Source organism: Poecilia mexicana, unplaced genomic scaffold (assembly GCF_051168715.1).
Source record: "Poecilia mexicana isolate PSO_F unplaced genomic scaffold, ASM5116871v1 scaffold_17, whole genome shotgun sequence".
NCBI classification, from domain to species: Eukaryota; Metazoa; Chordata; class Actinopteri; order Cyprinodontiformes; family Poeciliidae; genus Poecilia; species Poecilia mexicana.
Genome location: NW_028263386.1, coordinates 10,667,421 through 10,727,233, shown reverse-complemented (window position 1 = coordinate 10,727,233; position 59,813 = coordinate 10,667,421). Strand labels below are relative to the sequence as shown.

General features: G+C 38.5%; 5 protein-coding genes and 1 non-coding gene across 8 annotated transcripts; 4 read left to right on the top strand and 2 right to left on the bottom strand.

The window, feature by feature from the left end:
- The first annotated feature begins 13,933 nt into the window (after positions 1-13,933).
- Positions 13,934-18,420, top strand: oprk1 (opioid receptor, kappa 1). Its single transcript, XM_014996902.2, has 3 exons — positions 13,934-14,178; positions 15,661-16,013; positions 16,831-18,420. The coding sequence occupies exons 1-3, from the start codon at positions 13,934-13,936 to the stop codon at positions 17,367-17,369; spliced, it is 1,137 nt and encodes a 378-aa protein (XP_014852388.1). The 3' UTR covers positions 17,370-18,420.
- Positions 18,421-24,669: 6,249 nt separating this feature from the next.
- Positions 24,670-29,977, top strand: chmp5a (charged multivesicular body protein 5a). The gene is made up of 8 exons (XM_014996903.2): positions 24,670-24,871; positions 25,224-25,328; positions 25,409-25,455; positions 26,676-26,769; positions 27,575-27,646; positions 28,566-28,674; positions 28,992-29,107; positions 29,543-29,977. Exons 1-8 carry the CDS (start codon positions 24,803-24,805, stop codon positions 29,591-29,593), a joined length of 663 nt encoding a protein of 220 aa, XP_014852389.1. The 5' UTR covers positions 24,670-24,802; the 3' UTR covers positions 29,594-29,977.
- An 880-nt stretch (positions 29,978-30,857) lies between these two features.
- Positions 30,858-30,949, bottom strand: trnar-ucu (transfer RNA arginine (anticodon UCU)). Its single transcript is given in 2 exon segments — positions 30,858-30,893; positions 30,913-30,949. It is a non-coding gene; the product is annotated as a tRNA-Arg (tRNA).
- A 196-nt stretch (positions 30,950-31,145) lies between these two features.
- On the top strand, positions 31,146-34,611 carry bag1 (BAG cochaperone 1). Its single transcript, XM_014996913.2, has 7 exons — positions 31,146-31,254; positions 32,096-32,224; positions 32,293-32,375; positions 32,453-32,566; positions 32,678-32,785; positions 32,879-32,941; positions 33,042-34,611. The coding sequence occupies exons 1-7, from the start codon at positions 31,218-31,220 to the stop codon at positions 33,129-33,131; spliced, it is 624 nt and encodes a 207-aa protein (XP_014852399.1). The 5' UTR covers positions 31,146-31,217; the 3' UTR covers positions 33,132-34,611.
- Positions 34,515-37,155, bottom strand: myl12.2 (myosin, light chain 12, genome duplicate 2). The gene is made up of 4 exons (XM_014996900.2): positions 36,892-37,155; positions 35,610-35,820; positions 35,247-35,408; positions 34,515-35,155 (listed from the first exon to the last, which is right to left on the bottom strand). The coding sequence occupies exons 2-4, from the start codon at positions 35,791-35,793 to the stop codon at positions 34,983-34,985; spliced, it is 519 nt and encodes a 172-aa protein (XP_014852386.1). The 5' UTR covers positions 35,794-35,820; positions 36,892-37,155; the 3' UTR covers positions 34,515-34,982.
- Positions 37,156-37,599: 444 nt separating this feature from the next.
- Positions 37,600-59,239, top strand: myom1a (myomesin 1a (skelemin)). Of its 3 annotated transcripts, none has more exons than XM_088014654.1 (38): positions 37,600-37,736; positions 38,462-38,511; positions 39,016-39,225; positions 42,113-42,253; positions 42,353-42,539; positions 42,638-42,795; positions 42,991-43,083; positions 43,219-43,307; positions 44,172-44,213; positions 44,445-44,606; positions 44,696-44,857; positions 45,283-45,424; positions 46,410-46,609; positions 46,684-46,740; positions 46,964-47,088; positions 47,990-48,173; positions 48,362-48,536; positions 48,788-48,909; positions 49,746-49,942; positions 50,089-50,215; positions 50,788-50,972; positions 51,060-51,174; positions 51,356-51,512; positions 52,131-52,237; positions 52,396-52,440; positions 52,615-52,751; positions 52,843-52,987; positions 53,196-53,255; positions 53,342-53,409; positions 53,502-53,627; positions 56,042-56,129; positions 56,257-56,295; positions 56,453-56,558; positions 56,996-57,159; positions 57,293-57,329; positions 57,561-57,583; positions 58,654-58,709; positions 58,883-59,239. In XM_088014654.1, exons 3-38 carry the CDS (start codon positions 39,068-39,070, stop codon positions 59,147-59,149), a joined length of 4,446 nt encoding a protein of 1,481 aa, XP_087870780.1. In that variant the 5' UTR covers positions 37,600-37,736; positions 38,462-38,511; positions 39,016-39,067; the 3' UTR covers positions 59,150-59,239. The 3 variants fall into 3 exon arrangements, with proteins under 3 accessions (XP_087870780.1, XP_087870779.1, XP_014852378.2); XM_088014653.1 differs by having other exon boundaries at positions 38,462-38,567; XM_014996892.2 differs by lacking the exon at positions 38,462-38,511 and having other exon boundaries at positions 37,603-37,736.
- Positions 59,240-59,813: the final 574 nt, after the last annotated feature.

The window sequence follows — 59,813 nt, the reverse complement described above, 5'->3', positions numbered from 1 at the left end:
AAGAAGGAGGAGGTGCATCGTGTGCAGAGGTCACCTACTTTCTGCAAAGTCAAATGTTCAAGAACAATGGGCAGAGATGCCATTAGTTCAAAAACAATATATAGAAAGAGCCTGATGGTATGATGTATTATTGCTAAGTTGCTACATCGACACCTTGGATCACAAACTGATCTGCAAAACGTCACTGGAGTGTAGAGAACTGGGTTCGTGTCCGCTGAATTCACAAATATTGCCCCTTAATGTGGAAATTGAGTGGAGGAGTCTGGGTTTGGGAGACGCCACGAGTGCATTGTGTCATAATGTCTGGTTCAGAGTGAGGATAGCATTGGGCTGTTTTTCTGTTAATTCTGAGGATTGCCTGCTTGCACTAAATTTATGATCAAAATATTAAAACAAAACAATAAATCTTTTCACACAGAAATGTGAGCTGAATGAAAAAGTTTTTTTTTGTTTTTTTTCCATAGATGCTTGAAGGTTGTGCTTTCAAAAAGTACTTGTGATTTTACAAGCTCATGGGGTTCTCATGGACTAAGTACCAAGCACGGAACTCTCATCTCGTTAAAGTAATAATCAAATGTGGAAAAAACCCTGACAAACTTGGTACCAATTTTATATTTCACAGCCTTCAGCACAAAACACACATCCCAGACAAAGTTACGTTGCATACATGTGAAAAGATTTGACATTCCATATAACATGCTGACTTTCTTCCCTGTAGACACGAGGAAAACCTTAACATCCCAAGCGTTTAGTATCTGTTGTGACATAATCCATTTGATGCGAACAACAGCCTCTTCCATCAGCTCTGAGATTATTTTGTGCTCCAACATCAGTTTCAAATGATGCGTTGAGCTGGCGTTTCCGTCACGATTTGAATTAAATCCTAAGCATTTACTCTCTTGTTATCTGAGTTTGATTGAACATAAACTTTGCACAGCTTCTGTGTAATTACGTTGGATCATTCACCTGAACGCAGCTGCGAGTTGCTTAGATGTGTTTACTTTTCTATGAAGGGAAATGTTACCGAAGGACTCGAGATTAGATTTAAATTAAGCTAAGGAAACAACACCCACAGCTGTTCTGCAACTCTAATAGTTCTGAGTGCTGAATTTCATGTTGCTTTCCTCTGTAATGAGTCCCTGAAGAAGAAAACAAAATCGCATCTGTGTTTTAACCAGCTGGAATAATCACTTTGGTGTCTTGACAGGGCGTTCCCATGATCATTTCAGAAAAAAAAGTAAAAACCAAACGCAAGAACTTACAGTGAATGTTTCATTTAGGTCCTACTGGGCCTGCAGAGAGACAGGTGAAACTAAAATGATATCTGATTCGCAGATTCTTTAAGATAAAAGAACAACAAGGACGCTCTAATTGTAACATGATTTGTTTTTGTAATATTTTGTGATAAATCATTTTGAGGTTTTACAAATGTGGTTATTTTCATGTTTCTAGTTTCGTTTTTTTAATTATTTGTAAACTTCCAGGATAATTCTGACTTGATCTATCTGAACAAAAAAAAAACAAACAAAAAAACATGCAAATTCAAATGTGTATATAAAGCTCTGGAAAATTTATAATTTTAAGAGACCACTTAAAATGATCAGGTTTATGTTTGAGAAAAATGAACATTGTTCTTTAATTCTATGAACTACTGACAGCATGTCTCTGAAATTCCAAGCAAAAATTTTGTTTTTATTTGCAGAAAAAGAGAAATTGTCAAAATGACAAAAAAAGAAGCAGTGCTTACAGATCTCAAATAATGCAAAGAAAAAAAAAAGTTCATATTTATTTAGAAACAACAATGCTAAAGTTTGAACTCGGGAAGAGTTCAGAAATCAACATTTGGTGGAACAACCATGAGGTTTTCAATGGGGTTCAGTGCAGAGGTCTCTTAGTTTTTTCCAGAGCTTAACATACCTTTGATATTTGCGTAAATGGCCGTTAGCACATTGCAGAGAAATTACAAACTTTACTTGCCATGAACAACTGACCTGCTTACAATTAGAAATGTGAGAGCAGCTTCTCAACCACAGCCAAGATTTAATATCAAACTGCTTTATCCGACCCATAGCTGGTTTCGATGTGTGTTTGGAGTGATTATCCAATTAGAAACACCTCATTGTGTCCATGTTGTGGCTAGCCGGTGTGAAGTTAAATTATTTTGAGATATTCCCCTTTTATTTTTTCCACCTACTTCGTACAATGAAAGACTGCTGACACTAAACAGCCCATGCTGCTTCCACCACCGTGCTTGAAAGTTGATGCAGCTCTCTCTCGAGTTTGCTTGTTTTGCAGCTCAGTTTTTGTCTCATCAGACAAAAGCTGAGTTCAAAAAAGTTCAGTTGATGTTGCAAGTGTCGATTTTGAAGGAGGATCTGTAATCGGCAAGACTGCAGCCTGTAAAGCTTCATCAATGCTTGGAAACCAATCTCCCATTTCTTCTAAAATGGTGGTAAAATATCCTACCAGAATCACGCCAGAAGCCTGATGACGAATGAAAAAAACTGGATGGTCAAGGTTCAACTTGCTAAAAGATATTTAACTAAATAATGGTGGGGGTGTATGTAAATTTAAATCTGTAAAACAAAAAAGACTTGGCTGCCTATTTTTTGTGTTTGATATTAATTTAACATGTTACCAAAAAAAAAAAAAAAAAAAAAAAAAAAACAACTGTTTTGAATAAATAGTTTTAAAACCCAAAATTAATTAGATTCATGGCCATCTACATTACAAACATGGATATCTTGGTAAGAAATTAAAATACAGATTGCCTAAGATTTTTGCTGAGGCCGTATTGAAAATATTGGACACGCTTGACAAATATTTTCTCATCTCAGTAAACAGAAATGCGCTACACATGAAGAAATTCTTTCATGCTGCTGTTTGGCTGCTGGAGTCGAATTGAAAACTTTTCACTCAAAAAAATAAAAAAATAAAAAAAATCAACAAACTGTAGTGCTTGCCCTGAGGTATGAAAACTTCTACAAACCTCTCTGTTAGTATTTACAACAGATACCGTCTGCTTCAGCTGATAGGCCAGGCGGGCACACATCCCTTCTGGCACCCAGAGGAAATCTACTTCCGTATGCCTTCAATGCTACGAAGTTAAACTCCACGAGGGAATGATTTTGTTTCCCCAGCTCTCTATGCTCTGCAGAAACCAAACTATACTCAATCAACATTTTTCAAATACACACAGCTGTTTAAACTTTCCGACAGATACCTTCTTATTCCCCTGCGCGCTTGGGTTTTTGGCCTTGGTAAACAAAGAGCGCCTATTCAACGCAAACGCCTACAATCTCTTGAGCATGTAACCGGTCCTTCGTGTTTGTTAGGAGGCATTCAAATCAGGCTCTTCTTCGGAAACTCTGACGTACTCGTCTCGTCCCTCGTGGTTTCGCGTCTGAAAGGTGCAGAGAACAGGGGATGAACGTAAAGTCAATATTTATGTAGAGGCTCAGTGCCTCTGGCTGCAGTAGCTTGGCCTTGCCTTGCTCTCCAAACACTGTTTACTGTGGCTGGCACATTGTGATCCCAGCACACGCTCACCTGCACCGTCCGAGTGAACTCTGAACCCTGAGACAAATGGTTCCTGCTCCCCACCGACTTTTTTTTATTTTTTTTTTATTATTATTATGCCGCACACATTTGTCCCTTAGGCTGTGTGTGTGTGGGGGGGGGATGTTTATGTGCTCAGTTGAACCAGCATCCTTCCTATCTTTCATTAGATTGGAGACTGTTCTGAATATTAGCAGGGATTTTTTTCTGGTTCACGCGTTCAGATTGCTCAGACTTGACATCCTCATCCATCTGGTTTAGCTGAAGAAACCTACTGTTGCCTCGGTCTATCGATCAAATCCCTTTGCTCTTGTATCTGTGGGTCAGACGCTGTCCGTTCCCATAGCGACAATCAAAACAAGACTCTGCCAACAGCCAGCCAGCACGAAGTTCCATTTAAGCCCCCGTCGAAAGAGAATCGCATGCACATGTGCCGTCCCTGCTTTGCTCCTCCGCCTGACAGTGACGCTGATGTCTGCCGCAGCAAAAATGCAGATTGCCTCCAAGTCCTGCTGCGAAATCAGTGGTGTTGTGTGAAAACTGGAATTACTCTATCTGAGAGGCGTCTTTCCGTATAGCTCACGGCCGAGTGACAGGTGCCCTTGCAATAACGCTCCTGCTGAGTTCTGTTTGCATGCTACCATAATGCAGGGAATTACTCCTACAGGAAACGGTCTGCGCCCAGCAAGCCACTGTTGATGCAGAACTGGTGAAAAATGAATAGTTCTGAGTGGATTGTTTAAAGATTACGAGCGCGCTCACATCCCTGTCGTTAGAAAGCAGTGATGCCGCTGCTTGTTTGTTTCATGCTGATTGGCTGCAGTGCTGTGTGTTTTGTTTTTAAGTGACATTGTTGAGCTGAAGTGAGTAGAACTCTTTTCTGGCCTTAAAGGGGTGGTATTTTATGTACTTTCCAGGCATATCTTATAGCACAGTCAAGTAGCTCTTAACCTTCAGTTGTCATAAAAATGCTGCATATAGTCAAACATAACTTAAAACAAATTTGACAACTTGAAGTTGGCCTCTGTCCCGGTCTGTGTCTTCAGCATGTTTTTTAAAACAGTGTTTCTCTTTTTGCCATTATAAACGTTCTTGGGGCTCAGTAGGTGTTTGCTGATTGCTGCTGCCACTAGTCTGGAGGAGCTGTGTGGGATAGGGATAGAAAATAGGGACGAATCAAAGCAACATTTCAATTTTTTTTTTTTTTTGATGATAGAATAACATTATAACATGGTATAAAGTTCAAAAAAGTCATTTTTATACAACACCTCAGCCGTCCCTCGCTCCTCCCCTTTAAGGTTGCCAAACCTATTTAACACCATGAGCAAACCTTTTTGTGGGTTAGTCAACTCAGAGAGCTTTCATCTTTGGAGACTTGTGAAACAGAATCATTTCTTCTTTTCTTTTTACGCCAGTTGCAAAAACAATTTCCGGTAACACTTTATTTGAAGGGGGTTGAATAAGACTGTCATGACACTGTCATAAACATGACATAACACCTGTCATGAACATGAATAAGCCTTCATGAATATTTATGACTGTTGTCATAAAGTGTCATTCGGTAAATTATGACACTTTTAATACAAAGTTGACATTATTCAAAATGTCTTTGTTATGACAACTTGACATTAACCAAGAAATCATTACTGTTCAAACTTTACCTTTAATAACATAAAGTTACCTAATTTTTAAAGTGCAATCAATAATTCTTTTATAACAAATTTACATCAGTAATGATTTCTTGGTTAATGTCAAGTTGTCATAACAAAGACATTTTGAATAATGTCAACTTTGTATTAAAAGTGTCATAATTTACCGAATGACGCTTTATGACAACAGTCATAAATATTCATGAAGGCTTATTGATGTTCATGACAGGTGTTATGTCATGTTTATGACAGTGTCATGACAGTCTTATTCAACCCCCTTCAAATAAAGTGTTACCCAATTTCCTTGCTAAGCTCTTTGCTTTTGGTGACTCAGTAAGACCAAACAAAGGCAGCTCGGTGGTACATCGGCTGGTTCTTCCAAACACCAAGTTACCAACTGCTTTGTTGGTTATACAAGATGCACACGTGTGCAGCGTCGTAAAAATCCACTTGCCTGCTGTGACGGAAGTTTTGAAATCCTACGTTTCTGAGAAAAACATCGTCCTTGTGTCGGGTAACATTCAGAGAGAAGCACCAGCCGTAGCTGCTCATACCATTTTTTTTCCCCATGAGGCAACAGTGCTTATAATTGCCCTACTATACGGCTCAGTGACCGCTCTTCTTCACAGAATACTTCAAACGCTAACAGCTTTCTGCTCATTCAGATTTAATATTACTACCTGGAAAGAGCTAATAAAATATGTATTTTCTCCTTATTTGTCACGCTAAATAAAACTTAAGAGAAAATGAGCTTATTTTAGGTCTGCTTCAATGTTCTCGTCTCTCTAGCTCAGAAAGAAAAACATTATCATTTTGCAGCCTTGCCACACTGCCTCTTGTGTTTTCGAGTAGGCTACTTGTTCTAAAAACACATCTTTTTTTTTTCTTTCTTTCAAATCCGCTGTGATCATTACACACTGAACCCACACGTACCGCTGGGAGACTCGTCCTCAGATGTTTCGGTGAATGCCGTGCTTACAAGTAATAGGGCCACGCTGACCACACAGCTGGCTGTAACCGTTCTACTGTTTTTACCCTCGCACGAGACATCGATTTGGTCCAGGACTCTGTATCATTTCATGTCAGGCTCTTCTTCCTATTGCTATACTCTAGACATTTGTGTCATTCAGCATGCAAATTGTTTCTGACTACTTGCATGCTGATTCAGAGAAGAACACGCATGAAGGATAGACGTGTCAAGACCAGGCCTGTAGCAATAAACAATAAATCAATTAATCGCATGATAAATTGAAATTATCGGCCTCATCTTAATTTATCAATTTATCGTCTCCTCCTGCCTTTTTCTCTTTCTATTGATGGCACTGGATGAAAAAAGGCTCGACTCCGGTGCTCTCCACTGACCTCTCCCTTCATTTCCTTAGGAGTGAATATCAGGTAGTCGGATGTGCTCATCTTCTCCTTCTGAACCTAATGATTATCGAAGGGCAATATAGTATACAGAGTTCATAATCAGTACTCTTTTGGTTGAATGTAGTTTTCATATCCACTTTGGTTTTATGTTTTGTTTTTATTCAAGTGCATTTTTTTTGTTAACAGAGTCCATTTTATTTTTTTTGTTTTTGATTGTTTTGTTTATTTTGTTTACCAGTTCCAGCGTTAAGTGTTCTTTTGAAAACAAAGTGTATTTATTTTTGGCAGGATGTGCCTGCATTATTATGCCATTACCGCTACATCATTTTAAAATGGTCCTCATACAATATTATCGTTTATCGCAATAACGGTTGAGACAATTAATCTCTCTGCAAAATTTGTTATCGTGACAGGCCTAGTCAAGACACAGAAAATGTCCTCCACCAATGTTTTCAAGGAGGTTTACATAAAAACGTGAACTGACCTGTGTGTACATCATGAACAACTCATTTATCAAGCGCTTGCTTTTGGCCCCATTTGTTTGCTCCTCCGGGCCTTCGGTGTGTTTGTCACAAACGGGTCGCCTGAGCAGCGTCCAGCGCTGCAGCTGAATCGTCCGGGACGAGGAAACAGTACGTGCCGATCACGACTTGGAAAAAAAAAAAAAAAAAACAGAGAATCACACAGAGCAGAGGTGACCGGCCATCTGGACGGCCTGGATGTGCAGGTGATGATCTCTGCGAGGCGGAACAGCGTCTGCATGCAAAGCTTCACCTGAGTGTCAGCTGGGGGACGGGCTGCTGCAGTGACTGCGTCGTTCATACCTTTATATCTGATGACATATTGAGTAGAGGATCATCACACCAGAAATAACACATTGGAAGGTGTGACTGGCTCAGTTTGTGTAAACATTAAATACAAGGAGGGGAACTGTAATATTTCTTGGTCTTTGTCTGGGAAAATTAACACTCATTTTAGAGCCACTTGTGTTACAGTAAAATAGTTTAGATCCAGTATTTTTGTGTTAAAAAGTTCCAGTCAAAGTCTAAAGCTGAATACGATTGGGGATGTGTGACGTAACATTACAGTGTATAACTTTTACAAAAAGGTGTTTTTTTTATATATCTGTTTAAACTGTCAACATGTCGTTGTAACAGTGAAGTAGATAATCTGATAATCAGATAATCTGTGAAAAATTTGACCTCCTCCACCTCTTCGCTGAGATACTATTGCCAAAGAAATGCACCGCTTCTGGTCGAAAACAGCCAGTCAGAGCCAGGAGGAGTATCTTAGTGCTGTCAATCAATCTTGTGTATGCGCTGGCGGAAAAACAACTAACCATTCCAGGAAAACTGTTTTTCCACCATCATCAGTAGCTACGCTAGCCTGTGCAGTCGTGGCAGGCTCTGCTGACAAGGAGAAGCATAGCAGAGAGTAAGGGGGAGGATGTGAGCGACATATACACAAGCATGATTGACAGTGCTGAGACCCTCCTCCTCGGTGTGATTGTTACTTATTGTGGTTTGTATCTCTCTAGTTAGCCCTGGGAACACTGGGAGAATGCAAACAGATTATCTGTCTTACATTATACTGTCATTATATGGTAACAGTTTTAACAAACATATTAAAAACCTTTAATTTTTAGCTTATGTTACACACTGTGGGTTTAAGCTTCTCTTCTCTGACTCTTGCCATCCAGTGTGACTGATGGACTTGAGATATTTTCAAAAGAAGAATGGGCAAAAATGGTGGTTTTACAAACTATCAATTCAACGGATTGAATGCAGCAGACTTTCTGATTTGACTATTTTAAAACATGCCTAACCCTAGTCCCCTTTTATCACTGCACAGACATGGATCGTCCACTGAGGATGCTGCTTTTTATGCCAAATACAAAGCAGTCATTAAGGAAAACCTGCAGCGATCTGAGAGTTCAACAATAATGATTCACCTGAGAGCCCAGACAAGACAACCCCACAGGCCCTCGGGTCTGTTATTGTCCTTGAGCTGGAGCGGCTTTGTGGAGCAGGTCACAGATTAACACCACCCTCACCCCCAACAAACACACACACGCACACCTCTTCCTTTACTCCGCTGTTCAGTTTGACAGGACTTAAAGAGATCCATCAGGAAGGAGGATAAATATTTATTACTGCAAGACTACAAAACCTTTAGCCGCAGGCTGAAAAAGTTTCAAAACCTTTTCCAAAAAAAAAAAAAAAAAAAAAAGGCTTATTCTCAGGAATTTTGGATTCTTCGTTTTCAAGAGGTGAAGCATTTAATTTAGTAATGATGGGTTTATAAGTGGAAAAATATAAACAAGCATGTTTATGAAACCTCTGTCTCCCCTTTCAAACGCTGAGTGATTATGCATCAGACAATTCTGAATATTATTTGTAAACATTAGTGAAAAAAAAACAGTTCTTGTAAATACACGGTCGTATCATGAAACACATTTTTTATGCTTATTTAAAGAAGTAATTTTCCAATCTTCCCTCAGCTTGAACATTTGCACTTAACAAAAAGGAGTGCATTAAAATGCACACCTCCATCCCCTGTGAGTGCCACATCTCTGAAGACATATAGAGGCTCCGCTAATGGTATAAAATAGTATACAATTTTGTTCTCTCAAATGGGTCCTGGGAAAGTGTTCTGAGCATTGTGCAGTTTTATAAAAATGGAGCCAGGATGAGATTTTATGTAAAGATTGTGTTATATTTACTCTAAGATGTATATGCAACAGAGTGTGCTGCAGAGGGACTGAATGGCTTTGAATAAAGTCGTTTTTTTTTTTTTTGTTTTTTTTCTGGCTAAAAATAGAGATAATGGCATAAAGGGACCATCTGTCTCCCTCACTGAAGTATAAACTATACAGGCCCTTATTCTGCATTACTCAACAGGGACTTTAGAATTGGAATCCTCTTGTTATGTAGTGATGAGGACAGACAGTCACACTCTCCTTTTGTTGCATAAATGTATACATTTTGTGTCATAAGTTTTGTGAAACTGCATACGTTGTTTGGGTATTATGTTTCATTTCTTAATTTCCCTAATGTAAGAATCAAAGGTTTTTATCAACCCAATGTGTTCAACCAACATGCTTTATATTTTAATAGTTAGTTGCTACTGAAGATAATCAAAGTTATCTTTGGTCAGATTATATAATGTTCTAGATTTCAATGTCAATGGTATTTTAGGTTTGTTTGTATCTGAAAACAGTCTAATGCCTTGCAAAGTTGTTCATACCGCTTTAACGTTTTCACAGTTTGTCAAGTTACAACCACAAACTTCAATATATATATTCACTGCTATTTGAAGTGATAGACCAACAGGAAGTGGTGTGTAATTCTGAAGTAATTACAAGTGAAAATCTGAAGTGGGTAATTACAGTTGCCAGAGTTTTGAGATACATCTTTATCAACTTTTCCCATCTAAAGATAAAAAAAGATCAATTTTTCTTAATAAATTAACTTGATTAAATGTTCAAGCAGCATTTTTAAAGTCTTACCACAGATTCTCAGTGCTTTAGCTTCTGCTCTACAACATGAATGTGCTTCTTTCTAAATTATTTTATCAGAGCCCTGGTTGGATGTCTGTGTTGTTGTCCAGTTGGAGGCTGAACCTCATGTTTTGATTGCTTTGCAGCATCTAACAGGTTTTTTTTTTCCAGGATCGCTCTGTACTTCCATTTATCCTTCTCTTTTTACTCTGTCTTGTTTCCCTGTCCACCATCGCTACGTGCTTGCTTAGAAGGAGGGCTCGCTAAAATGTCAGCGACTCGATGGAATCAGCTGGAGTTCTTTAAAGGGGGAGTACGACATGTCATCCAGGCACATGGTGTCATTTCATAGCACAATCAAGGAACTATGATACCTTCAGTTGTAGTCAAAATGATGTACATATCAAAAACAGCTTGAAAGACATTTGACTTGCATCATAGCCACATCTGATGCCTTGAATGTGGCCTCCATTTTTTGCCGTTTATAACCGTTACTATGGGAACATTGTAGTTTGCAAGCTCAGTAGATGCTTAGTTTCACCAGGTGTTTGCTAATTGATGCTGCCGCCAGGCTGGTGAGGGGCGGGAACAGCGTTTAACTTTGAACATTGTACATTGCACGCTCAAATGATTAGTCAAATGGCTCAGACATTCACAAATGAGTCAAAGCAGATATGTGTTTGTCTGACGATGGAATAACATCACAACATTAAATAAAACTCAAAAAAGTCAGTTATGCATAATACCCGCCAACGTTTGACCTCGTTGTATTATAACTGGATCAAACAGTGTGTACTTGGAGTTGAATGTGTCTACATGACTGAATTGTTTTGATCGCTTTTATTGTGTATTTCTGTAAAAAAAAAAAAAAAATGGTTGGAGCTGTTTATATTCCTCCGATGACATTTGTCGTGACCCGGAAAAATATAAAGAAAATTGAATGAATTGCTGAAGAAAAGCGTTTCCACACTATGATGCTGCTAAGTGTATAAGTGGGCGCACATTTCTGAGAGCACTGAGGTGAATCTGCCTATAGTGTGAAGCGCCTTGAGAGGTCCATATGAGTCAAAACCTGCTATGTAAATTCACTCCATTTTCCATTCAACAATGGCCTCCCTATTGCCACTTATGTGAAAACCAGAACTAAATATTAATAATAGATGTCCTGTCAAGGGTAATTTAAAAGTTTTCACTGCTTTTGGTTTCCTCCAGCTGTACAGAGATCAGTAGCTCTGAAAGTGTGTGGATCCACCACTTTTCACTCATTTTCCTCTCATTACTCTCATTTCCAGCATTCATCTGCTCTTAGATCAACAACGTCAGAACCAATAAAATTACCACTCAACTTATTATGGTTATTTTTGGCAACATCAATACCAAGCCAAGCTTTCTGCAGCAATTTTCCTCGCTTTTCTTTTCTTTCTTTTTTTTTGTTTTTGTTTTTTGACATGGGAAAACACAAATTGGTTATTTTGCTACAGTTAGTTGTTGCAACAAAGCCAAGATTGATAATTTTCTTAAAGTAATAAGCCTCGTTCAGTTTAGATGTTGAGGCATCCTGAATCAGGATCTTACTTCCTTGTTTTTAGTCGAATTGAAAGGACAGTACCCAAAGTTTTAAGCGTAACAATAAAAAAAGGGCTGTAAAAAAAAGCATCGCTACCCTTGACCTCTTTTCCGCAGGCAACATAAAAGCCTTTTGCCATCCTCCCTTTGAAATAAATAAAAAAAAAAAAATCATTGCTTCAAGTGCCAGAAGAGGCAGACCTGATTGTATCTGAATAAACAGACCTTTGGCACTGCAATATTAAGATTAAACGTAAACACTGCAACTGTTTCACCGAGTCCCTCGCACAATAGAGGAGGTGATTCACTCGCTCTCTCAGTTCAAGGTTCAAGTTGGACCTCTGAGATGTTTTTTTTTTTTTTTTTAGCAAATATTTGTTCTGACAAAAAGGGGCCGCCTCGCAAAGTCAAGCGAGGACGGTCTTGACAATGTGGGAACACAATGACGAAAAGCCTTTGTCACTCAAACAAACACCTGGCTGTGATGGGTCTCTAAGCAACTACTGCTAGTGCATGAGAGAAAGTGAAGGGAAACAGCACCAGCTTAATGACGCGCTGGTCGAAACCTGTCTCATATCTCCTGCAGGAGGGAGCAGAGGGGCTGCTCGAGTGGGGAAGCATGTGATTTAAGTCAAGAGGAGTTTTCTTCATCTAGATCCTCTGTGTCTTTTCATGTTGAGCCTTCAGAGCCGTGACGTTGTTGTGCGAGGGTGGCGTTACGGCGGAGAGAAAAATGGAACTGATAAAACAGGGACAATGATGGACATGAAAGGGGCTGTGTGCAACAACAACACCACACAGCTAAGAATCTTTGGTGAAACTGGGGCTCGTCTTTGTTCAGAGCAAAAATAACGCTGATATAAAAAAAAATAAAAAAAAATAAAAAAAAATGAGTCAGAAGGTGCTAAGGAGGTAATTAAGTCTTTTTCTTTTATTTTCTTTGAAGCCGTTCCAAATTCCTCCTTGTTTTCGTGTTTAATCTTGTTCGTAATACTTTATGAAATCCTTACCCTGTTGATGAAAACTGCAATCACACCTTTTAAGTGAGGTGCTTGTTTTGCACTGAAGTCATGCAATGTCTTGCCAAAGTATTCACACCACATACTTTTTACACATTTACTCACGTTGCAATCTCAGACACAGTGGGGATTTGCTTGAAAGAGCAGCACGAAGTGACGCGTTTTACAAAATAAAAGTGTGGAAAATGAGTTGTGCATCTGTATTCAGTGCCCTAAATTGACGCTTTGTTGAACCTTTCTGTGTCATTTTCTAACTAACCACAGATCCAAGACAAACATCCCTTGCAGCTTCTAACAAGTTTTCTCCTAAAACGGCCCTATATTGAGTGAAATTCATCTACCCAACTTCCTTTTCTCTGATAGATTAAAACATATCCACTGCATGATGCCAACACTATGGTTCACCAAGGAAATAACACATTCCGGGTGATGTGCAGAGTAAATTTTTAGCTGCAGGCCAAAACAAAAAAAATCACTTTGCTCTTATCTGACTGACCCCTGCTGAGGGACAGCTTTCCCACGTCACGATACTTCTCATACCAATCATACTTTGTTTTTCTTTTATTTTTAACATTTCCATGGTTAAAAAAAAGAGAAAAAAGTATGAAATGTTAGAAAATATGTTCTGCTAGACATTTTGGCAAATTTAATTTGCAAAAAAAAAAGTTTGAAAATTTTTGAGGATTAGGACAGCTCAGTTCACCATCTACACGCTGTGTCTGCGGGTTCATTAGTTACACAACAATCACTCAAATCTAAATAAAGTCTGGCAGAAGTTGACTGCATATGGTCTGAACCTATCTATCTGCTGGCTGTCATATGTGTTGGCTCAGTCTCTGATGTCACTGAATGAGCAGTGCGGGCTTCCAGTGCGCACCTCCGGGCGCGCAGCGGTGGCACAGCCTGTGAATTGTCCTCCTCCTGCACACTCTGCACAGAAACCTGCCCTTTCTGCTCATATTTTTCTGCATCCGATTTTTTGGTCGAGAGTCCTCATAGCTCCTCCTAATCAGCCTTAGTTTCTTTGAAAGGAGCTTTATTTTGAGGGGAAGGAAAGGACTAAAAAGAGGTAAGGTGGTTTTGCTCCTGTGTGAAGACGTCCTTGAGCGCGGGGCTTTTGCGCGTAGTTTTTCCTCACAACAAACTGAGACTTGTTTTAAATTGAAAATGCTACCTTCTTCCGCCCTAATTAGGCGATTCACTTGTTTCGGGTGGTGAGTTTGCGCCCAGCAGCAGCAGCAGAAAAAGAAGGAGAGCCAGTGTTCAGCACCATGGAGAGCGGCGTGGTGCACATTTTCAAAGAGGACCGCTGTCCCTTGGGCCAGCCGGGGCAGTGCGTCCCGAACTTCACCTGGCAGCCCGGCTTGTCGGACATCTTCAACTACACCCCCAACGGCACCTGGGACGCGGAACCTGAGCCGATGTCACCCATCATCCCCATCATAGTCGCCGTTTACTCGGTGGTGTTTGTGGTGGGCTTGGTGGGCAACTGTTTGGTGATGTATGTCATCATTAGGTGAGTTCGGGTGCTTGGTATACGTGTGTGTGTGCACGCGTGTGCGTATGCGTGTTTGTGTGTGTTTCTGTGACATGTCAGTAAGTGTCAGGCGCCCCACATAGCCAACATGCGCGCACAGAAGCGGCGCGTTATTGTGAGACTGCTGAGTATCTTTTCAGCGGCAGTCATGAATGCCTTCTGTTTAAGTTTAGCTCAGTACATCACGTAGCAAAAATAATTACTTTTCTTTATTTACATATATATTGGATTTTTGTCTGTTTGTCTCAGTGAAGTCTCCTTTGTGGGATTGTGGTTTTCGACCCTATAGAACAGGTAGCATGTGTTTTGCTTTTTATTCCGTTAATCTTTGAACTACCGTCCAAGCTATAAGGTTTTGTCGAAGCTGCACAGCTTATTTTTCATTATTAAATGTCTTCCGTTCAATTACACGTGAGGTCCTGCGAGAAGCCCAATGCAAAGCTTGGAATACTGATTCAGATATCAGGAAAAGAGGGATGAAAGGACCGATTTTTATTATCATTTTAATTAGGTGTCCACAAGTTTTACTTTGCGCCAGAATTTCTGCAGGAGAGCTGAACAATTTAATCTACAATGATGATCTCATCCCATTATTACAGTGATTGTTTTTTTTTACGTTAAAGGAAATGCGGGGTGCATAACTAACACATACTTCTTCTGTCTTACCCCTGCCAGCATGCCCAGGTGGGCCCTATATGGGAAAAAGGAGGGCAGACCAGATGGGTCCCTTATGGGTTTGTCCGCGGGTTCCACGGTGGCCCACGGTGGTGGCCCACATTGCCACCAAATGGGCCCTTCATGGTGGTGGGCCCACAAGGGTTTGCCCATTTAGGACCCATGTAGGGTCCACGTAGGCTCTGGCCCCACATGGGCAAACCCATATGGGACCCATATGTCTGCCCACCTTTCCCCCATATGGTGCCCACCTAGGCATGCTGGCAGGGACTTACCACAATATTTTGTCAAGAATCAGAACGTTGCATCAAACAAAGCACCAAATGCAGGCTATTAATTATGTTTAATAGGAATGTGTACAAACGAGTTTCATAGAAATGTACAAAGGCAAGAATAGAGTGAAAAAGTTATACAGTGTTGAATTTCCTGCTGAAACTTTCCTAAATAATTAAGTAAATCAATTAAATTATTTTTATAATAAAGAAATTGTTGTGTTTTGGGGGATTTTCCCTGTGGGATTTTTGTGAGTCAAAGTCATACCTAAAGACTAAAGACTTTGCACAACTATTCCACCACAAAAAAAAGAACAACTCAAATGACCCGTTTGAAGGCCTAAAATAATACAGCATCCATCATCATAACAGGGAAAACACCAAATTGTATATAAAAAACAAAATATTCTCATTATCAACTCTTTAATTATTTAAACTTTTTACAGTGTACAGTGTAAGTCAGCTACACCATAACTGCGCTTGTACCCCGTATTTGCATCCTCACCCCTTGCAGATACACCAAAATGAAAACAGCCACCAACATCTACATCTTCAACCTTGCGGTGGCCGACGCCCTGGTTACCACCACCATGCCCTTCCAGAGCACCGACTACCTGCTCAGTTCCTGGCCGTTTGGCGAGGTGGCATGCAAAGTCTTCATCTCCATCGACTACTACAACATGTTCACCAGTATCTTCACCCTGACGATGATGAGCGTGGACCGCTACATTGCTGTGTGTCACCCGGTCAAGGCTCTGGATTTCCGCACGCCAGTGAAGGCGAAGATCATCAATGTGATCATCTGGGTTCTGTCCTCGGCTGCTGGGATTCCTGCCATGGTCCTCGGCAACACCAACACCAACAATGGTACATCAGCCGCTGCTCTGTTCCCTAAAGTCTTCCTTCGTATTTTACTTCACTCAAGGATATTTGAGCCTAATTATTCTAGCTGACTGCTTCAGTTTCTTGAAAAAGATGTTCTTTAATTTTTATAAAAGTCTACAAAAGCTTCCAGACTTGACAGGGAAATTGTGAGATTTATTTTACAGGAAGCTATTAGATCACTGACTCATAATTTTCATCTGACCTCAAAACCTCACAGCGCTAAGTGATAAATGATTTTACATCTGGACTTTAAGAGTTTTTCAAAAGGATGTACACCCTTTGAACCTGTTCGCATCCTGCCATAAAGACTCGGGTGCTTTTTAAGAGATGCCTGCCACACTTTTTCATGTTTCATTTGTTAAAGTAAATCACAAAAATTAGGCATAAATATCTTTCGACTTCTACCCCATACTTTAAATGATAATAAAATACACAAAGGTTTGTGGTTGTATCATGACAAAATGTGAAAGGTTCAAACTTTTGCAAGGCATGGTATACCATTGAGGTACCATGTACTTTCAGTCTGTGGATGCAGACGAGACGTTTGCAGGATGTAGGCTGAGCATTAATGCATTCATGTAGGGAATCTACAATCAAAAGATAAGAAGTTCAAATTTTTAAACTTTTAAACATATTTGTAATTGTTGACCACTGATTTTTTTTTTTAACTTTTTTTTTTTATAGAAGACCAAGATTTGGAATCTCTTAAAGCAGAATACTCTTGCTCATTTTGTGCATTTGTAACTGACTCCTTACATGTTCTCTTCTAATTCTTCTGTAACTTTTCCACAACTAACAGGAACCACAGAATGTGCTTTACAGTTCCCTGATCCCTACACCTACTGGGACACCCTGATGAAGATATGCGTTTTCATCTTCGCCTTTGTGGCGCCCCTCATCATCATCACCGTCTGCTACACCCTGATGGTGCTGCGGCTGAAGAGCGTGCGCCTCCTGTCCGGCTCGCGCGAGAAAGACCGCAACCTTCGACGGATCACCCGTCTGGTTCTGGTGGTGGTCGCGGTGTTTGTGGTGTGCTGGACCCCCATCCACATCTTCATCCTGGTCAAAGCGTTGTCAGCCAGCGTGCCCGAGACCACCGCTGTCATGGCCGCCTACTTCTTCTGCGTGGCGCTGGGCTACACCAACAGCAGCCTCAACCCCATCCTTTATGCGTTCCTGGACGAGAACTTTAAGAGGTGCTTCAGAGACTTCTGCTGCCCCGGGGGACGGGGTCACGCCGACTGTCACGGGGTGAGCAGAGTGAGGAGCACGCTTCGGGACCACACCTGCGCCACCGAAGGGAGGGGTGACGGGAGACAAGCCAGGCCCGTATGACTAGCCATGAACATGTCCTCCAGGCCGTACCAGAGCTGGGAGGACTCCATTGATTTGTGTTTGACTCAAATCACTACCACAATCTGAGAAGTAGTATCAGTATTGGTTAATAAATCCCATGAAAAGACCAAAACCAAGAATGATTTGACCTCACTTCATCTCTAAAATATTGCATTTCTTTCTTAAGTTGGTTTTAGGAAGGAGACTGAATGACAACAACGTCTCTGCATGTTTTTTTTTTGTTTTGTTTTTGTTTGTTTTTTTTCCAACAGACTAGGTATCCATTCAATTTATATCAAAATGCAATATTTTGATCCTCCCATGAAGGCAGAATCTGAACTTTTGGAAGCAACCTCAACCTGCAAATCCAACATGTCTGAAAATCACAGTCTATTAATTAGCTTTTAAAAAAAATCCAATCAACTTAGCAACAAGGGACTGTAGTATTTAAACTCTGGTAGTGAAATTATTACTACGTTACACAAAATCATCAAAACTTATCTTGCATTGTGTATGTCTGAGTTTAAACAGCTCATTGAACTTAGCCTGATCACTGAGCAAAATCCACCTGGTTTTCTGTTTGCAAGTTAAGGGTGATGGCAGCTTCTCTGTGGCGTTACGCTTTCAGAGTGGCAAAATCGGGAATATTAGGGAAGATATTGGGACAGTCACAAGGTTAAGAGAAACCAAAAAAGATTATTGCCAATGTTAACAAATTTAAACTGCTATTTAAATGTTATGGAAAGACTCCACAATGAGGTTATGTAATCAGCCTACCTTTTACTTGACTCAACTAATAATTATTTGTCTGTTGGAGACTCTTACAATATACCTATAAAGCATCAAATTTTTATCCCAAGATGGTCAAGCAATTAATAAGTATGAAAGAAACAAGCCAGTAACTACATGTTTTACACCCTTCATCCCAATATGCATGCCCTGTACAAAACAGGGGCACTTGGAAAATCGTTACTCACTTCCCAGACATGCAGAACTCAGTTTTTCACTTAACTATTTTTGCTAACAAATGTGGCAAAAAAAAAAAAAGAAACCGACAGAAGTTTAATATTCACAAGGAGGAACGTGAAGAATAATTTTAATGTTTACTGGTTCGTTTTAAAAATACAAGCATCCCAAGAAACTGTGATGTGTATTCACTGGTCGCCCAGTGGGCGTGAATGTATGGAGCGCCACGCAAGAGTCCAATGATGGGGCTTTTGTGTGCACAATCAACACCCACACACATTTAATAAAAACGTTTTTGGATGGCAGTCCATTGTAGTGGCCACTTTAAGTGAAGGCCTAATACAGGTTCCACCTTTTAAAGCAAAATAATTGTGGCTCTTAAAAAAAGATCTTTTGCTTCAGTAAGGTTTTGGTCTTTCTATGTGATTTTTTTTTAGGTTTAGCAAACACATAGTAACGTTTTTAAAATTAAACTTAGTGAGTCGGTGCGGTACAAAGATGCCTTTGGGATAATACAATTAGAATGTGTTTATTTACTAATTGATGTTTTCCCTGTTTATGGAAGCTGAAGGTAGAACTGAGTGTGAAGGTGATTCGGACCTGTGCAGTATTTCTCACATGCTGTTGGAAGATCTCCACTATTTGCTGTGGCAACAAGCTCATTTTTTTGTTCATCTGACCTGCATGCTCCTTGAGTGGTTGTCACAGTACAGTAAATAATTCAGTTCTGATGTGCAAAAAAGATCAACTGCAGACAGAGAATAAAAAATATGTTCCCTGATTATTTTAGGAAAGGCATTCATTGTAAGCATTTTTTTTTTCAGCTTGTTATCAATAGTCTTTAATTGGTGTTTTTGTGATTTGCAGTACAACATATTTGCAAACTCCTTTTTGGCGATAAACCTTTGTGAAATATTCAGTATCTGCTCAGGGATCATTCTCTGTGAAACACAAATGAAGTGAGATGTTTTCACCTCGACCAGACAGTTAACTCCAAAGAGGGTTGGTTGTGAAAAATATCTGCGTTCTTTTTTTTTTTTTTTTTTTTTTCTTTTTAGAGATGACGTTTGCATCATAATGAACTATTTCTGCTCTGAGACTGTAGCCCACCACTGAGCATTTTCACCTGTGATTCAGTTTTAGTCAAAGTGAAGATAACACATGCTGTGAATGCTGTGTGGACATTTCATCTCCTTAACGGTGAGAGGGCTTCAAGGCTAAAACCAATATGAAAATAGCATATATGTAAAATAAAATACATCCGCGCGTGTTTAATGAGCATAAAGTTATCTTACGGGGTGTAAATTTCTGCTTAGCACTTAATCTTTATGGCTTGGTATTTTGTGCACCTGTGAATGTGTGATAAATCCTATTATGTGATAGTGGAGGGATAATTTAAATATCAATATGCAGACTTCGTTTTAACCACACACATGGGCGGTGTTCTAGCAGGAAACCTTAATAACCACCAACCTCTGAATTTACACAAGCACAGTACGTTTTTGGATCGTGTTCATAAAATATATTTAATGTCACAAAGTTTGGCTGAAATATGTATCTTGCTTTTTTTTCTTGCAAAAGAATCCTTCCTGAGACTTTACTGCCTTGCTTTTTTCTTGAATACCGTAAATCAGTGGTCAGTCTGACTGAATTGACTTGTGTATGTTCTAAAAATTAGCTTCAAAGTTATATTACTGAAGTAGTGCTATTAGGAAGTTGTTATTGTGCCTTGTTTTTGTGCCTTCATTCTTCTAATAATTTTATTTTTACTCACATTTATGATAGCATCTTGTCAGACTATCAGTCTTACAGTTGATATCCCAACTATGTTAGTCAGTGTTGTCTCTCATATTATGTTTCCTTTACATTTTAAAACTTTATTGGTAACACTTTATTTGAAGGGGGGTGAATAACACTGACATGACACTGTCATAAACATGACATAACACCTGTCATGAACATCAATAAGCCTTCATGAATATTTATGACTGTTGTCATAAAGCGTCATTCGGTAAATCATGACACTTTTAATACAAAGTTGACATTATTCAAAATGTCTTTGTTATGACAACTTGACATTAACCAGGAAACCATTACTGTTTAAACTTTACCTTTAATAACATAAAGTTACCTCATTTTTAAAGTGCAATCAGTAATACTTTTATAACAAATTTATGTCAGTAATGATTTCTTGGTTAATGTCAAGTTGTCATAAAGACATTTTGAATAATTTCAACTTTGTATTAAAAGTGTCATAATTTACCGAATGATGCTTTATGAGAACAGTAATAAATATTTATGAAGGCTTATTCATGTTAATGAAAGTGTCATGTCAGTCTTATTCAAACCTCTTCAAATAAAGTGTTACAACTTTATTCATGAACAAAAAACCTTTTTAATTTGAGCTCAGCTCTGGGAGTCAAGCATGCACATGCCCCTTGTGTCACATCTGATATTTCAGTGTATATTAGCTTTGGGTGTCAAATGACGCTTTGTAAATGCAGTATTAAGTCAGAATAAATAAGTAAAAAAGTTGGAAATTTGTTTTTTTTTTTCCTTTTTTTTGGCAGTGTGGCTGTATTTTTTTTTTAAATGCAGTTGTTAGTCACATCCGTGTGGGTTCCAAATCACCCATGAAATTATTTCTCACCTTACCATGACTCCTTTTTTTTTTTTTTTTGCATTACTCAATTCAGCTCACATACAATGGCAGCGTTTCCATGGTGAGAATTCCAACTGAAAGACGGTGGCGGTCCAAGGCTTTTTCCGTTAATTGTAAGGGACTTTGCGCTCTGACCTTGCAGAGGAATTTGAAAAGAGAAAAAAAAAATTGTCCCAATCTGAGAAAATCAAGGTTATGTTAAATCAATGACGAGAGAAGTTATTCTGAAGGCGTGACAGCTGTGCAACACATGTAAAGGTCCAGAGAAATTAGTTTAAGACTGTTTTTTTTCCCACAATTGAGTCATTATTGCCAAAGAGCCAACCCACATTTTTTTCAGTTTCTTTTAAGCCATTTAAATTTTAATCTATCTTTGATATCAGTCACAACAGCAAGATCTGAGTGAGTCGTAGCAAGTCATCACAATTAAAGGGCAAGAAGAAATTATCATTTAAATCAGTTCAAGCATGCTATAATTCAAATAAACAATTTCTAATTGGAATTACTTTTAATGGTTGCAAGGTTTTAAAGTGATCAAAGATGTTATGTCTTTGTTCTGTTTTCTTTCAATTCTGTCTATATGACACAGACTTATGTAGATAGTTTGAATGAAGAGCAAAGCATAAGTGTGTGCCATGTAGATTTTGCTGGAAGACCCAAATGCAGGGAGGAAGTAGGCAGTCTGAACTGTTGCAAAAGAAATTATAATTCATCTTTAAATTGAAAAAAATAAATACATAAATAAATAAATCACAGTAAATGGGAAGAAACATGAAAAATCAATAAGTGGAACCATGGAGGTCAAGAAAAAGAGGTCAGGCAACAGGAGTGATTGGTGCCAAGCAGAGGCCTATAAATAAATATTCCTTGAGTTGCAAAGAGGAAACTCTCTTGCTCATTATAGAAAATTTTAAAATCTAACTAGACAACTACTGGGAAGGAGAGAGTCCAGCACCTCTCCAGGAGTTTGGTTCCAGAGCCCAACACGAACGTAGAGGTGAGACCAACTTATGCATTTCTTGCTGGTACCACTTAACCTCCCACCACAGACCAAGCACCTCACCTGAAAGAACAGTGACAGAGCACATTCCTAAAGCCAGATTATGTCAACAGGAAGTAGCTCGTCAAGGGCCTGGCCCTCACCTACTGCCCAGCGGATTGTGATGTTCCTCTCTAATGGTCATGGGCACGAATAGAGGGTGCTTCTTCTAGCTCATCAGAATCCCCTCATCCCTCATTCAAAGACCAATTTGCCCTGGGGAAACCCTACCAGGAGCTGAAGCTCCAGAGAAAATTCCCCTCCGGAGCATAGGGATGTGCTTACCCTGGTGTGGTGATTCAACAGAAAGTCATACAATTAAAAAAATAAATAAATAAATAACACTATCAAAGTAAATCTACAAACCACTGCTTTTGTTTTCCTGTTAAATTATCATCTTCTGTGCCATCATAGCACTTAAATCATAAGTGTTGTTCATTTTACATAAGAGAAAATACCCTGAAGGCAAATAAAAATTCACATTGTGTAAAATTGCTAAGTCTTGCTCTGACTCTCATATAGTTTGTTCTCTCACTGTTAGGACCAACCAGTGAAGGTGCTCAAGCTGTTGAATGCAGGTTGTTGTTCTAAGCCACCTGTTTGGATAATTAAAAACCTCCACGTCTCCCTTATCACAAATGCTATTGATATGCTTTAGGGCAACTGATGTTCTGGGTGAGAACTTTCTCCTTCCATTACATTGATAAAGTCTCATTTCACAGAAATATATCTGATATGAAAAGTCATATGTATCCCGTGTTGCATACTGTCATCACCTTGCTTCTTGTGGTAACATTGAAGCTTTTAAACTGACAGTTGGTTTGCATCTCATTTTCTTTTCCATCAAGGCTGTGATACAAAAGCATGAGCGACGCAGCTAAATGAGCCAGGACTCCAGGCTTGTCAAAAACTTTTTTTTTCATGATTGACAGTTTGTTTCATTGATTGGGTCATTCCTTCAGGGTTTTGTTCACAAAAGATTTTTTTTTTTAAATAGCTAGCCGACTAAGTGGCTGTACTCAAAAGGGAGCAGATCATAACACAATGTACATGTGAAACAACTGAATAAGCGCCAAAACTCTTAACGCTTTTTAAATATCATTTGTCAAATATTTTCTCAAGAGAAAAAAGAAATTCACTCTGCAAAGAACACTTCTGAAACCTTTGAGATCTTTGGGATTACTGCAGCTGAGTGGTAGACACCATCACTCGGAAGCAAAGCTTGGGGGCTAAGAGCTGCACCCCTGCAGAGTTTTTCTTTCACTTCAACAATTTCTCAAATCCATGTTTCCTGGAGCAGCTTACAGCCCTATTGGTGCAATGATTATACAGATTCAGAAACGGAGACATTTAAATCAATCTGTCCTTGGGTGAATTGATGAAACTGTCAGCTCCAATCACAAAAGATTACAGCATTTGCTTCATTCTTTTTCCTCCTCTCGGCATACGTCTGTCAAGGTGCATGTGAATTAGCTCTTACATATAGCGGGCTGTGCAACAGATTCTTGTTCGTGTTAGGAATCCGACAAGCCTCACTTTTCAAAGAGAAAACTGTTCCACATGAGGTGCATGCCAAAGAGGTCACTGATTAAAACATACATTGTGAATGTGTTTCTCAGAAGGATGTTTTGTGCTCCAAAAGAGCAGGAAATAAGATTTATGGGTGATTGGCGTTAATTGTTTGTTTATAAATGCCTCTTAAATGTCTTTTTAAATCTAGAGCGCAGTTTGCATGTTATGAACTTGATCTTACAATATTAACATTTGCTTTTGTCATGTCAGTCAAAAGCAAATATGCTTCTGAATGTTGAATAGTCATTCCCTATAAAACCAATAGTCTTCATTTCATTGCTTGATTTATACCTTACAGAAATGTTGAACTAGTGCTGTATTTTGTCCATTATGCAATGACTGGAAAAGCTCATAGACTTGGTTGCAAGTGTGTGAAGACAATATTTGATTTTGTGTCATATTTGAATTATTTTTGGCACGGTTAAAGCCTTTTTCAAACAAAATGTGTCTCCACGAGTGCCGCTCTTTAGACCTGTGTGTTAGTCTTGAAAATGTGGAGATTGAGTTGACGTCTGCATGAAGGCAATCAAAACAAACAAAAAAAATGCATCAGAATTATTGTTTTGTGACAGTGAATTGTCATAAAACATGAAAAAGTCATTTGACTATTTTGTTTATTTTGATAACATTGCCATTCATAACGTTTGGTTTTTGATAAATGAGCTATCCATTTTTTACACGCTTTTTGCAAATTATCAACCATGTTTTGCAGCTTGTACTAATTGTTTTGAAAAATGCACTAGCAATTGTACAAATGTCTAAAAGTGATGTGAGGAATGTATAAAAACGATTGAGAAAAACTGTAACAGTTAATATTGATACAAATATTTAAAAATAGTTAATTACAATGGTACTAAAGAATGTTATTGATAGATGGATGGAGCAATCTTGATTAAAGTCTACATTTTATGCCTGCCCCCTCTGCAGAGGAGAACTAACAAAGACTGATGATGGATGATGTCTGTTGGGACAAAAGGGTTTCTCTGAAATCTGCAGTACCTCAGCTCACCGCTGGGCGGCAACATGTAGTCCAGTCTCTCATTGGTCACAATCACCGCACTAACCAATCACGACGTTTTTGCGTGTGGACCGTTATTTCCGGTCGGCTCCAATGCAGGAATCTTTTCCCTTTTGATACTTATTATTTATTTTAAAGAAAACTAAAAACCTCGAGGTAATTGAAGACTTTGAAAAATGAATAGAATATTCGGACGCGGAAAGCCCAAAGCGCCTCCTCCGAACCTGTCGGACTGCATTAGCACTGTGAGTATTGTCAGCATCAGAGGTATTGTTGTTGTTTATGACTGCTTTATGTGGCCAACGACGGTGTTACTTAGCTAACACGGCCACAGAAATGCTGTCAATACTGGGCTAATTACCTCACAGGTTACTGTTAATTATTCCCGCTGACATATAACACAAACAAAGCATCTGCTCTTTTACACCCGAACTTGCTGTGTCGGATATGGACGAATGGATGTGTTTGGTAGCCTCAATTATTTGAAAAGCCTGTACATCACTGTTACCTCTAATGCACACACACTCACAAAGGCAGGTCATTTTAAACACAGGATGCTGGAAATCATTACCTTCAATTGATCCCATCCTCTTTTAGGTAGATGCCAGGTCAGAGTCCATTGAAAAGAAAATAGGCAGGCTCGATGCCGAGCTGCTGAAGTACAAAGATCAGCTGAAAAAGATGAGAGATGGGCCCTCAAAGGTATGGGAAGGATGTGCTGAAATTATTCTTCTGAATGAAGGAAAACGATTGTTGATGTTTGTATTTAATCCTGAATGCAGAATATGGTGAAGCAGAAGGCCATGAGAGTCCTAAAGCAGAAGAGAATGTGAGTATACTCAGACTGACACATTGGATCTACTTCTCTGATGCAAATGAATATTTACAACAACTTCATTGACTATATTTAAGGTTCTCAAAATGTTGTACCTGGGAATCATAGGATAGTCATAAGAAACTCTTATAATTTGTGAGGTGAAAACAAATGACAGATTAAAGTGAGTTAGGAACAAGAGCTAGCCGCTGTTTAAAGGTGGGTTTTGACAACAGGAGGCATTCTTTTTCCATTTAACCATTTCCAGGTTAAACTATCTGGTTAAAACCAAGTTACTAAGCCAGTTTGCTTCAGAAAAAGGTCCTGGTAGGTAGGTAGTAGTACTCAGGAACTCTAGGATGGAGTTCTGCGGCAGCAGACGGCCTTTAGGATTGGCCAGCTTTTCATCATTTTAACCTTCAGAATTCAGTCATTTCAGCTTAAACTTGTCTACAATTTGTGCTTTTTGTAATCTTGAGTAATGTTCAGTTTTAAGTCAGACTGCTTAACCAGTAATCCCCCCAACACACCAAATAAACTGCTTACACGCCTGCTGTTCTTTGCACAGATCTCCATATTCTTGTACATATTACATATTTGTACCAAAAAGAAAAACACAATTTCTACACCTGCATCTACAGGGTCTACATTTACTTTTTATTCAAGTGCTAGCACACTGCAATTTCCCCCATTGGAGGGCAATTAAAGGATTGTTTTATTTTATTATATTCCAAACAAATTATTATTATTTTTTAATTCCAAATAGGCGTATAATATTATTATATTTTTCCTTAGGGCATGTTGCTCAGGCTTTAAAAATTTAACTAATTTCACATTTATTTATGCAGGTTACCCTCACTGAGATTCACAACCTCAGTTTGAAGAGGCACTTTTTAATAAATCTACACGTCAACTTATATAACACCAACGAGAAGACGAGTAGCAAAAGCAACAACAGACGTCCATTGAACCTCGTCTTTAAATTGCTGTTTAAAATGTTACATTTTCAAAGTGTTGCTGTAGGGAGTTTCAGTATTTGAGAAGCTGCTTTTGCTTAAATCTGAATGTGACAGATGAAATGGATAAAAAGTCCTTAGGAGAACAAATTGCGACTGTTTGCGGGATGTAAAACTTGACAAGTAGGATGTTTACAGTACAAGTTTATTTAAATGTGAAAACATGGTCAGGGGATGGATGCAATGTCTGAAACTTTTCTACTGTTTTTTTTCTCTCAGGTATGAAGGTCAAAGGGAGCAGCTGGCCCAGCAGTCATTCAATATGGAGCAAGCTAACTACACAATCCAGACTTTGAAGGACACAAAAACTACAGTAAGCGACTAAAATCTTGTATATATATATTTTAAAAAAACTATCAGGATTAGGGAAGTCCAGATCTGATATTACATGAAAGGTACAATAAAAAATGAAAATACAGGCCTTGATTACACCTAAAAACATTTAATTACTACTACATTGTGTCTCACTTAACTGTTACCAGTGACATAAAAGATCCTATCTCTGGTTTAATTGATCAACAGATAGTCGAACAAATCTTTAAAAGAAAAAGGAAAAAAAAAATGTTGTCCTGCGCTATAAAGTTTGTGCTCTTGTTTTGGACGTTGTAAAATTTAACAACTGGTGTTTCAGCTGCTTTCTGCTCAGTGTAATCGCTACCTTGGTTGTCATCCATGCTGCAGGATCTAAACATATTGGTTTAATTTTCTTTTGATTTTACAAATGTTAGTTTTTCATCTTTTTTTTGGCAGCAGTCCTTTGGAAATTGCTCACCAAATTGCTTTAAATCCCATTGTATTTAAAACAAGTTGGGCTAGATTAAGAATTAGAGAAATATTTGGAGGTGAGTTCAGTGAATGATAAAACATCAAAGAAGTGGCTCACATTGAAAACATATGAAGACATCAGAAATGAAAGTGTCTTGACAGAGAGCCACCTTTGTGACTTTAAAACACCAGAGCAGAACCTGCAACTAAATATCCAGGCATCTAATCCAGTTTTGTTCTACAGTCCAACGATCACAGGACACAGATTTGTCTTGACCCGTCTTCTTCTCGACAAGTCCGATTATAGTGGCAGCGACTAAATATACATTCTCCTGCCTGTTTTCTCTCCCCAGGTGGAGGCGATGAAGATCGGTGCAAAGGAAATGAAAAAAGCTTACAAGGACGTCAAGCTTGATCAGATTGATGTATGTTTGGGACACCCTCTTTTTCTCCTGTCCTTTGATTGATTCTGTTACACAGAAGGCTGCCAACTACCAGATGGAACATTATTATCTTTAATACACCAGCAAATAATTTGGGGATTTTTAGGAAGCAGTAATAAGAAAACTAGCAGGCTGGCATGGTTAAATGAACAAGAGGAAGGTCATTTTTACGTTACCACACTAAATTGTGGGTCAGCAAATTGAAAAGGAATGAAGATTTCATTCATTTCATTCAGAGCTTAACCTCTGATTCGAAATGTTTGAAAAATGTACTGTTTAATTTTATGACATTATGGGAAAACAGTGTTGATATGACAAATGAAAATACTTTGTACGCCCTTGTTTTGCCAGTATATGATTTTACCATCCTGCTCATAAACATAACACAAGCCTGTGTTCACATCTTCACCACAAGTCTGTGTCTTCCTGCCCTACTTTTTTCTCCAAAGTGCTGTGCGCTTTTTAAAGAAAGCAACAGAGTGCTAAGAAACAGAAAACCCAGCTGGCAGAACAGATCCTGCTTGAAACAAGTTATCAGAAAGCAGATGGGAAAACACACAGCTGGAGAGCTCAGCACTTTAAAAAGATGGGAGCAGCGGTCAAAGTGGAAATTATTTTTTACAACTTTATGACTGTCATTTTTTTCTCAGAATGGTTTGAAATTATTCGCAGTACTTCTTTTTACTTAAAAACACAAAAGTGTGTTAAATGTAATTAAGAATTTCAGCAGCACGCAGTGATGCACGGAAAGCTAAGTAAAACTTTAAGAGCAGGTGAAATTTTAATGGACGGGGTGTTGCATTAAAAACAGGGATAGAGCTAATTGGAAGTCGCTTCTGTTTCTCATATAACTTTAACTTATTGTTTGTTTCATGTGAAATGTGTTTCTTCGGACTCGCAGGATTTACAAGACCAGCTGGAAGACATGATGGAGGAAGCCAGTGAGGTGCAGGAGTCCCTGAGCCGCAGCTACTGCACCCCAGACATCGACGAGGAGGATCTCGAAGCAGGTTGGGCGTAAAAACGTTAAAGGTTTTCTTCATATTTTGGGCGAATGGGTATTTCACAATGACTGATCACAGTTAATGAGATTGAAAGCATCAACAGCAGATTTCTAATTACGTCGCAACAAGCGATGAGAGAAAACAATATCCTGTAAATCAGTCATGTCTGCCGGCCTCACTGACAGCAAAAGAAATGAGGCGCGCTAAGCGGGACGGGCTGCGTTGAAAATGAACCGATGAAATGACTTGTGAATTGGACTGGAAATGATGATTACGGCTTCCTTAGTTTTCCAAGAATAAGCATGGATTTGGAACTGTTTCAGAGCTGGACGCCCTGGGGGATGAGCTGCTGCTGGACGATGACACCTCCTATTTGGACGAAGCGTCGGCCGCTCCGTCTATCCCAGAAGGAATTCCCAGCGACAGCAAGACAAACAAGGTAGCGGTCCAGACATCACCTCTACCGGCGGATCCAGTGTGACGTTTAAGCCTCACAGTGCAGTATCCTCTCCACTTTTTGAACCTTTCTGCTTTTTTTTTTTTTTTTATCACATTACAGCCACAAATTTCAATGTTACTTTAATGGATTTTATGTTTTAAACTAACACAAAGTATATGCTAAAGTGGGAGGAAAAAGATGTATGCTTTATATATATATTTTTTTTTTTCTAGTAGAAATATGAGTAAGTTTTCCCACAAATCCACACAGTGGTCTGCTTACATTATTTTGTCCAGGATATAAATGTAGTAGTTGAGGTGTGTACTCTTTTTTTTTTTTTTTAATGTCTCAGTTTAGTAAGATGTGTCTTTTAGGCAATTTTCTGTAAAATAAATGAATTATACTCTTATAGAAAACTCTCTGTTTCTCTTTCAGGATGGGGTTTTGGTGGATGAGTTTGGCCTTCCTCAGATTCCTGCCTCGTAAACAAAGATGACGTGAAGACGACTGCACTTCAACTGAAAACACTTTTCTATGTAGAGTAACGTTTATACATGCAAACCCGTTGGATCTGAACACACTACTGCTTTGAAGCTGCCCTGGTGTTGGATTGTGTACGGTTACTACTACCATGTTAGCATGTGGCCTTTTAAAAAAAAACGTTCGACCTGTTGTCCTCACCGACGTTTTTGGTTTTGTTCATGACTTTTGTTATTAACTTATTTGCATATTTATTAGCTTTGTGTTTCGGTCAAGTCCTTACTGTTTTGTTTGAGTTCTGCAAGGTGGAGCTGATTCCCTCGCTCTACTTGTTTAAAATATCTGCAGGGGTACTTGAAACGTGCAAAATAAATGATGTCTTTTATCTTAGCATTTTCTTTGTAATTTATTGATAATAACGGTTTTGTTTTTTTTCTCTGTAGGTGTTCGTCTCTTCTTTATTAGGTACAGTCTTCCTGCTGAACTACCCTTCAACTTATTTACCAAGTAATACAATGTAGAAATACAATGAAAAATTAAAAATAAGTGTTGAAACCAATGTTAAGATAGCATTCATAAATATGCTTTTGCACTAATATGATCAGCATATGATTACTGATCATGTCCTGCAAAACCTGTCTCCTTCTTTTGAATAATTTTGCGACCTATAGCTATACCGCATGAATGCATTCTGTTTGTGCAAGCTACTGCAAAACCTTTGGAAAGAATATTTGGACTTCTCAAGGGAAAAAAAAAAAAAAGATACACTTTTGTAGAAGCACTGTTACATCCTGGAACATTTTATTCTAGTGTTGGAGATTACAAAATCAATGGAAAGCTAATGACAAAGCAAACTTTTGGAGGAAAAAAATTTAAGCATTTATTATGTTCTGTAAAGGTTTCTTCTTTTGCAGAAGATTGCAGAATGTTTTAATTTGATTCATATTTTGCAGAGATCCAGAGTTACTTTTACATAATCTGCAAAAAATACATATAAATAGCTCAAACTAAATAAATATGTAATATGCCTTTTGCAAGGCTCAGTATTTTAGGTTAAAAAACAAAATGTTTAGAGCAGTCTGCTTAAAAACACCACAGAGGAAAAAGAACAAAGGGTAGTAAAACAACCATTTTGTGACTGCTCAGTTTTGACAATTTATCAATATCTAAATTTGACATTTAATAGTTTTTCTCAGCCTTTGATCAAGTAGTAGAGTATTTAATGGCAAAGTTGTTCCAACCAAATTTTGATTTAATTCCCTGAAAAGTGCGACTCTGGTGGGACTCGAACCCACAACCTTTGAATCTCTTCACTAGAGCTTTGCTAGAAGTCCAATGCGCTATCCATTGCGCCACAGAGCCAGTTAGAGAAAGCTCGTCAGATCTCCCGGGTGATCGCACATGTCATAGTTTTGGCATATTTATAAATATATCTGACAAGAATAAAACCTTATGATTATTATTTTTCTAAGAGTTAGTTTAACAATGCATGTACTTTTATACAGAAATATTTTTATAAAGATATATGATTAAATAAATAAGTGTTTCCGGTATTCACCGGAAATGTTCGCAGTTAGCTACAGTTAGCTGCATTAGCATTGTATGTAAGGACGGAAGCTGGAACGCAACAATGTCAGCGCAAACAATTACTGTGACTGTGGCATACGGTAAAACTCTTCTACATTATAACGTTAAGTTTGTCATTGAATGATTGTTTGTTTTTTAAGTGTAGTTGGGTGCCAGGTGATGCTAAGCTGTTGTATCTCATTACAATTCATATTTGAATGGGGTTATCACATTTCAAACATTTGAAATCGTAAAGAAGACAGATCCAGTAAATTGGTTAGTTTCAACTAAATTAATTACAGCTAGGGCTTGATTGAAATCGGTGTTTCATATTTATTTTTGTTCTGAACTGCATTATTATTTTAACAGTTATGTATGTTTTAAATAACTCCCTATTAATCTGACATGTTTTGAATACATTTTGTCACGTGATGCTGTACAAAACAATCTTAATCGAGCATCATAGACGTGATTTATTTATTTTTTTCGCTGATGTTTATGCTAGCAGTGTTATTTAAAAAGTAAAGGGGATAACACCATGCAATTTCGAAGGATTTGAGTTCAGCAAAATATGCTTTCTACCTCATGTTTGCTATAATTTATCCATCTTTCTCAGGCTAGCATTTAAAACAATCACACAATGAAGGAATGCATTTTTAAATACTAGTGTAGCTTATCCTCATTGCTAAGAAAAATCTAAATTAAAAATAACACGTAAAAATAATGTTTTTAAATAGTAACTTTTTGTACTATTATTATTAATTTGTAATTACTTAAAGTCTCTCATGAATCAAAAATAATCAAAAACAAAACAAAGTTATTTATTATGATTGACAACAATAACTTCCAATTCAAAATCTCAACTTACTGATGAAACAATGATCACACTTTTAGGTAGTGGTGCCAATATTTTCTTAAATTCAGTTTTATTTTCCTTTTCAGGATCAACTAAACACAGCATCACACTAACAAGTCAAGAGGATGGAACAGGACCCACTGTTAAAGACTTATCAGACGCTCTTAATGAAGCTACTGGTGTCCCACCGGCCTCACAGAAGCTCATTTTCAAAGGTAAGATGTTATTGAACTCACAAGTGAACTTGAATTTTCTGTTTGATCTCTAACACCAAATCTTGCAGGAAAGTCTCTGAAGGACATGGAAGTGAGTCTCTCCAGCTGTGGAGTGAAAGAGGGCTGCAAACTCATGATGATTGGAAAGCGGGTGAGGACTTTGCGTGCGCCATGTCTAGTGTCTGATGCTGTGTAAATACAGAGATACTCACTGTTATCTGCAAACAGAACAGCCCAGAGGAAGAGGCAGAACTAAAGAAGCTGAAAGAAATTGAAAAGTCTGTGGAGCAGACAGCTAAAAAGCTGGAGATGGTAGACGGGGAATTAACTGGATTAAAGAACGTAAGCAATCAGTTACAGCATGGTAACTATTGTTTATTAGTCGTTGTTGTTCATGACGTGTCTTTCAGTCTGTTGTCAACATCAATAGTTCTTTGCTCTTTCTTTCTTCAGGGCTTTCTTGCAAAAGACCTCCAGGCTGAAGCGCTCAGTAAACTAGATCACAGAGTAAAAATAGCAGCTGAGCAGTTCATGAAAATCCTGGAGCAGATAGATGCCATGGTAATCTGTTCTGCTATTTTGTATTCATGTGGTGGTTTTTTAGTGTTATTATTTTGACTTGTCTGACCTAACATTACCATCTTCTCTTTTAAGGCCATCCCAGAAAATTTTACCGACTGCAGAACAAAGAAGAAGAGTCTTGTGAAAACAGTGCAGGTTAGTCTATATGCATTTTTTTTTCCTAAAAGGTACATTCATGTTTTATTGAAAACTGTCTTGATTAAACCAATAACTACAAATCATTGTATATTTCTAGGATTTTCTGGCTCAGTGCGACAGGATCGAGGCTTGTATATCAGACCACCTATCAAAGATCCAGTCTAAAAACCTGGCTCTGGCAGAGTAATCAACTCTCCTATGTTGTGTGCTTTAAGTTGCTCTATGAGCAAAGCAAAGGTCTCAGAGTGCTTCAAGTAAGAAGCAGATCCTACTTTATTTATTGTGAAGAGGGTGCTGTAGGGACAAACAATCAATCATTTGAAAACATGGGCTGTTGGTTATCAAGATCGGTGTCTGAATACATACTGGATCTCCGCAGTGTGCATACTTTCTACCATAACGCTCCAGTCTTTTTTTTTTTTAAGGTTTTATTGGCTCTAGTGGCCTTTATTTGATAGTAAATTGACAGGAAAGAGGATAATGAGAAAAGGGGAAGACATGCACCAAAGGTCACCAGGCCGGGAATCGAACCTGCAACGGCCACGTCGAGGACTAAGGCCTCCATATGTGGGTTGTGCTTAACCCCTGCGCCACCACAGTACCCTGACAGTCCAGTCTTGTTCAAGATCAAGGTCGATTCTACAGGGGTTTGCACTCATTCTGTAACAGCAAAGCCATCTGTGGTTTATATCCATTTTTCAAGCGTTAGATGTTTACTTGAGGTCAGGGACACATTTATGTTGAGTTCCTTCATCCTCTGTCCCTACTACTTCTTGAAATCAAGAGGGCAAAAAGTAGTCTTGGGCTCAAATATTTTTTTCAGAATCAACTTTCCAAAGTTCTCAGCCCTGTTTTGTCAAATTTTTAAAATTCTTTCGTATAAGTTTTAGCAATTGAACATAGAATATTTTCCATTTTGTCTTTTTACGCCATTGGTCCAGACTTGAAAGATACCAAAATGAATGTGTCTACTTTTTCAGATTGTGTAGGAACCTAATCATCGCAGTAGGAAATGTTAAGAACACTGAACCTGGATGCAGCTGTCATTAATGTAGTTGTATTGAATATTGTCGAAGTTGGGTGCTTACATGTTAAATACTCCAATCGTCACGTAAATGAGATGTGTCGTCATTGGACACAAGAACAGACAAATGAAGGCAAATGATCCCAGGTCTTATCATGGCTGGTACTTTTAAAGTTAGAGAAATTTTCTCAGAAACCTTCCTATATCTGCAGGTTAGTTATGTCCATTCACTCTAATGTAGGTGCATATATAAAGTAATCTCTGTATGCATGGAAGTGTTGTTTTTTTTGTTAGTACAAAAAGGAGAATACTTAAATTTGGACTTTTTAAAGCAATTGTTACTAAACTTTTAGAACTTTTCTTAAGTATACAAACTTATTTGGGGTTTCGACTGTAGGTTTTAAACATGTAAGCCTGCTGCTTGATGCACCAAAAAGGAAAACATTGAAACTACAACCACTGTCAACAACACTGCCCACTATGGACAGGATTACTTCTACATTTGTACATGCATTGTTATTCCACATAAAGAAATCCCGAGTCACCTGCAGTTCCGGTCAAATTTATTGTCTCCTTTTGTAGAATGGAAAGACAAGTCGTAAGCATCTGCCTTTGTTTTGAAATAAAATGTTTTGAAAAATCATCAGAGATTCCGTCACTGGTCCCAGAACACAATTTAATGTCAAAACATTCCTACGAAAAACACAAGTTATTTAGTCTTAAGTAAACACCTCGTGTCAGTTTGTTTCCAGCTTTCTCCGTGAGGGTCCTTTCCTACATAATTGGACCCTGAAATGTTGTCAAAGATGTGCAAAATGAGCTCTGAAATAAAGATTAGAAGGGGACCCAGAGGTCCAGGAAGCAGCTTAAACAAATGACCCTCAACAGGCTATTCCACAGAGAAGATTTTTCATGAGCCAAACTAAGGATATAGCTGATGTAAATAAAATATTAACCCGTTTCAAAATGCAAATGGAGTACAGCATGAACCTCAACAGGGCACATCCCCCGTCACTAATCGTCCTTGTCCTTGGCGCCATGTTTTAAAATACGTGTGAAAGCTACATAGTTGAAGTTGCCCTTCTTGTCAATCGGCGCCTCGCGGAAGAGCTCGTCCACTTCTTCGTCGGTGAACCTGTCGCCCATGGTGGTGAGCAGCTCCCGCAGGTACTCCTCCTGGATCACACCTGAGAGGAGAAAAAGGCTTGAAATGCTATTGATTCCCTCGCCTTGTAGACAGGGAAGCGAAAATGCGGCTCGGTGAAAGTTCCATCATACCTGTGCCCTCTTCATCGAAGCAGGCGAACGCGTTGCGGATCACGTCCTCTGGGTCAGTGCCGTTCAGCTTTTCTCCAAACATGGTCAGAAACATGGTGAAGTTAATCGGGCCGGGGGCTTCATTCATCATGGCCTCCAGGTACTCATCAGTAGGATTTTTACCTGGAAAATGCCAAACAAAACAAAAGGTTATTGTTGCTCTGCTTGAGTCCCATATTTAAACTTTAATGGCTTTACAAGATGAAATAGTACATCATGTTTTTAAATCCTTTTTTTTTTATTATTCTCATGTTGGAAAATGCCTTTATAAAGAGTTTTATTGTTGATCAACTGAACATGAATATCTGTGATTACACATATCACCTAATGAGGCGAGCATGTCGTGGAGATCTTCTTTGTCAATAAATCCGTCTCTGTTTTGGTCGATCATGTTAAAAGCCTCTTTGAACTCCTGGATCTGAGACTGATCAAACATGGCAAACACATTGGAGGTGGCCCGCTGGGGACGCTTCTTGGTGTTCTTCCCCTTGGCCCTTTTACTCGACATGTTGCTGTCTGGTGGCTCCCCCTCTACCTGTAATGGAAACGACGCTGAAGCTGTCAGCCTGGGCTGGGCAACAATACGAGATTATTTAGCTCAATTAGCTACCTCTAGATGACAAATACTATGGGATTATTATTTATGAAGTAATAAGTCACAAAAAGTTTTGCTTTGTAAAAATACTTTTTACAGAGCTGACAAGCTGGACTTTATAGTAATTGCAAGAATCCACACCTTTTCCAGACTTCTTAGTCCACGTTTTGTCTTTTTCAAAGTATAACGCAAAGGTTCAAAATGGATGGAAGAACATAGAAAAACAAAATGACAAGATGGGTAAACAGAAAAAAAAATGGACAGATACATGGGCAAACCAAAGGAGTAGATTGATGGATGGGTGATGGACAGCTGAACAGATGAATGGTGACTGAGAGAAGGATGGTCAGATCTGGAAAACTACGGACAGTTGGATAAGAAAAAAGTTTGGAAACGTTTCATATTCTGTTTACTTTATCGAGATCTCGCTGAAAGCATATAGGGTGTTGTTTACTTGACTGTTACAATTTCCCATCAAAACTATAAGACCCTACATCCTGTTTTAATTAATTTCAGGGTGAAACTGGAGGTGAAGGTAACCGTTAAACCGCATTCAAAGGACGTAGGAAATTTAATAACCAATTTGAAATACATTATCTTGCAGAACCTCTTCATAACCACATATTGACGTAAAAGTTTTTGCAAAAATGTTTCTATTTTTTCAGATATAATATAAACAAATTTATGTAAGTTATTTGTGTTGTTATTAAAGATCAGAACATATTATGCTAGCGCTACTGTGCCAAACCTAAAATATATCACATAAACCAAGTCTTTAATTCTGGAGTTACATATACTGACACTTCTCTGCAATAATCCATGTACAACCCAGTACGTTTTCCGTATATAACACAATTTAATCAAAACATGTTATTAGCCATCTCCTCTGACCTACATAACAGTTAGCTTCAGAATAGCAGCTATAACGAATTCAAAGAGGAAAATATACTGCTTGTTCTCAAATCCAATATGTTTCGTGAGCGTTCTTTGGACGGAAAATGATTGACCCACCTTAGAAGAAATGTAAAATGTGTAGAAAAATAGCTGTACACAAAGCTATCAGCACATCCCACAGTCAGAGCGGAGCAGAGCTGGAAAGAACCAACTATCTATCTGGAATGTTCCATTCATTCCGAATCGTCCCTATTACTTTCGGTTAACATCAGAAAATAAAAATGTAACAAATAAATGATTATCTATAGTGGTAGAAGGGAATGCCTTTTCTGAAGTTAACAAAGTAGAGCCATGATAAAGTGTTTCGTCATTTTCCCTAAAAATAATGTTTAGCATTACTATTTTCCACCACTAGGTGGCAGCAATGATATGTGTTTCTAGTAAACTTGTTTTAAGCAGTCATACATTTTAGAGATCTTCACACATCCAAGTCAAAGTAGAAATATACATTTTTGTGATCCAAATGTATGATTCAACATAGCTTAACGTTTACTAACAGTAAGCATGATAAACATGACCAAAAAGGTAGTCATAGATTAAGACCAGTGAACAAATGGTCTTGTGTCTATCATTGGAATGTGATTGTGAAGTTTCACATGATTGTGCTTCAGGCACAGCACTGGAGGTGTTTTAAACATGTCTCTGAAGTACAGTGGAACAGCTGAGGGGCAGGCACTGAGGCTCCTGTGGCCCTTCTCATGGTCTAAATTTAAAGCTGCCCTCACCTTAAAAGGTCCTGACGGTGTCTTGCGCTTTCTGCCGAGTGGCAGCCTTATTTTTGCCCAGTGGACTGCTGTCCTGTCCACTGACCCTCACCCTACTGCTTTTGCTGGATCTGAGCTTGCTTGTTTGGAATAAAACACCTTTTCTTCTTGTTGTGGACTGGTAAATTGCTGTTGGTGGTAAGTAAAGGCTTGTATCTTCTTTTTAAGTTCCATCAACTTCATTAAATTATAGTTTGTCTTGTTTGTGTCTGTAAATTTCCAACACTTGCAATAGGCCTTGTTTTTGTGTCATGAGTTTTCCATTTTATATTAATAACAGGTTAATTGATCTTTAAGAACATGTTAATTGACTTTTTTAAAATTATGCCCTCTCTTACAAAGTCTTGTTTGTTTAGAATCATATTTCGAATTGCATGTCTTTGATTCACAATAACATAATTATAACCTAAGCTGCTGTTCTGCTTATAGTTCAGTTTAAACAGGTATCACTGTGAACAAACCTTACATGCATTTTTTTTCAATCCGTCAAGCCATCCATTAGTTACTTATTCGTTACTAACCAGTTATTGTGACCATGAAACAAAGGAGCCTGGGATCATTTGTCTCCAGTTTGTTCTCGCTTATCCTGAAACTCTGCACTAAGAAACACTGTACAAAATACTTTCCTGACAATGTTATTACTTGTGTCTCTAGTGGTATTTTGCAGGGGGGGTTTTGGACATTGTTGTAGCTCACTTTATGTTTGTGTGTCTTATACTGTGCGTAATGTTATGCTGTCATATTTGACAGCTTGTCCTAACGGATTTGATTCATTCTTCACACTTTTTATGGCGTTATGCCTAACTTTGAGCATTTTTTCTCAGAATGTTTGCATATTATCTTTCTTACTTTCTTTTTTTCAGCTTATCTTTTTTGATAGTTTACTCAGCAGGAACAACCACTTGCTAGACCGGTGGGTACCCCTACCTACTAAATGGCACATGGGCCTGAACTCTGTAAAGCTATTCGGTAATCTGTCCATGATTTCATTATGCACTTTACCAAGACCTCTTGGTAAAAATGTATACATTACATCAAACATGATAACTGAATAGCTTATAACCATAAAGGAGAGAAATATCACAGTATTTGTGTTATTTATCTTCCTCTTCTGGAGGTTTTCTGAATTAAACTACCACAAAATAAAAATAGTGAATGTTGAAAACTTCTGCTGCAGTTCATTTATAACCTGCTGCTTCATTTAACACAGTAGAGGTAGATCCTGGGCAGAGCTAACCCTTCAGCTGTTAAAACATAACCATTCATAACCCCGACTTAGAGAAAGAAAACATATATTTTTTATCAGTCACTAATTCCCTAAACCATCCTTCCTAATTCCTAATGATCATGCTCTGCTTTTCCCTAACCTCCAGCTCAGAAATCAGATTATCGTAATAACAGTGAGATTGATTTGCAGAGCGGGTAAAGTAGAGGGCAGCCATTGTAAGTTGGCAGAGCGGCCCCTCGGGATGTCAGGATCAGTGCCAGTGACTCAGAAGCAGCAGCAGAAGCTGCAGCTGCATCAACAGCTGGAGGAGAAGCAGCACTATGAGAGCAGCTATTACCTGAGCACCAGGTCGTCTGTTAGCAAGCAGGCCTTCTCAACTCGCAAGACCAGCAGCCATCGGTAAGAGGCCCAAAGTGATATAGTCTCTAAATAACAGCTAGTTTGAGGTGCAGAAAGAACAAGTCATTTTTTCTAACTCCGAGTTCTTTCTTATTTTTTTTTTTTTTTTTTTTAAACAGTGTTTTCCTCCTTAAAGACAGGTCAGAATATTATTTTAGGTTTAAGCAAATTGTTTGTTTTTTTTTTAGCAGGATTCACTATTTCAACATTTACAATCCAAAGGTATGAAGACATATTGTTGAGAGTTGTTTTTCCATATATCATCATATCTAAAAACTCGTTATTCATTCTTTTAGTTGGGCTAGTTGCAATTCTGTCATCGTCATAGTTTTGAAACTCTCGTCTTAACAACTCAAAAAAGTTATGTTCATGTTGTTTACTAAACTTCAAGACCTAAATTGGATTACCGTAGTTTACTGTGTTGTAATTAAGTTTCTATTCAGATTAAAAAGCATCTTTCGATGTTTTTTAAGACGTTTCTTTGTCTTTTGAGAAAAAGCCAAAGGTTTTAAAAGGCCAACTTGAAAATGCTCGACACTCCAAACATGATCGCTGTTGTTATCAGTACTGCAGTTCTCAGATACGCTGGAAACATTATCTCATCTTTCAGGCAACATAATAATTGTTTTAATTCTAGGCATTTTAAGACATTAAGGCTTCATTATGCAAAGTCAATGGATTTCAATTGCCAAACCACATTACCAGAGATTGGTACGCCCATCCATCCATCTGGCCGTCCATTTTCTTACACCCTTGTCCCTAGTGGGGTCAGGAGGGTGCTGGTGCCTGTCACCCTGTCCAGGGTGGTACATTGGTACAGGAGATTGGTACATTGGTACATATAATGACACCATTGTGCCACAAGCACTCACCTTGTAACACAGGGGAAGATTTTGTTTGTTGTCTGTTTTAAGCTTAGTGGGGCTCATGTACATGTCGGACATGTTGCTTTCTAAACGAGGTCAGGGAAAGAATTTCAGCTGTAGCCGAGAGCTGCCAGCTATATTCATAGACAGCCGAGCTATTTCTGAACACTTCGACATGAAGCGCTGCCTTCAGGCCAACTGTAAATACGCTGTATGAAAGACTGGAAATTTTCCCAAACCCCCATTAAAGGTTAGCTCTGTTGTAAATAATACCACTGCAGCTGTACGGTACCGGCTGTATGTGCACTTGTGCTTCTAGAACTATATTCTGTTTCAAATTTTCTTTAGGGCGAAAATATTTCTCCCTATAGAATTAATGTGACTGAGTGGAACATAATTTCTTCTTAGACTTTAAGAACTGAAACTCTCATTTAAAGCTAAAAACTTTTGATGCCCCTGACTGCCCATTCAGAGCACCTGGTGAGTCAGCAGTGGAAATAACTTCTTAACGCACTCACTTCAGATGTTTTCCTGCGACTTGCATCCAGCATACTGCGTGACCATGATCCCGTAAGTCCGAAACAGATATCCAACTCTGCATTGAGCCACCTAGAGAGAGAGGAAGGCATATTTTAAGTGAAAGCAAGGCTTTAAAGTGGACCTTTACACCACGCTTCATATCCGCTAGTTTTTGTTCCATTTATAAACCCCGCGAAGAAAAAGAAAGTCTGAGAGGTAAATGAGTCAGAGAGTAGTATCGAGTCAGGGTCTGGAGGGTGGAAGTAAATGCAACATCTTTTCTGAGTAGGACTGGAGAATTGGTTTTAGATGGCTTTATGTAACAAACATGTTTATTTAAGGAGGTATACATAAGGCCAATGAGCAAGTGGAGTTATTTCAGAGATGCACTGCAGCTTTTCTCTCTCTCTCTCTCTCTCTCTCTCTCTCTCTCTTTTCTTTTTTGGATGATTGTGTTTATTTATTTATTTATTTTTTTACAAACAAATGTGTCAGCTGGCAGTTTAAAAAGTGGAACTTACATCACAGTCAGTGGTGGCTCTTTCACAAATGTTGCCCTGGGCAGGTCGCTCCTTTAGTCCCCCAACCCCCCACAAAACCAAACACATAATTTATTACCTGACAATTCATTCTTGTCAAGGAAAAAGTATTTATTAGACGTTAGAAACATTAAGAATGAACAAGTATTCCTAGTATTGCTTTATATAGACAGATAAATATATTAACTAGACGGATTTCAACAATACATTTTGGAAAACTGAATGTCTTCTGTTACACACAGAGTTTTGGGGATTTTTAAAGCATCTACAAAGCTTAATTCAGATATGTGCAGATTCTTTATATCATACTTTTCAAACTTGTTCAGATGCAAAAGTCCTTTTTGTCTTATGGTGTCCCCACTCATGGTGTGCAGCCCTGAACAGAACGCCACGTTCCTCATATCAAAACCAATCAGAGCTTTTGAAAAAAAATTCTAGCAGTACTTCATAAGTTGATTTAACATTTCAGTTCTTTTTTTGGTAAACTATCAACTTTCTCTTCAAGTCTTTCATAAAGAGACAAGAATATATTTCAGTATTTGTTGTGAAATGTAATATTTCTCACTTAGATTTTTTTTTAATCAATCTACGACTGTTGACTGCCTTACTTCTGTCTAATGGTGAATAATTTATACTTTCCAAACAGCTTGGCTTAGGGATTTAGCTAAATGAATGTGCAGGATTTTATTAGGATAATTTCTGCAAATACTTTTTTTTTTCTTTTTTTACAAACGTTTCCATCCTGTGTGTTTGCAACCAGTGTGGGACAGACACAAAATACACAACCGTAGATCTTGTTTTTGGACATTGATATAGGTCAATTGAATCATAAAAAAACACAGCAGCAAGCTTTGAATTCAAAGAAAATGTCTTGTCCTTTATTTGAAGTCAGACTTCTCCACCTTTATACAGCAGCTTATTGACAAACTGATTTTAATTTGGATGTCATCTCCTGCCTCTAAGCCTGAAGACCTCTGTGAAGACAGACAAGGGGCAGCAGGTGGTTAAACTGAGCCCGCTACCCAAAAGAGCCAAACGTACCTACCTGGCCATGGACAAGGACAAAGAAGTAATAGGCTACGTCATTCCTGTGTTTAGAGCAAAGTGAGTACAAGGAATCCGGTGTTGATTTTCTTAAACACCAAATGCATTTTGAAGTAATTTTTTTTGCTTTCACATCCTGGTGGTTTTGGTTTTCTTTAGCCATGACGTCGTTCGGGGACTGATGGAGGCTCAGGAGGATGATGTTACAGAGGAGGGCATTAACTATGTGGCAATGAGGAACCTGTTTGTCAGGGAGGCCAGGGACGCCATGGAGGTAAAGGTTGAGAAGAAAACAAGATCAAAGCATGTGAGGGAATCGGCGGAGCGCATGGAATTTGACAGAGCGGTAAGTCCTGTTTGTTCTGTTTTCAATTAACTGGGACTCACAAAGCCAATTCTTACTTACTCTTTCCGTCCCAACATGGGATCCCCATCGTGGTGAAGTTGGAGGAGTGGTCAGAGTTTCGTAAGAAAATGCACCCAGATAGGCTGACGCACCCTCCAGAGTTTATTGTCAAGCCCCGTGGACAGACTGTGTGGGAGGGCAAAACAGTCAGGCTGCACTGCACCGTGGCCGGATGGCCAAAACCAAGGATTGCCTGGTAAGTTACAGTTCAAGTTTAATAACATTATTATTACAAGAGGCTGATAACAACAATCAGCTATCATGTGGAAATTCAAAGGAAACAATTGCCTTTTTATTCCTCAAGAACCACAGCATAAAAACTGTACACATAAATTTCATGTCAGAAAGATAAACTACTAAAGTTCATGAAAATCTTAATGCTGCTTTGAAGGTATAAGAACAATGTGCTGATCGACGCCAAGGCCCATCCTGAGAAGTACACAGCCGAAAGCACTTACAACATGCACTCCCTGGAGATCAAGAAGTAGGTAATCATTCACCTCACACTCTGCATTGCTTCAGCTCCAATCAATCACCCGTTATGCAAATAATCCACATGTTCAACCTCCTGCTTTGTCAAATGTAAACAGACTGCTCATTTCTTACATTTTATTTTTAGTTGCGATTTCTTGGACACTGCTCAGTATTATGCCTCCGCTCTCAATGTGAAAGGGGAAGCTTCCTCTGCAGCTACTGTTGTTGTCAAAAGTAGGTAGCTGTTTTCTTTTACATGTAGTTCTACCTTTCTTAGCTGCAGCTAATGACTCCTGGAATTAAAGATATAAGATGAAATCTATAATTGCGTCATTTGCTACAGTTCCAAGCATCATCACCAGATTGGGGCTATGAGTGCCACAATAACCCTGTTCTCCATTTTTTTTTTGTGTGGCAGATGGATGTGCCTTATTTCAACAAAGCAATTAGAGCATGAAGTTATTTGGGACCAAATAACATATTAGACTCTCATAAGCAAAGATCCTAATAAAATAGTATCAGTAGTTTTGTCACAAATGGCAAAATAAACAATAACACACCCTGTTTTTGTACAGCCTAGCATTAGCACTGTAGCAGTTAGTCAACTGTAGCACTGTTTCTGTTATTCATTGTGTCTAAATGCAAACCCATACTTTTTGTCATATTTGTATATGACAACCTATTTTGTAGTTACCTACCTATTATGTAAGTAGATAATAATAGGCAGATAAAACAAAGTGTAATACTTTGTCTTGCTAATGATGCCATAAAAATATGTGCTTCCACCATGAAGATCTCTGAGTAACAACATATGCTTATGGTTTGGCTATTCAAACACAATTGAGCAAATACATAAGCTTGAAAGTTCTTGTAGCTAAGCTTACTTATATGTGGACATCCTCACCTGAAGTGCTGGAAGCTAATTTGCTGCATGGACAGCCAGTTATAAGAGCATTTTTCTCAGAAATCAAATATTGTTAAATGGCCAGTTGTCAAAAAAACAATGAGAGTCTAAATTAATTTTTGTGAGTTTAGTTTGTTATAATATACTGCAAGAATTGTTGTCACACAAAATTATAGATCTGAATTTCTTCACAGGGTTCCAAGATACGGAAGAAGGTCCATTTGATCCCAAACCACGTAAGACATTTTTATATGTAATATTTGCCCGTTTGCTTTAAAAAAAAAGACTTTAAATTATCATTTTTACTGTAAAATGCGTACAATGATAACAAGCTTCTACATGTATGTGTCTTCAGCTCTATAGAGTATAATTTGTATTTTACAATCATTGACCACTAATAGTGGAAGAAAACATAGGACATAATTTTAAAAAAATAATATTTGATAGTATCTATTCTCTGTTTTCAGATGGTTTTTGCCCTGAGCATGGGGTTACTTTTCATACAAGCATTATTGACAAATTTGAAGTGGCCTTCGGTCGTGAGGGGGAAACACTGAGTCTGGGCTGCACTGTCATCATTTTTCCCACTGTGAAAAAGTACCAGCCTGAAGTTGTGTGGTACAGAAACTGTAAGTTAGAAAATTAAATGCAAGTAACTTTTTGTCTTTGTTGTAAAGCAAAGCGTAATAGTCCTTTACTTTTGCTTTTTACTTGTCAGCTGTGCCTTTGAAGCCCTCCAAGTGGGTCCACACACACTGGTCCGGAGAACGCGCCACTCTCACTCTTACCCACCTTAACAAGGAAGATGAGGGCATGTACACCTTGCGCGTCAACACAAAATCCGGCTTTGACTCCTACTCAGCCTATGTGTTTGTCAGAGGTAAAGTGCCCAAATTTATTGCCTGGAAATGTTATGGCAAAATAAAAGTTCGGCCTTTGAACGGAGATAATTTTGTGAGGGTTGCTAACATAAGAAACGACTGTCACACTCAGACTCAAGCAATAGAGATGTGGCAGAACAAGTTGGTTTCTTTCTGGTCATTCTTGTCACTAAGTCAGTTTAATTACAGAAAGTGTAGATACAATGAGCGATCCCTGATAATTTTCGAAACTTCTCACATAGTTTAGTTTTTTGAATACTTTCTTAGACCATAATGCGTTGCATCTCAGCTAGTTACAGTGAAGCCATACTAACTGTAAGTCAGGCAATGAAACCTGAGTGCATACTGAAGATCCACCTAATTTAGAAACACCACAAGTACGAGTGGATCCGTTGACATGGTTGTGCGTTTCTCGCTTTACCAGATGCTGATGTGGAGCTGGAGGGGGTTCCGGTGGCCCCCCTGGATGTGCGTTGTCACGATGCCAACAAGGACTATGTGGTGGTAACCTGGAAACAGCCAGCAGTGGAGGGCAGCAGCCCCATCCTCGGATACTACATCGACAGGTTGCTTAGCTTCAGTGTATTTTACTGGAAATATATGGGGAAAAACAGACTCAATAATTAAAATTAATTCTGCATTTAGAACACACAAGAAACTTGGTCATACTTTTTGTATTTATATTGAAATAAACACAAAGTATTATATTGGCATTTGTCCAAATTTCTTTGATTTATAACTGTTTACTTCTTCCAGTTGTTCTGTTATCATAGCAATGTAAAAAAAATATCTGACTCCACACATTTAAATGTTTCCAATTATGACTGAAATTTAAATATCAAAAACACCTGAAATGGAACAGTGGGGCACCTTCCTAGGACTAACATGCCAACCAAAGCTGCTCTAAAGGAGGATCAATGACTCATCTGGAGGTCAAAAAAAAGAACTACAACTAAAGAAATGCAATTCTCTTTTGCCTTAGTTAATTTTAATGTTATTGATTAAATTATAATGAAGAGTACTGGATAAAAATGGTATCTATTGGTGAGCTCCTAGACAAAAAAACACAGTGCTGACAGTGGTCAGTCCGTCCATCCATCCATCCATCCATCCATCCATCCATCCATCCATCCATCCATCCATCCATCCATCCATCCATCCATCCATCCATCCATCCATCCACTCCCTATTCACATTGAATAGCTCCTACCGGAGTATCCCCAGCCGCTGCCTTAAAGGGTTACACAACCAGTCTTTGGGTTTATTTTTCTACGTAGAAACAGATTTTTTTGGGTCTCCTATTTTCCACTAATAAATTAACTAATTATTCAAAATTTGCTTTTTGTGCTTGTTCCAGTTATCTTTGTCTGATATTGAAACGTGTTCCAGATTTTAAATATTTAAGTGTGACAAAAAAAAAAAAAGGAAATCCAAAGAAATCTGTAAAGGGGTAAATACTTTTTCAGAGCACTGTAAGCCAGCAGGTTGTTTTTTTAGAAAAAGCTATTTCAACAACTGACATGTATATATGTTGGTGTTTTGTGTTGGAAGGTGTGAAGTGGGCACTCATCACTGGGCTCAGTGTAATGATGCTGCAGTCAAGTACGCCCGGTTCCCTGTTACAGGGCTGGTGGAGGGGCGCTCTTATGTCTTCAGAGTGCGTGCCTTTAACAGCGTGGGAATCAGTCGTCCATCCCGCATCTCTGATCCTGTGGTTGCCATGGATCCTTCAGACCGAGCTCGACTCAGAGGTTTGGAGACAAAACAGAAACCTGCTGAGACCCTTCTCTATGTAAATTGCTGATGATTGTCCTCTCCACAACAGCCGGACCACTGGCACCTTGGACTGGGGTGATCAAGTTCACAGAAGAGGAACCCACTGGTATAACAATTCATGTGATATTTTTCCTCATAAACTTGAGTAAATCTATAAAACTAAAAAGTCTAAAAGAAAATAAATTTTTTTACATTGCTGCTATTGTTGAAACATCAACTAAGACGCTTGCTATTTTCATTTTAACTGTTGTCAAACCAGTTACCAAACCTAAATCTAGATTACCATTTTGGAGAAAAACCATGAGTGTATTTTTTTGTTTCCCACACAGTGGGTGTGATTCCTGGAGAACCTACGGATGTTGTGGTCACTGAGGCCACCAAGAGTTATGTGGTGCTTGCCTGGAAGCCCCCAGAGCAACGGGGTCATGAGGGAGTCATGTATTACATTGAGAAAGTAAGAACATTTTTCATATAGTTGCTTGTTCTTTATGCTAGTCTTGTTTGTCACTTCATTTTGATTTCTAATAATCTTTCCTGCAATGGTTTTTTTTATTATCTTTCCACAGTCTGCATATTGTCAGGCTTCCACTTGATTATTTCAGACATTCTTGCTGCTTTCATTCATTTGTCCTCTATATGGGAATGACATCACACCCGAGTTGAGATTTAGTTTGAAGTCGATTCACCCGAGGGATTTGGTGTGTCATTTGTCAAGTAGTAATTTGCTATTACCAGACAAATTACTACTTGCAATACAAGCCGATAACAAAATAATTGCATTTATTCAAATACAAAAGGTATATCACAAACCCTATCTATCTATCTATCTATCTATCTATCTATCTATCTATCTATCTATCTATCTATCTATCTGTCTATCTATCTATCTATCTATCTATCTATCTATCTATCTATCTATCTATCTATCTATCTATCTATCTATCTATCTATCTATCTATCTATCTATCTATCTATCTATCTATCTATCTATCTATCTATCTATCTATCTATCTATCTGTACTGTTACATTGTTGTCAAAGAAAACCAATTTGAACACATATCTAAGTTCATTTAGCATATGAAGCAAACGCCTCAAGAGGCGAGACATTGTTTTCCCCTTAGTCAGCCAGCAAAGATTACGTGTGAAAGGTTTTTACCCTGGGATAATTGGCGAATATCTCAAGGACTTAAATGGTTAGAGGCACATTATACACCGGATAGGCCACTGGTCTTTCACAGTGAAATAACTTGCAACAGAATGTGACTGAATATAACTTATAATTAGCTTTTTATAAGCATCTGCACTCGCTTCAAACTTCAACTTTAAAAGTTTCCCTGCTCTCTGTTGTTCTCAGTGTATTCAAGGGACAGACACCTGGCAGAGGGTGAACACTGGGATGCCAGTGAAGTCCCCTCGCTTTGCGATCTTTGACCTGGCAGAGGGCAAATCGTACAACTTCCGTGTGCGATGCTGCAACTCCGCTGGCGTGGGCGAGCCCTCCGTACCCACCGGAGAAACCATAGTCAGTGACAAACTTGGTGAGCTGACAAAGCTTGCAGCCGCATTACAACAGACTCTGCATACAGAGAACCCTGCTGCATTATTTAACAGGATAATATCTCTAGTTTATACCAGTGCTGTTCCTTATCCAAGTGTTTCATCTTTATAGAGTTTCGATAAGTGACATCCTTTACAATATGCAGTTTGTGTCTTTATTTCCCTGCAGATCTTCCCTCTGCCCCAGGCAATCCAGTGGCCACCAGGAACACAGACACCTCAGTGGTTGTCACCTGGGGGGCATCTAAGGATGTAAAACACTTGGTTGGCTATTACATTGAATCTAGTGTGACGGGAACTGATGTGTGGATGCCTTGCAACAATAAACCTGTCAAGCAGACCAGGTGGGAAATGCTTGTTTTTTCCTCAAAGCCATGAAAATTAGAATTGGTCTTGGGATATGTCCTTCAGTTGCTTTCATAGTTTTGGACAATCAATGTTAAGTGTGTATCCGCTGCAAAAGAACTACCCAGAATTTGCACACGACCTTACGGCTGAATCTTAATAGATATTCTTCCCCCAGAGGGGAAATGCCCCTTGGCGGCTAGCAGAATATATCAATAAAATATACCTGATTGAAATGCATTCCTTTCAGGTTCGTGTGCCACGGCCTCACCACAGGGTCCAACTACGTGTTCAGAGTAAAGGCGGTGAACGCTGCTGGATACAGCCAGAACTCCTCCAATTCTGATGCCGTGCTTGTACAGGCTGCTATCTGTGAGTGCAACTTTTTTACAAACGATTTCTCCATTGTTCGCATACCCCTGTCATATTCGGCCCACGCTTTGACCCGCTATCCTGCCTGCCTGCCGGGACGGGTTTAAATAATTACTGACTCATTTAAATATTTAAGAGAGAAATCCTGCTGAAGAACTCCCTTAAAGGATGTATTTTTACTTTTACCACCACTTCACAATATAACTCCCCTGAGCTGCAAACAGAAATACATTTACTGAATACTAATACAGCATGTGTCTGCATGAGGAAAAAGTCATTACTAACTTGAAGTGCAGCCATTTTCCGCCCATTTTTAGGCAAAGACATTAGCTAATGTTTTAAGATGCTTTACTACATGTCAGTATTGATTTCTTTTTAACTGGATTTTGCTGGAGTTTTGTTCTGCTGTTTGATAAGTCTTCAGGGGAGCCTGTTGGTGCATGACCAAGCTGCAGGCTAAAGCAGTGTGTTTTGAAACAGCATGTTCCTGTGGAGAGTCTCGCCTGGCTCCAGTAATTTTCTTAGAATGACACTTGCCGACTTTCTGCCATTTGAGAGTAAGTATTTTACCCAGTTAAGCAACTCTCAAAACAGCGTGTTGCATCTGTGTGTGAAGCTCACAAGCAATAGCTTTTGTACTTTTTGTGTGTCCAGAAAGTATTTGCCTCTTCACTGGTGTCTTATGATTTAAGATGACCTAAAAAGTGCAACAATAAATATCACAAAGGCTTAGGCAATTAAAAAGTTTGTTGATTCATCGCTTTTTAAAATAAATAACCAAATAAATAAAAAGGTATCTCTAATCACTTTTGTCTCACCTCCATTGCCGACGGCAGCTGTACCTGCAAGCCCCACCAATGTGACCCTACTGGAGGCGGTGAAGGACTACATGGTCCTGGGTTGGACTGCACCCACTGACAACGGAGGAGCCGACATTAGAGGATACTTTGTGGATTACAGAACAGTGAAGGGGAACATTTATGGAAAATGGCACGAACTGAACCTAAAGGCCTTAACTACAACTTCCTATAAGGTAAGTTCATGCTGAAAATGTCAAGCGGTTGATTTATTGTCTTGTTGTCCACAAGTGCAAACATCTTCATCACTGACTTGATTAGTATAAAAGAGTGGCTTTGCTTAATCTGGTAATCTGCATCTTGATCTGCTCTGTTGCTTTAGGCCGAGAACCTGAAGGAAAATGTCTTCTATCAGTTCCAAGTCCGTGCAATGAACATGGCAGGTGTGAGTAAACCCTCTCTGCCCACTGGAAGTTTGGAGTGCAAGGAATGGACCATTACTATTCCAGGTACAAGATTGTAGTTTGATAAGGCAAGAAAAAAAAGGGAAAAAAAGATGATTGATTGCTTAACCTTTAATCTGATTCAGTGAAAATGTATCAGTCATTTTGAGGAGTAATCTAACATCTAATCTGATTTAAGATGATTGGATTTAGTTCCTTCTCTTGCCTCATGCTAAATACCTTAGAACAGGAAGTTGAATGTTGGAAAACAACCTGGGATTGGAACAGGGCTTACTTCCACCCTCAATATGATTACCTTTATAATCATACTCCTGAGATCATATGAAGCATAGATATGATTACCCCAATCCCTCCAACTTTGCAGTTTAAACAAAGACGATTGGACCATGAGACTTTAGTTATTGTTAGAGGGCAAGAAAAACTGGGAAATTAACCATGAATTTTCCAACTGGTGAAAGATAAGTTCCTGAGACTAAACTGTTACTAGTATGAGAAATTATCACCTAATATTCCTCAGTCTTTTAAGAAATTTCTACTTGAAATGAAATGAATGAAAACATTCTCCTGTTGAAGGAAAATTCTTCAAGCGATACAACTTTGTTTTTGGATCTTCCAAGGACCCCCTGTTGGTCTCCATGTGATGGAGGTTCGTGACACCTCTGTTGTGGTCTTGTGGGAACCTCCTGTGTTTGATGGACGCAGCCCCGTCAACGGCTACTACCTGGACATCAAGGAGGCGTCTGCAGGCGAGGAAGGCTGGAAGGCTGTGCATGAGAAGACCAACAAGGGAAAGTTCATGAAGGTAAATAAGACAAACATAGTTAGATGAGGGAATGAAACATGCTATTTTTAAGTGCCTCCTTTCCGACTCGTTTTGTTGCTAAATTAGGTGACTGGGCTGACGGCAGGAACATCCTACGTCTTCCGTGTGCGTGCTCAGAATCTTGTCGGAGTTGGGAAACCCTCCCAAAACTTGGGTCCAATTCTGGCCCAGACTCGCCCTGGTGAGTGCGATTAATATTTAAGTCACACATTTAGTCTCACTTGATTCTCGCACATGTCAAGTTAGGAATATAGAGAAAAAACATATTGCTTGGTACAAATGCAAGCTTTGACATTGCAGTTACATACATTTTGATGATCAGTTGCTGAACTGACTATTTTGTTTGGTCTTATTTCTTTTAGGCACCAAGGAAATTTACGTGGATGTTGATGACAACGGTGTCATTTCTATGATTTTTGAATGCTCTGAGATGAAAGAAGGCTCACAGTTTGTTTGGTTCAAGAACTACCAGGAAATCACAGACACATCTCGTCTCACTATTGCCACCCAGGGCGGCAAGTATGTCCCCATTGTGATTGAGTCCAACACATCACTCCAGCAAGAAGCTTATATATGCTTATTTTGGCATGAATATCAGAATAATTTTAAGCTTTTGCTGCATGCATTTCAAATTTTCTTTATTTTGACTTGAAAATAAGAATTTATTGAAACAGCTGTCTCTAATCCTCATAGTTTTCTTCTCAACTGCACCCTGTACACATGCTTGTTGTAGCTATGAATAGGTTTCTTGTATAATTCTGGCTTGGTTTTTGACTTCTTGGGAGGACTAGTAGAGCCCGCTTACATTTGTTTGTTGCTTGTTGATGGCTCATGAGAGTCTGAGGTCAAGAAGAATGCGACTTGCAAAGAGACGAGAAATCAAAAAGTAACTGATATATGTACATATTTGACCCTCGCAAAATGTTGCCCACACTTTTTGCTTTTAAAACCACTGGAGCTGTATTTGGGATTCTTAATCCATTCCTAAGAGAAACTTATGGCATACATAATTCTTATGTACATTATGAATGTATGTGAACTTTTCACTGTGTTTCTCCTACTTATCCGACTGATCAGCCTAAATGAGTAAAGCTCCTTTGTTTATCTCACTTTCCATGGTTGTTGCCTTGTGTTTAGATCCAGAGCTATCTTTAACAGTCTCTCTATGGAGGATCTGGGCACCTTCTCCTGTATGGTCACCAACACCGAAGGCATCTCCTCCAGCTACACTCTCACTGAGGAGGGTGAGTCAGCCCACCGTCTTGGCAATGCATACTTGTCTGTCCTACCCTGCTTGAACAGCTGCTTGATATTATTTTCATACACCAGAGTGTGTGTGGCTGACTGAATGGATATTATTCAACTTTTTTTTTTCCTGTCTTACTTTTTTCCTGTTTGACAGCCCTCCTGCGTCTCCTGGATCTTAGCCATGAACACAAGTTTCCTGGTGAATATTAAATCTTAGCTCAAATATCACAAATGCAACTATTTATTGTTTATGAAGATATGAATTGGCAAAAACAATTTATAGAGACAGTCTAAGATATAACACCGCACAAGTCATGTCATTCCTTAAGCGCTTGGTTGTATTAAATGCTCGATTGCTTGTTCAATGTTTCAGTTATTCCCTTCAAGAATGAAATGGCCATGGAGCTGCTTGAGAAAGGCTGCGTGCGGTTCTGGGCTCAGATGGAGAAATTCACTTCTGCCTGCCAAGTGGAGTATGTTTTCAATGATGTCATCATTGAGCAAGGAAAGGTGGGCATAAATGGAACAATAAATGCACATATTTTGTTCTAGCGAGCATTTGTGCTGAAATATGTGCATTTTTGTGTTTCCCTGTCTGCAGAAATACACGATGAAGTTCGACAAGTCCAGCGGCCTTATCGAGCTATTTATGGACTCTCTGGAAGTCACTGATGAAGGAACGTTTACCTTTAACCTGGTGGATGGCAAGGCTAAGGGCACTACAAGTCTAGTGCTGATTGGAGATGGTAAGATTTCAAATACACAGTAGACATCTGCAAATCCAGATGGTTTGTAACGACAGACGAATAAGGTACTCTGCAGGTAAAGCACGTGTCCACTGGGGGGCAGCAGATCATTCTTTATATTTTTGTGTCGGTGATATTTTTTAAAATCATAGATTTTTAAAAAATTTATGATTTTTTAAAAATGGTCTATGTACACTGTTTTATCCAGAATTTAGGGAGCTACAAAGGAAATCAGAGTTTGAGAGAGCAGAATGGGTCAGGAAACAAGGTAAGGAGTAATGCTTTATCTCTAACACGTTAGGATTTTTGCTTATTGGTATTTTTCTTTAACTATTTTCTGTTTTTAATAAACAGGTCCTCACTTTGTTGAGTACCTTGGCTTTACTGTCACCCAAGAATGTGATGTGCTGCTAAAATGCAAGGTGAAGCAAAAAAAACTTTAACAATTTAAAGCTACTAATATTATCCTTTTAATTCATGTACCCTTGTTGATCACCTCCTTTTGTTTTTACAGATAGGAAATACCAAACCAGCGACTGAGATCATATGGTCTAAGGACAGCATTGAGATTGCAGAGGATGATGAGGATGCTGCGAAAATCGAGAAAAAGGACTGCGACCTGACCTTTAATATAGGAAAGGTCAGTCTGACGGTGTACCTTGTGAGGAATTGAGTGTTTATGAGCTAAGAGCTAAAATCGTAGTGATCCAGCTCTGCTTTCATTTTAGAGCTTTACAAAATGTGCTGCTAGTCATACACCTCTGACACAGAATAAAAGATCATTTTATGTTTTTATAAATATATATTTGTACTATATATTCTCGTAAGCCCTGCTAGACTCAGAACAGCAAATATTTCTACTCAGAAATCTGAAGAAACATTAAATTGTCACATTTTGTTTTCTGACAAATTCTATCTTTTTCAGCCCAGATAGTTCCAGTCAGAGTTTTATTTACCGATTCATTTCAAACAGAAGTAATTTGGATTTTACTGAAGCTTTTGAACAGTACAGTATTTATCTGGGGTGGAGAGATTACACAATGTTCAAATCTAAAAATATTTCAAAGGAAAAACTGGATAAACTGATTTGAATCTTTTGCAGTTTTCTTTGATTCACAAACTGAAAATTATATATACAGGCTTAAATATGAACATACACCCCTATTACTGGTTGAATATTTTAATTTTCTTGTTATTCTCTACTTGTTTGGTGGCAGCAAGTTTCTGGCACAATTTTCTATGGATATTTGTCATTTCTCCAGAAGGCATTTAGATTCTCCGTACAAGCAGATACAATTTTCAGTGATGTTTGAATGTGTTAATTTGGGAAGAGGCAGTGGGTTGTCTATGCATTAGCACTAAAAACAAACCTATGGTGATGTAAACTGGTCACTTTTGACACCTTCCACTTCATGACAGGTTTTAGTTCAGCAGACTACAGGTTTCTTTTGAATATGCTAACCAATTTATGTTCATCTCAGGGTTATAATTAGGAGGTAGACAAAATAATGGTGAATAGATTTCATGACAAAATAAAAAGTAGACTTATATTCTGGGGGGTAAAACACAGGCTGAGACCAACTGGAAGCCAAATTGGGAGAAAAATTGGCTTATAGTAGAAAAAGTGGTTGAAAACGAAGAGATTAAATTCTAGGACAATGACTACTGTTGCGAGGAACAGATGAGCAAAATAAAATGAATGTGCCAGAGTTACTGACGGAGAATGGCAACAATTACTGGGGAGGGAACACATGGTAAAATAACAGAATCGGGAATTAACCTTTTATTAAACACAATAAAACACTAAATAAACTCAGAGCTCAGAACAACTTACAAGGTCTAACGATTATGATAGAGAAACACAATTTTTTGTGTTCAACAATGATGTTGAGCTCAACCTTAAAGTGAAATGTGTAAGACGGGCTGATGTCAAGCTTCTATAACATTGTCTTTAAAGATCCCTGTTCAAGCATGTTAAAACTTGTGGCCTATGCTTTTCTTGCTTGCTACAAGAAACCATACAATTAATAATAAAAGTGGTCAATTATTCAGCCAATTTTATGCCAAATACTTGGTAATGACAAAAAAAAAAGAAACATGAATTCAAAGTGCAGCTTAAGAAATTTTAAACCAAATAAACTGGAGATGAAACTTGCTTAGAAACAGTAAACTAAGTGTCACTGGAGGTTTATCTATATATTTTAGACTGTAAGTATAATTTTGTTCCTCTATGAATTACAGAAAATCTATATTAATTTGTGGATCTTTAAAAAAAATTTAATATATATATATTCCCTAAATAAACCACCATGAAAAAAGAACAGTTCAAATGCATCATTAAAATCCAAAAATGAAAAAAGAAAAAAAAAAATCTGATTTATCCAATTTTCTGACTGGAACTATATATTGAGCCTACAGCATGTGGTCTATCTGTGTGTTTCATCCATTCATTCATTTCATCTCTAACTCTCAATTCAGTGTAACTCCTCTGGTCACTTTAATTAAAGAACAGGCACTGCTTTGGTCAGACTCGTGATTTTTTTTGTTTCATCATTAGGACTGAAAGTGCCAGAGAAGTTATATTGATTGATCTGTCATCATGGTCGTTCAAACGTCACTCGACACCAAAGGGTTGGTGTTTGTGCATAAGTTCCGGTCAGTCACATTTGCATTGACTGGCTCATCTGTCTAATTCACAGTGGGTTATTAAGCAAGAGCAAAAGCAAGGAAGGAAAAAACCATCTGCAAAGGACGCTCTCCTGCCACCAAGGCCTAAAGTCTGGACATAATCTATCTGTCATAAGTTTCACCTAATGTCTCCATGTGTCCTCGTCGTCTTACCTTTTCCATGTTTTCCTCCATCATTTCATGTTTTATCGCCTGCAGCATCACGGGCGGCAGAAAAGCCTGGCTTTTCGGTTTACCTGGTCACTGTGTTCCTTTTATACTGTTGACTGTCTCGAGAATTATATTGTGTTCCGCTTGATTTAATTTGGAAGGGGAATCATTATTGCCTTAAGGATACTTATGTGACTTTTTCTTTTTAAATATTAGATCTCCAAGCAAGACACGGGTATCTACGAGGTCTTCCTGAGAGACGAGAGAGGAAAAGATAAGAGCGCCTTCAACCTTACAGAAGCAGGTGAAGCACTCTTTGTGGGTTTCATTAGCAGGGAATTAGGAGGAAAAAGTGAAGATCTGTTAAAGTTACATTAAAGGTTTTATTAAAAAAAAAAAGTCACATGAATTATTGCTGCTATTTTCCCCAGGATACCAAGCTGTAATGAATGAGCTGTTCAGAGTTATTGGTAAGTAGTTTTTCACGCTGAAGAACAACTCATGAGGGAAACATACAAGATGAAAAGTGCATCAGTGTGTGCAATTTCCCTAAAATGCTCTGTCTAATTGTATAACAGTTTCCACAGCTTGTTAAAGAAGAGACTGTTTTTGTTATTTTCCTTGCAGCCAATTCTTCCAGTGACATTCAAATTACGAGTTCTGAAAATGGCATCATCCTCTACTCCAATGTGACGTATTATGACGAGAACCTGCGTGTCGGTTGGCTTCACAAGTATGTAAAACTGCCATCATGGATATATTTCACAGCATTAAGAAGAAACTTGGGCCCGCTGTATCAGCATCAAGGGACTGATCAACATACGTCAAACTTTAACAGTTGAACGTAATTTTCTGCTGCAGTTTATTCATGTGTTTATTAGTGTCCGCTCTCAACATTATGCTGTAAATACATACGCTTTAGAAAGATTATCAAAAGACTTTCAGGTTTATGTTGAGAAAAGAAAAAGATCAGAACAAACCCTGCATAGTTCAAAACATGTTGTTTATTATAACATGGAATTGGAGAAGAAAAAACAAAACAAAACTATTGTAGTGCAGGGACTGAAGCGGACCCCTAAAACTACCACATTTCAGAGTTCTGGATTTGAAGTCTCGCTAAAAAGGCCGTCTGAAGCTATTTGATCTTTGTGCTCTGGATTTCTTGATCAGAGATGCCAAGATTGCAGCTTCAGAGAGAGTTAAGTCCGGCGTCACGGGGGAGCAGCTTTGGCTTAAGATCAATGAACCCACAGAGAAGGACAAGGGCAAATACACCATGGATATCTTTGATGGCAAAGACGGAGTAAAGAGAGTCTTGGATCTGAGTGGCAAGGGTAAGTCAAAGTTCTCAATCAATAAGAGACAATTACTCCTTACAATTAGAAAAAAAAAAAAAACACCTTATTTGAGTTGGCTTTATTAGTCTTCTTCTAATTATATTATAAATGTTATTTTTCTGCTTTGCAGCATGGCAGGATGCATTTGAAGAATTCCAAAGGCTCAAGTAAGTAAATAAACTCATTCAACTCCATTGTTCATTCGTGTAATTCTGGGTTTTGTATTCAAGGATGTTTATGTGCAAAAATAGTAAAAGTTGTCTCAAGCCTACAATGTACTTTGTGAACCTTTGAGACAAACACAACACATTTCTTACTATTATGTAACTTAATTAATAACCCCATTACCATTTTTAGACACTTCTGACAATCTTTTGCCTCTTTCTTTCTTCTTTTAGAGCGGCAGCGATTGCAGAAAGAAGTAAGTTATTATTCTTCCTAATCTGACTGGAGTTTGTCTTTCATAAAGTAATGTAACATTTCTCAGTTTAATTGGAACTCTATGCAATCATGGAGATTTATTACTCACAGAGTGATGTATTTCAAACATGTATTCCTATTAATCTTGATGACTATGGTCTACAGGTACCAAAAACCTAAAATTCACTTTCTCTGAAAATTAGAGTACTGCATAAGACCAGTAAAAAAACTTGTTTTTAATTTATGCATGTTGTTTCATAGTCATGTTGTGGCCTATGCAATCATGGAGATATCCGCTGAGTTGACAGGTGTCCAGCAAGCGTAAGCCAGTAAAGGTTATTGTTACAGACGTCTGTGCTTTACAGAGTTTTGCATTAACAAAAGTTAAGTGGAAGGAAAAAAAAATGTGTTTGAAAACATAGAAATATGTATTGCTTCGAGAAAATTGTGAAGTAAAATCCATGTTCAAGTTAGGGAAAGATTCGCAAAATGTGGACTGCTGCTGGAGTCACTGTTGTATCACTTGTGTTATAAAACAGAGACGATGTCTGAATCATCTTGACTCTGTGAAGGAGAAAAAAAGATTTTTGTCTTCCAAAATCCCTGTTTTCAGATCATAGTATATTTTATTTTCAGTTGGAAATCAAGGTCCCAGAATCACTGGACTGACTGAAGAGTTATTCAGCTCTATTCGCAGATGGGGCTTTCTCTCGTGGTTTTTAATGTCCATTGTGTGACTGTGCTTGATTGTTCAGCAAACTCTTTTGACCTAAAACCTCATTGTGTGTTGTCAAGAGAAATATGAAAAAAAAAAACATTCCGAACCATACAGATGAACTACATGCCAGTACTTATACTAACTGATACAGTAATTCATACATTCCTACCCAGGAAGAAGTATTGGAAACTCTATATTTTACACTGGTTTAATATTTGTGCATTTAAAATCCTTTTGTATTTATTAATTATTTTAATATACTTATGGAGTCAAAGTGCAAAGCAGGAAAACAAAATGTGGTAAACAAGCAAATGCTACTTTTCTTGTCTTTTGATCCTGTTTTTCTTGCTTAGACCGCGCTCGTGTTGTTGGAGGCCTGCCAGATGTGGTTGCAATCCAGGAGGGCAAGGTAAGGAAATTCAATAGTGTTAACTGCCAACACACTATTGACCTCTGTACATCAGTGTATGATTCCCTTGAGTGCCTCCTTCCTTTGAAATATGATCGACGCTCCTGCCGAATGCATGTTTGTAAAACCTGCAAAAAAAAAATAATAAAAATTCTCCTCTCTCCCTCTCTCAGTCCCTGAATCTGACTGGCAACGTGTGGGGCGAGCCCGCGCCTGAGGTGTGCTGGGTGAAGAACGACAAGGAACTGGTGTCAGATGACCACTACAAGCTGAAGTTTGAGCATGGCAAGTTCGCCAGCATCACGATCGCAGCCGTCACCACGGCCGACTCTGGCAAATACGCCCTCGTGGTGAAGAACAAGTACGGCAAGGAGGCCGGCGAGTTCACTGTCAGCGTGTACAACCCTGACGAGGAGAGCAGAGAGGATAAGAAAGACTAAATGTCAGAAAGAAAATTGAGATAGTTTGCCGAGCTGTCTCTAAATAATGTTACCAAGGCACATGCAGGTGCAATAAAGCTGTTAAACGAATACGTTCATTTTCATGCCTTTTTTAGTTGTTTGGAATGTGTTCAGTCATGTTGGGCCTATCAGTAGTTGAATATTAATATTGCAAGTAGAAATAGTCTTTTAATTCAATTAAGGTATTACACTTGGCTTACCTCTGAACTGTTGACTACCTGTCATAATGCATATGTAGCAATAAATAGCAGCAAGAATTAAACGTTGCCCAATGAAAGACTGGAGATATTTGACAGGGATCAGCCTGTCTAATGTTTCATCTCAGCTGTTCGGATGTCATAAACTCTCTGCAAGCTACAAATGCAAATCACGTCAGCAATTTGTGATTGAGGTACAGAAGTAATGGCACTGTGGCAACAACCATACTTTGTCATTTAAAGTGATCTTACGTCGCCTGTGAAGCTCAGCTCAGATCTGACTGGAATTCTGTTCTGGAGGCTGTTACTCATTTGGTCCCATGAGTTTCATCCCTAAACTTCCAGTGAAAGAGGGAGGAATGCAGAACTGCAGGTACAATTAAGTGGAAGTACGTGATAAACTGTCTTCTAACATTTGGTTGGAGGGCAAGTCAATCTTAAACAAG

What these genes read in the sequence shown, in the direction of transcription:
- oprk1 (XM_014996902.2), top strand. Translation starts at nt 13,934, where the DNA reads ATGGAGAGCGGCGTGGTGCACATTTTCAAAGAGGACCGCTGTCCCTTG. An exon ending in GTGATGTATGTCATCATTAG is followed by an intron (nt 14,179 to 15,660) that starts GTGAGTTCGGGT and finishes CACCCCTTGCAG; the next exon opens with ATACACCAAAATGAAAACAG. An exon ending in CAACACCAACACCAACAATG is followed by an intron (nt 16,014 to 16,830) that starts GTACATCAGCCG and finishes CACAACTAACAG; the next exon opens with GAACCACAGAATGTGCTTTA.
- chmp5a (XM_014996903.2), top strand. Translation starts at nt 24,803, where the DNA reads ATGAATAGAATATTCGGACGCGGAAAGCCCAAAGCGCCTCCTCCGAAC. An exon ending in TGAGAGATGGGCCCTCAAAG is followed by an intron (nt 25,329 to 25,408) that starts GTATGGGAAGGA and finishes TCCTGAATGCAG; the next exon opens with AATATGGTGAAGCAGAAGGC. An exon ending in CGAGGAGGATCTCGAAGCAG is followed by an intron (nt 28,675 to 28,991) that starts GTTGGGCGTAAA and finishes GAACTGTTTCAG; the next exon opens with AGCTGGACGCCCTGGGGGAT.
- bag1 (XM_014996913.2), top strand. Translation starts at nt 31,218, where the DNA reads ATGTCAGCGCAAACAATTACTGTGACTGTGGCATACG. An exon ending in ACAGAAGCTCATTTTCAAAG is followed by an intron (nt 32,225 to 32,292) that starts GTAAGATGTTAT and finishes CAAATCTTGCAG; the next exon opens with GAAAGTCTCTGAAGGACATG. An exon ending in TCATGATGATTGGAAAGCGG is followed by an intron (nt 32,376 to 32,452) that starts GTGAGGACTTTG and finishes ATCTGCAAACAG; the next exon opens with AACAGCCCAGAGGAAGAGGC.
- myl12.2 (XM_014996900.2), bottom strand. Translation starts at nt 35,793, where the DNA reads ATGTCGAGTAAAAGGGCCAAGGGGAAGAACACCAAGAAGCGTCCCCAG. An exon ending in CGACATGCTCGCCTCATTAG is followed by an intron (nt 35,409 to 35,609) that starts GTGATATGTGTA and finishes GGCATTTTCCAG; the next exon opens with GTAAAAATCCTACTGATGAG. An exon ending in CTTCGATGAAGAGGGCACAG is followed by an intron (nt 35,156 to 35,246) that starts GTATGATGGAAC and finishes TTCTCCTCTCAG; the next exon opens with GTGTGATCCAGGAGGAGTAC.
- myom1a (XM_088014653.1), top strand. Translation starts at nt 38,533, where the DNA reads ATGGCACATGGGCCTGAACTCTGTAAAGCTATTCG. An exon ending in CACTCCCTGGAGATCAAGAA is followed by an intron (nt 43,084 to 43,218) that starts GTAGGTAATCAT and finishes TTTTATTTTTAG; the next exon opens with TTGCGATTTCTTGGACACTG. An exon ending in AAACCTGTCAAGCAGACCAG is followed by an intron (nt 48,537 to 48,787) that starts GTGGGAAATGCT and finishes CATTCCTTTCAG; the next exon opens with GTTCGTGTGCCACGGCCTCA.